Below are 72,089 nucleotides of genomic sequence, written 5' to 3'. Positions count from 1 at the left end.
CTTTTTAAATAAAATATTATAGTTAATTTATAATTAATATTTTATAATTTGTAATTGTATTTAATTAATTACTTAATTAATAAACAAGTATAGACCATTTTTACACGTCATAATATTAAAATATAATAATCTTATTTTTCATAATAAAATTAATTGTAGACTAGTTTTATTATAGTTATTATGAGGATTGAATTATATTTTTGGTAATTTTAACTTACATGTAGTGTTAATTTAAGTAAATTAATGTAATGTTTATTTTACCTTTTTTATTGTATTAATTTATATAAATTAAATTAGAAAAATTAGTAGCGTTTTTTAAAATGTAAATCATACTATATATAGAATTCGGACGAATATGAATAAAAATAAATTTGTGGGTGTAATCGGTAAAAAGTGTATAAAATATTAAAAAATAAAAAATGACTAAAATATGAAAAAATAAAAAAATATGTTTGGTGAAAAAATTAATGACTCCCATGAAAGTAAATTTGGTGAAAATTCATCAAATTAAGAAATAGTAAATGAAATTAGATGTCTTTTTTTGGAGATGCCATTGTGGAAAGTATTTTCATGAAAGTTTTAAGAGTTTTTTTTTATTAGAAAGTTTTAAGAGTTAACTGTAAACCAAATTGGAAATGATTTCCAGCTATATACAAGTTTTAGCTTTAAAAATATGAATTAAGTAAAAGAATGTTTAGCAATCATATATATTATATTATAAATATTATACTTAAATTTTAAAATTACGAATATTCATCTTTAATATACTTCGGATTAAAAGAATAAGTATATACACATATAAATCTCATTCGGAAATGAAAATCTTAATATACAAATTAGGGTTTTGGGAGAATAAACCCCACAGATGGGGTATGCCCACTTTGATATGTTTCCCATTTTATCACATTGCGTGATATTGCAAAAATTAACAAAAGAAAAGGATGTGATATGACTTTTAATGATATGAACTATGCAACTAGCCTTTTTTCATACCCAAATTTATTTTTTTGAAACAATTTTCCATCCCTAATTAGAGGGACCCAAATGTAGAAATGTAGAGATGTATTAAAATCAAACCAAAGTAATAAATTCAGGTTCCATTTTCATATGCGTAATAAGATATGTGATTGGAGAAGTCAATCACCTAAATTTTTATCCTGTTATTCCGTAGGATTCGGTTTAATATTAGAAAACATAAATTTTTTAATTTAGTTTGATTTCAGACATACTTTTTTTATTTTAGTTATAATATTGTAAATCAATTTGAATCAAAAAATCATATGAATGGACTACTTCAGTTTGATTAAAATTTAATAAAATTAATTCCTTATAATTTTAATTTAATTCAATTTAAGTTATAATTTTTTAATTTAATTTGATTTAGTTTGAACCCAATCAACACTCTACCTAAATAGGTTACTGGGTAGGGAAAAGGAAACCCCATTATATGTCATGCACACAAACAAAAATTGTATTTGAAAATAGTATACAATCAAATTGATAATTTGATTTGGTTAAGTTTCATATTTAAAAATAATAATTATCTTTTCAGTTTAATTTAATTTCAAACATAAATTCTTTCTTTAGGTTTTAGTGAAATACAATTTGAAATGAAATAATTAACCAAACCAACTATTTTAATTTGATCAATTTATTAAAAGAATATTTGATTTAGTTATAAAAATAAATTTTAACTCAATTTAATTGGGTTTAAGTCGAATTTACACCGGAGAAAAGGAGACCCCATAGTTTGTCATGCACAAAAAGAGATCACTAAAAAACAGTTTCTCACTCTAGAATTGTGTGCCTTAGGTTTGCTTCCATTTTACACCTCTTTATCTCTCCCAAAATGTGTGTTGTGAGGTGGTGATAATTGGGGTCCATTGATACATAGGATTAGGAGGTGTAAAGGTAGACAAACATATATAACAATAATCCCATCTCTCATGTGACCCTAAATCTTTGCTCCTAATCATCCCCCAATATCTTATACATGCTATGATTAGGAGTGGTATTAAACTATTTTTCAATTTTAATCTACTTCAAAACCCCATAAAATCCAAGCATCCATGTATTTATGAGAAAAGAGTCATTTATGTTCTTAAAATTTATCTACATAATCAAGTAAATTTCTAACGTCCGAAAAAATTCAAATACATATTTAACGTCATAAAAAAGAACAATCAGACCCCGTTTTGACTAGTAAATAAGACGTTAGGGATCTGATTGTCAAATCAGAGGACCTGATTGTTCACTTTTTAAGACGTTAGAGGTATTATATTTGAATATTTTTGAGAGCTTATTCGATCATCGAGTCAAATTTTAAGGGCATAAATAATCATTTTCCCTGTATTTGTTCATATGCCAAAGAATTATGATACTTATAATTATTTTAAATTTTAATTTAAATATAATTTAATCAAAACAAACTTTATCGTATGTATATTTCTAATTTATCATTGTAGTTTTTTTTTTTGATAAATTAATAATTATAAATAAATTTCGGGTCAATTTAATAATAAAGATATATCTTTATACTAATTAAGATAAATGTACAAATTTAAGAGGTAATTAGTTTTTATGTGGAACCGTAAATTAAGATAAAAACGTATCTTAAGTTGGGTTGTGTGTTCAAAAAAGTAAATAATTAGAATGTGGTGAATGCAGTTCAACATGCGCATTCATCTTGATAAATATATTTCCAAGACTCCATCATAGCTATTGCCATATTATATCTTTTATCTTTATGTTTTAATCTCTTATTAATTAATTTCACAAATCAAAATCAATCTAATTTTTACTCAACCAAAAAATTTAGTAATGATTTGCAACACAAATAGAGATCGGGCAATACCTAATTAGACATTTTAAATTTTATCTTAAAACAATTGGCATTATACAATTAAAACAACCCAGCAAATTTATAAACATTAAAAATCTTAATCATGAAGACAACTTCGACACCATATTATAACATTTATTTAAATAAAATATAGGCTTACAATTTTTTTATTATATCTTGATTCGATCACGGAGATGGACAAGGATAGCGATATAACTATTTTTTTAGATTTTTTAAATTGACTTCATCTTGACATATCAAGATCAGTTTGTCGATCTTCCTTCTTTGTTCGAGCTGTTTATATTCTTGATAGCCCCGAGCTCGAGGATGATATATTTGCTCGTTGAGTTCTTATTCTTTGAACAGTTTAATTCTTGCCATAATTCGATTTTTATCTATTTCATTCAGGTTCTATAATGTATTATTTAGCTGAATGAAATTGTTTCTACTTTCAATTTTTGTTATTTTTTTTAGGGGCTTGATTTTTTTTTTCCTTTTAAAGATTGTACTTGACTTTGCTAACAATTTGGTTATTTTAAATATAATAAAATCTTACGTAGACTTTCAATCATTGTGTTAGAAAAATCTAGCACAATTTTCACGAACCTATTTAATCAAATATTAAAAAAATCTAACATAATTTTCTCTTATTTTTCATTTTCTAACATTTGATTGGATAGATTTATGATTTTTTTAGGGTAATCCATAAAATTACCTCAAAAAATCACTTATTTTGAGAAATTATTAGAGGTTGCCGCTAATTAAAAATTTATTATTGAAAGTTGCTTTTAATTGAAAATTTATTATTGAAAGTTGCCGCTAATTGATTTTTTTTTATTTTTTATCCTATATAACTATGATGTATCGATATTGTATTTACGATATATGAGCACTGTATTACGATGTATCACAATGTATCATCCATTCTGAAAATTATTTTGTTGAAAATAAATATTCTAAGTTGGAGACAGATTTTAAAAATTATAATTAATGGTGTATCTACAAAGTTTATTTCGTTAAAATAATAAAAAAAGATAAAAATATGTATTTAAGATGTATTAGTTGTGTAATGATGTATCAGCGATCTATCTACAATGTATGTGTATATATGATGTATCAATGATGTATCCGATATATGTATATACATAATAAATAGAACCAAAATCTATGTAACGTCTTCATTGAATTTATCATCAGTTGAAGTTAATCTTACACATACGAGTTTATATAAAAAAAATGTAAATAATTACAATTTTTTAGTTTAAATAAGAAATCAAATCTCATAAATAATTCAAATACATTTTAGAAACAAGTCATAACACCTTAATAATATTTCAGATACATCTCAAAAACAGCCAATATACGTCTCAGAGCTAGCTCAATTATATTTTTCAAAATAAAAGAAGTAGTCTAAACTTCTTGCAAAAAATCTTGATGAAACCATCAAACTACAAAACATACGAGAAAAATCAGTAAACAAAACAAATTATTAAATATCACATAATACATACAATGATATAAAAAAATACATTTCAGATACATCTAGTTAGCAACTAAGATACATCTAAAAAACAGTTCAGATATATCTCAAGACTAGCTGAAGCACATGTCTAAAAAGTAAGATGAAAGTGAAAAAAAAAGAGTTTCTTAAGAAAAGATTAGAATATAAAATAAATTTCAAAGTTGAGTTATTTATAGTAAATTAGAAAATGACAAAGTAAAAATTTAATTGAATGAAAATTTGAAAAGCATATGTAATTTTTTCATAAAAACTTAGAGACTTTTAGACAAATATAATAAACTCTCTTTTATTATAATTTCTAAAAGAACAAATAAAATAGTCTTTTTGCATTTAGTTTGGACAAATATAATTTTTTATTAGTATATTTTTGTTTTCAAATAATAATCAAGCATAATCTCATTACCACTTTTAGTTAATGATGAGTTACTATTTTTTGGGGTGTGGCAAGCCTAATATAGTCCCGCATACTTGCACCTTCAAATTGGAAGTTTTGGTATCAAAGAAGAAAAATGTCCACATCCTTAATTGACTGGGTTTTGCTCTTTTCTCTTAGCTAGTTTCATTCTTGAAATAAGCTTATATGTCAAACATCAACATATGAAGTTTGGGTGTTCTTTTTCTACCGAAATTTAGAATCTGTTATATTAAGGTTAAAGTACAATTTAGAGAGTTATATAGTAAAATTTAACTATATAATCTTTTCAACTCTAATCTATTAAAAACTTAAAAAAAACAAACAAAAGAAACAAGTAAAACAACAAAGGAAACAAGCAAAAGTTTAAGCAAAAATGAGAAGGCTCAAAACGTGGATCTCGCTAAGATTGTCATCTTAAGCCACAAACGATGAATAAAGTCATGTTGTGTGCGAAGGTCTTGATTTTGAAACACTTCTGATTAGACCTTGAGACCGCTAGATTCGTTGAAGTTTAATATTTCTGATCATCTTTGTCCATGAAATTCTTAGAAGTTAGATAAATAACCCTTCAAAATCTTAGATCTATAAAAAATTGACTTTCAAATCCGAACAAATACTAGAACTTCTTGAGAGATTTAAGAAAACAAAACAATATAAAACCATAAAAAATTCTTTAAAAAAAACGATAAATCCTATATTGGAGAGCTACACAGCGTATAGATTTTATTGAATACAGATTAAATATATACTATTTAGTATTTATGGACGGAGAGAAGGAGTTTTCCTATTGAAACCGAACGGAATTTTTTTTTAAAAAGAGATCAAAATTTTAGAAGGGAGAGAGAGAGTCAAACTATTTATTTCTTGCTAGGATAGACAGATAAGTTTGATGTTTAACCAAAAAACACAAAACACATCTTATTGAATAAAACCTGCTTTATGATTATCGTGCATAGGCCAAAAAAAAAAAGCGAGACAAAGAAGATGACTGATGACCGGAGATTGGATCACTAATTAGGAGCGGCCATCCATCTTATATATTATTTTTATTTTTATCTCAGAATTCAACTGAAATTTAAACTTTAAACTTTGAATATTGATTTTCTTTATTCTATTATATTAATATACACACGCTAAGTTTATCTACCAACTATAATTCATTGTTTCAGAAATGAACTAGACCTGCCGATTCATGATTTAGCTGAAAATTAATGGCCAGTTTGGTTTGATTCCGCTTAAAAATTAGAAAAAAGTTCAACTTAAATGACCCGAAAGAAGTGTTCCAACCGGTGAATCGATTGAATATTGAAATCCACTGTTTTTTAAAGTTTGATTAAAATTTATTTTTCTTCAAAAAAAAATAGAAAGTTATTTGTGGAACACCATATAAATTCCACATCGCCCAAAAAACAGTGACCTATCTTAAAAGTTTTCACTAAATATTTAAAAGTTTTCGCTTTGTATATTTTCGTATAAAAAATATATCTTTTGAGATATCATATATGTATCAATAATTTATTTGACACTATCCCTAAAATATACTAGTATAATTATAATAAAATACATTATTATAATAAATTATAAATAAATGTTAGTAACGTTAATTAATTTAAAAATTAATAATTGATGATTATATATTTATTTCTAACAAAAACTCTAACTTATTTTGATATTAATTACAAAAGAAGTAAATTGGTATAATTATAATAAATTTAATCAATATATAAATTGACGAGTCACGTTACGAGTCACGTGCGTAGCACGTAATGTGAAACTAGTAAAATAAAAAAATAAAAAGGTTAAATAGTCATTATATATTAAATATGAGTCTAGCATGTATAATTTAAACCAATTAATATATTTTAATGTATAAAAGTTAAAAGATAGTCAATTCATCAATGCAATTTGAAATTTGAAGATTCAATTAAATAAAACCGAAGCTGGAAAATCTAGTTATAAAATAAGTAAAAGTTTAGGGAGCCATGGTGAATTTTTCCTTCAAATTTTGCTATCCTGAATGAATCCGGGTGGGTCAAATGAGCTCCACAGCCCGCCCAGCTCACCCTTATTTGTAAAGTCATAATGCAAGGAGAAGGCTTGTCTCTATCTTGGCGCCTCTCATGCATAAACACCACTTCATCATTGCCACTAATATCACATACATACATACATACCATATAACAAGTCCCACACCAACGCATGTTGTATATCGGAATTCTCCCATTATCATATTTTTAACGATCAAATTATTATATTAAAAGATGTTTATATGAATTCATACAGTGATTTTAAAACCGATCTAATGGCCAAATCAGTAAGACCGCTAACCAATTTAACAGTTCAACGGCTAAAATGACTGAATGAAATTTTTATAATAAAAAAAAAAATTAATAACGGATTTTTAGATATTTAACAATAGATTTTTATATCAATAATTCTCGTTTCGGTCCAACTAGTGGTCCGCCGGTTCAACTAGCGGTCTATCAGTTCAACAACAAATTGGATCCGGTCTAATATGGTTCAGCTGGAATTCCGGTTACTGTAATTTTGGATCGAAGCATTAACCTATTTCTGATTTAGTCGTTCCGGCCGGTTTTTAAAACAATGTCATATGCCATCAATTGCAAACATGTTGAGTTCTTCTATTCCACTCATCTCTGTTCATGCAAACACATTAAGTTCATCTGTAACGAAATAATTTGACTGAAATAGATAGTAAGAAACATATTGCGGACATTTCGTAAAACAAATGGAATTAATCGTTAAAAATATAACAGTGCAATAATTTAGATATGGGTTAGACCAGTAGCGTAGGAACCCACCAAGCTCGAGAATGACATGCACATGCATACATACGCATACATCCGTTAGAGAAACCCAAAAAACCCTACACAGTAGCAGAAAGAGAGCAGTAATTTCTCAAAAAAAAGGAAAAAGAGAGAAACGTTTCTGCTATTTTGTCAGACTAAAGATATCAAAACAACCCATCTGCCTTCTCATTTATTCTCTCTTTTAATCTTTAATTAATTTCCTTTTCATTTATAAAACCAAAACTAAGCAAAATAATAATAATAATACTAATAATAAACCATTATGATCATTGGCTATTTGGCTGATTGTGTTTGTTTCCGTTTGCTTGCTTCTAAAAATGCCTGTCTTCTTTATTTTCTGTGGGTTGGGTTTGGTTTTTGTTTTACTTCACTTCTCTCTCTTGTGTAATGAGCTGAGTTAATAGAGAATCTCGAGATTGGCGTCTCAGATAAAGACCACTTTTTTCTTACTATTTCACTGTCCCAACCCTTCTCTCTTCACTTCTAACACAACAAAAAAAACTTGGGTTCTTCAGATTTACTACTTATAATTATACAAACCCAAAAAAAAACATAGTTTTAGTTTAGTTTAGTTTACCTTTTGAGACCAAGAAACCACCACTCAACACCAACACTATCATAACTTGATGAAGAAAAAAGGAGGCTCTCTTGCAGGAGAGAGCCTACCCAATAATATTTTCTTGGTTTGATTCTTGAAAATATTATCTGGGCTTGTGTCGTTTCTTTCAAATTTTCAATCTTTAAGGTTGTTTTGTTTTCTTGGTTTGTGTTCTTTTAATGGCTGTGTCTATGCATAATATGAAGGAGGCAAATATGATGAAGGAAATGGACTGTAATAAGTATGTGAGGTATACACCAGAGCAAGTTGAGGCATTGGAGAGGGTTTATACAGAATGTCCTAAGCCTAGCTCTTTGAGAAGGCAACAGCTTATTAGAGAGAGTCCTCTTCTCTCTAACATTGAGCCTAAACAGATCAAAGTCTGGTTTCAGAACCGCAGGTTATTACTTTTTTTGCATGATTTATTCTGGATTTGGTTCTTGGTTTGTTGGTTCTTTTTAGATGCAACCATTTTTGTTTCTGGTTTTCATGCAATGAAAATGAGGAATGGCATATGGTTTCCTTAGCTTGTGGATTTTGTTTTATTTGTCACATTTCTGTTGCCAAAAAAAAAGACCAGCTATGTTTTGAATCAGATGGATAATTTATTATGCCTGTTTTCTAAAGAAAAAAATGGCCTATTTGGGGTTTTGGAGATTATTTTGGCCTTGTTTTGTTTAAAGTTCATCTTCCTTTGTGTTTATCTTTTGAAGAAAAGTGGAATCTTTTTTAAGTAAAGGAAAAAAAAGAGTCAGTTTTTTTCTTTCTTTCCTTTGTTAATCATATCTTAGTTTCTCTTTTGTTCTTTGAGGGTTTTGTTTTTTGACTTTTACTCTTAAGTGTCAAACTTTGTACTTAAAATGGTATTTGCTGTGAATAAACTTTAAAATGATGTCTTTTTTCTGTAGGGTAATGAGTTGTTTTTCTTCAACTTTTCTGCTACTGCATTTTTAGTCTAAGAAAGCAATGAAATTTGTTATTAGATGTGTCCATAACTGGTGTTTTTTTGCTCTTTTTATTTTCAGTAAAAAAAACTAGGGCTAATTATGAGTTCCTATACTTATGTTTCTGCAGAAGATGTTAAATGCAGCTTTTTTTTTGTTTCTTCCTAATGTTGTGTGATTATAAACTATAATGGCTGCATTTATATAGAAATTGTAACAATGTTGAACTCTTTTTTGGATGTTTTTCTTTTGAAAATTTAATTGAGACGATAATGACAAATGGACAAGTTGCTATTATTATTACACTCTCTATGGCTGAGGCATGTTTGCCGAGAAATGAAGTTGTTGTTCAACTGAAATTTGACCGGTTCTTCGTCTTTTTGTCATAACAGATGTCGTGAGAAGCAGAGAAAAGAAGCTTCACGTCTCCAGACTGTGAATAGGAAGCTGAATGCCATGAACAAGCTGCTGATGGAAGAGAATGATAGGTTACAGAAGCAGGTCTCGCATTTGGTGTACGAGAATGGATACATGCGCAACCAACTGCATACCGTAAGCTCGTTCATACTTGTCTAGCAGCTATACTCTTTCCGTTTTTACATGTCCTTCACTCAAGAAATTTTTCCATTCACCTTTCTCGTAGCTAATTTACTTTTATAGCTTCCAGCTTTTCATGAGTTTTATTGTTCTAATTCTACTGTAACTTGTGCATGATTTTCATCTAACGTCATAATTATATATACTGGACATTTTTAGTTTGACAAGTTTTCCGAGGTTCTGTTGCTAGTATACTTTCTTAGTGTTGTGACTTGGGCTTTGCTTTTATAGCCATCTTAAGTTTTTATGAAAAATCAAGTAGACTGTCTTTATGGATGTACAGTAATATTTTTTTGTTCGACTCTAATCAGGCTTCAGCAGCGACCACAGACAATAGCTGTGAGTCTGTGGTCATGAGTGGTCAGCAACAAAAACAACAAAACCCAACACCTCAGCACCCTCAAAGGGATGCTAACAACCCAGCTGGGTACGTAAATATTGAATATTCAAGTCTATTTAGTGAATTCTGCTTCTGATTATCAAGCTTTTGAACATTGTAATTTTGGGCAGTCTTCTCGCAATAGCTGAGGAGACCCTGGCAGAGTTCCTTTCTAAAGCTACAGGGACTGCTGTCGACTGGGTCCAGATGATTGGGATGAAGGTAACTTTTCTTTCTGTTTATGGTATATTGATATGTTTGTATTCTGCACAATAGTTCCTTACTTTCCCTGTTTGTTCCTTATTGATAACTATGCAGCCTGGTCCGGATTCTATTGGCATCGTTGCTGTTTCCCGCAATTGTAGTGGGGTTGCAGCACGAGCCTGCGGCCTTGTGAGTCTAGAACCCACAAAGGTGCCTCTCTCGATCTTTGTCTCTTCTCTCTTTTTTTCTCTCCCTCTCATGTATAATTCGAGGATAAAGTGCCCTATTCTGTTATAAAGCTTGTGATGAGAGTGTTGTTGTAGGTTGCTGAAATCCTCAAAGATCGTCTATCTTGGTTTCGTGACTGTCGATGCCTTGACACGTTGAGTGTAATTCCTACAGGAAATGGGGGAACAATTGAACTCATATACATGCAGGTTTGTAGATTTCTGATCTATAAACTAGGCTTAGTTTTGGCCTTGCTCTTAGTCCTTGACATTCTGACTTGTAGTTTTTTCTAACTAGATTTTTTTGGTTCTTTCTTCACTAGACTTATGCACCAACAACATTGGCTACAGCACGTGACTTTTGGACGCTGAGGTACACTACAACTCTTGAAGATGGAAGTCTCGTGGTAAGCTATGTTGTGGATACCCTTTTTCCTATGCTGGATTAGTTTTGAAAGTCTCCCAAAACATCTGCAGGTGTGCGAGAGGTCATTGACAACTACAACTGGTGGTCCAACTGGGCCACCTGCTTCAAGCTTCGTGAGAGCTGAAATGCTCCCCAGCGGCTATCTAATCCGACCTTGTGAGGGTGGTGGCTCCATCATTAATATTGTTGATCATGTTGACTTAGATGTGAGAATCGGTTCTTTTATAATCTTTCAAGTCTCAGTGACATAGTTTATATTTCTTTTTCACCTTTCAATTTGTCTTAAATTTTTTTATTTTTATGTTAGGCTTGGAGTGTTCCTGAAGTTTTGAGGCCACTTTATGAATCATCCTTAATTGTTGCTCAGAAAATGACAATGGCTGTAAGAATTGCATCTCTTAACTTTAACATGTCATTTGATATGGCTACTTATGTTTATGTTTGTCGTCCAACTTTGCAGGCATTGCGGCATATACGACAAATTGCGCAAGAGACCAGTGGAGAGATTCAGTATGGTGGGGGTCGCCAGCCTGCTGTCTTAAGGACATTTAGTCAGAGATTATCTAGGTAAGGCTTGGTAAATGGTCTGTGCCAAGGTTCGTGAAGGTGCTACCAGAATATAATCTTAAAAAACCAAACTACCAGCCAAACTGTTTTCACTTACTCATTCTCTCTTGCTTATTTTAAAATGTTGGAGCTGGGAGTCCGAGTCATATAATCTTTACCTTCCGACTCGCTTGTTTTCTCCTGTTCTTTGACTAGTTTTGTTTGTTATTGGATCTCAGAGGTTTCAATGATTCTGTGAATGGGTTTGCTGATGATGGCTGGTCACTTCTGGCTGGTGATGGTGTGGAGGATGTGACCATTGTCATAAATTCATCTCCAAGCAAATTTACTGGGTCTCAGTATAGTTCATCAATGTATCCTACTTTTGGAGGAGGGGTACTGTGCGCAAAGGCATCAATGTTGTTGCAGGTATCTTCCAGAAAATAAAAAAGGATTTTTTCTGATTTATCTTCTTTCTGATGGGCCCTAGTATATAAAGTGTTCTGCATATAACTTGGCCGGTTGTGAAGCCTTTTCACAATCTCATGATTGATAACTGGATTTTAACTGTCATTCTAATTTGTAATAAGTACTGTTTATGCGGGTCTGCAGAATGTTCCTCCTGCTCTACTTGTACGTTTTCTGAGGGAACATCGTTCTGAGTGGGCTGACTATGGGGTTGACACCTATTCTGCTGCATGTCTCAAAGCTAGTCCTTATGCAGTCCCTTGCGCAAGGCCTGGTGGCTTCCCTAGTAGCCAGGTCATTTTACCTCTTGCTCATACAGTGGAACATGAGGAGGTAATAGTTTCTTGTTGAACTAGTATTTTGGTGGAATATGCATATTTCTCATTATTTATTGGAGCTAGACTATTACCACTACAAAGCCATTTAAATTCTGGATTTCCTTCGTTTAGTTTTTGGAGGTGGTACGGCTTGAGGGTCATGCTTTCTCCCCTGAAGATGTAGCTTTGGCTCGCGACATGTACTTATTGCAGGTTAGTTTCATCTCGCCTTCATTGCGTAGGAAATCTTACAGTTACTTTTGGACTAGGGAGCATCAATCTTTTGCCACTAACTCTACTTCCACGTAATTCCAATTTGGCAGCTTTGCAGTGGGGTTGATGAAAATGCTATTGGTGCCTGTGCCCAACTTGTTTTTGCACCTATTGACGAGTCTTTTGCTGATGATGCTCCTCTATTGCCATCTGGATTTCGTGTCATTCCATTAGATCCTAAAACAGTTGAGTGTCGGTCTTTTACTACAGTTGAGAGAGTCAAGAATTCATCATTTCCTCTATATGATTTTGCTGCCATGTATCACAGGATGGGCCTACTGCAACTCGTACATTAGATTTGGCCTCTACACTTGAAGTTGGTGCTGGTGGTGCGCGTCCGTCTAGTGAAGCCGATGCCAATAATTATAACCTAAGATCAGTCCTGACAATTGCATTCCAATTTACTTTTGAGAACCACTTGCGGGACAATGTTGCTGCTATGGCTCGCCAGTATGTCCGCAGTGTTATGGGGTCTGTTCAGAGGGTTGCAATGGCTATTTCTCCCTCACGGCTCAGCTCCGGTATAGGGCCAAAATCTCTTCCTGGCTCTCCTGAGGCTGTTACTTTGGCAAGATGGATTTATCGCAGCTACAGGTTTGACTTCTAGTCTCTAAAACCTGATGGGCATTACTAATTTGTTATTGAAGATCATTATAAAATCAGTTAAATTTCTTAAATCTTTGTCTTGTACTTTTTACTGTCCTAGTTGTCACTTCATTTTAATAATCGGTTCTTTTTTCTTGTTTATGATTGCAGGATCCACACTGGGGGAGAGCTCTTCCATGTTGACCCCCAAGCTGGTGATGCTTTGTTGAAACAACTTTGGCACCATTCAGATGCTATCATGTGCTGTTCCTTAAAAACCAATGTAATTATTTCTCTTTTTCTTAACCAAGTACAAAAAGTGTTTGATTTCATAGTCATGCTTTTTCTATAATGAAAACTAATGAAGCCAGCAAAATATGTAATTACAGGCATCTCCAGTTTTCACCTTTGCAAACCAGGCCGGACTCGACATGCTTGAAACTACCCTCGTAGCCCTTCAAGATATTATGCTCGACAAGATTCTCGATGAAGCAGGCCGTAAGATTCTGTGCTCCGAGTTTTCTAAGATCATGCAACAGGTAAAAACTCATAATTCTCTGTGCCATTGTCCGATATCTTTATTAGGGTCAACTAGTACATCTCACAAGCATCATCTATCATTATGCACAACTATGAATTTACAGGGATTTGCATATCTACCCGCCGGAGTCTGCGTATCAAGCATGGGGAGGCCGGTCTCATACGAGCAGGCCATTGCATGGAAAGTCCTGAACGATGACGATTCCAACCACTGTCTAGCCTTCATGTTCATGAACTGGTCTTTTGTGTGATCACCAAGAAACTAAAATACTTAAGAAAACTTAAACCAACCATTTATCTATTAAGTTATTATATTATATGTTTCCCTACATTATAAAGTATTTATATATAACATAAGATGCTTGAAAACACTGATAGGCATTGTCACCTTATGCATGCCTATGCTCTATATTTGCTTAAATGGTGTGATTTCTACTGTCTATATCTTACCTATCAAACTTGTATTGGTAATTCTGATGAAATTTCAATCAATTTTGTTGGAAGTGTGACAAATGAGTGGACCCTTTTCTGTTAGGAGAGTTGGCATGGGATTTTTTGGAGTAACACATCTAGTTGCTATATTTAGGTGATGGATGTTGATATTTTGTACATGGGTCTTATTCATATCACCAAAAATGTGCACTAGTATCAAATTTCAATCTTTTTAGGTAATGATGGTGTTTTTGTTTGTCTTTACTGGTGTTAGTTGTATGTTCTGCAGTTATTACTTGAGCAGTACTGGCTAGGTAGAGTGTTGGAAAAATTATTTTGATGCTATCATTGTTATCTAATGGTATAATTTAGTTGTCTTTAAATATTGCTTAGCTCTACTAAACATTTAAATTTCAAAGTTTGAAATTTTATCCAAATTTTATTGAGTAGCTTGTGTTTAGTAGAAAAATTCTGGAGTTTATTATTTGTATATAGTGGTATTATGGCAAATATGTATAATTGTATATATAAAATAAAAATACTTTTTCCATCCTATAAATGTAGAATAAATTTCTAATTTGAGTTTTCCTAATTTTTTTTTTAAAATAAATATCTATATATAGTTAATACTATAAATGCATTTATATAGATTTTTGTAAAAAAATGCTTATTAATTTTGTAAGTTAATAATTATGGACTTTGATAATTCTAATTAATTCTCTTCTTTCAGTCAATTAATATTTACTAGTTAGAACAAATTTAAGATTATATTGGGAATATTATGAAAAAAATAAGTATATAGCACTAATTATATTTTAACCCATGTGTAATTTAATTAAAATTTAACTAGATTTACATGTATTTTGTTGTTTAAATTATAGTTGACTTGAGGAGAAATTTTTAGTTAGATTCAGTGTAACACGTCATCCATATACTGATTCTATTATATCATGACACCTCATTAATATTACAATATTACCATTATTTTAACGAGATGCCATGATATAATAGGCTTAGTTTACAAATGACGTGGTGAGTCTACTTAAAAAAAAAATTGACTCGAGAAATCAGAACATGGACTTTGATTAAATTAATAAATATTAAGTTGGTTCTAGATATATTTAAGTTGGTTTTGATCTCCATTTGATTAATATCAAGTTAATTTGGAGTAATTAGTGAGTTTGTTTGATTCAGTTACACTCCTGCTGCTATGTATTGTCCTTTTCCTACATTGCAAAGCTAAAAACCTTTGAATTTTGAGGTGATGGTGTTGTCACATGATGATGAAGAGTGAAGACATTATTATTAATTTTTTGTTTCTGAAGTCAGAACTTGCTTTAATGAACAAAATTGTTGTTTAAGGCTAAAATTATGTACATGTCATCAAATTAGACCACTTTCTCTTCATCAAATAAAGAAACATAAATGATCTTTTTAGATGCCTATGGCCTTCAAAATGGTAGGCAATATCTTATAGATTAAATGGAGTGATCTTAGAGTAAATCTTTTTCAACTTTTGCATAAAAATATTTAAAACAACAAACAAAAAGCCTCCTTTTAGTTTATCTATAATTATTTGGTCTCAAGTCACCTACTTTTGCACTCATTAAATTTTACATAATCTTTTGCTAGTGTCCATTACATAGATTGTGTCAAATTCACATAACGAACCAATTCGAATAATTAAAATAGATCGATAAATTTTATTTTATTTTTGATTTGATTTGATAATATAAAAAGATTTTAAATTTTTGATCCTGACATAAAAAATTTATATTAATTTTCGGCAGTTTGATCCGCCATTTTTTATATAATCATATTTAAATTTAAATTTAAATTTAATCGATGTTATAAAATTTTCATTTTTCAAATGGACTTATATAAGCTATCAACGTCGGATCATATACATTTTGAATATATTTATCTCAATTTATAATACATTAAATTATCTAAATTAATTATAGTGATATATTTGAAAAAGTATAAAAAGTTATGGATAGAAAAAAGATCAAGAAATATTATCTTTAAGGGGAAAAGGAAATTTAATTACCTTAATAATAGGCCACTACAGGACAGTGTATGTGAGCAGTACTTTTGTAGGGGTCCATGAAAATGTGTCAGCCACGTCATTCCAACTTAGTAATATTAGGTCAAGGCAGGGTGATGCAATCAAAGCCCATGTCAACATCCTTCTAACTACACTCCAACTTTAAAAGACTTTCAGAGTACGACGTCGTCTGTTTAGTGCTCTGGCGTACGACAATGTGTTAAGCCCATTACTACTTGCTATTTACCCTCCAAATGCCAATTTATATCATGTGCTTTACACGTGACTCGTAATATGATTCGTCAAATTATTAAATTATTAAATAAAAAAATAATAATTAATTTGAAATAATTTATCTTATTAAATACTGTTCTAATTACTTAAAAAAATTAATTGGTACTCAAATTTTATAATTTTAGATAGAAAATATAAAGTAAAAGTTAAAATAGTAGTTAATTAAAATAGTTTATCTTATTAAAATTATATACATTAGTAGTTTATTTTAGTTGAAGTAGTCTATTTTAATTAGTACTCTAATTTTAATAATTATCTTAATATGTTTTAATTAATAATTAAATTTTATAAATGAAAAAGACATTAACGTAAATGTGCTCCCCCCCTCTTTCCCGTACTTTTATATATAGTGCTAGTTTTTCGCCACATGCTACGCGAGCGATATTTATATGACTCGTTATATATATAAATTTATTAAGTACAATAAATATTTTTAATAAATTTTATATAATATTTTTATTTAAATTAAAATTATAGCACGTAAGTATTATTTTAATATGTAGATCTTTTTTTGAAACTTTAATGTTAGTATTATTTTATAAAAAAACTAAATTTAAATATGGCAATCATAACGTAATAAGTAAATTTTTATATAATTGATAATAATTAAAATATTAAGTGAACTATATAGTTGTTAATAAATTATTATGATTTATTTTTATAGGTATATTGTGAAACCCTTCAAATTAAATATATTAAGTGTAATTCTTTTACGACATATTATCTATTAGTTTACCATTAACCTGTCGTGTAATTTAGCTATAAATATAGTTGAAATTACTATGAAAGTTTAACCCATTTCCGTGTGAAACCCTCCAAATTAAGAGAAAATTACAAAACTGAGCCAAACACACTCAATTATAACAAAATTGCTAAGTGGTCTAATTTTTTACACTCATGCTAAGTTTTCAATTTCATTAAAAAGCCAATAACGGTAATTATTTACAACTTACACGTGTTTCATCTTAACCCTACACCTGGCAAGTTGATTCAAAAAAAATAAAGAAGAACACATGCTAAACCACACACAATATTTTATAGTGTGTCAGGTCTCTCTTCCACGTGTTCTTCTCTCTTATACATGTTCTTTCTTCTCCACCACTTCAAGTAACCCACCTATCTCTCTTCACTCAAGCCCTTTTTTTACTACGCTTCATCGTCGTATTTACAAGCTACAATCCTTCTTCTTTCTTATCATTATTTTTATTTTTTGATTTGTGTAGGTCGGCTCATCATGGTACGACCGGAATATTACCCTCGTCCGACTTGTTCCAACATCACCAACAGCAGAATCATAAACGGCCCTTGTATTCAACTCTCACTGTCTTTAAAACCCAGTCCACTGAACGGCGGAGCCTCCCCTGGCTTCACCTTCATATTCATCACTCTTGTTTTAATCACATCCACCGATTCGACGTAACCGACGATTCAAACCCATCGCAAAACTCGCCATCATGGGCGTCCCGATTCCATCGCGCATCCACTTTTTTCAAGAACTGTTGCTTTAAATTGATCGTATGATGCCAACTGTGATGCTGTGACCTGATTATGCTACAAGTATGTTCTTATTCAATGATTTGCAGAGACGGACCAGTGCAGTTTGAGAGATGGATTACTGGGTTAGAACAGAGGGGGACACAGTCAGCGACGGAGCAAGTGGCGCCGCTGTCGGCAAGAACGGAAGCGTTGACGGCGAGAATATAAGCCATGGTGAGAAAAATGGCGGGTTCGGCATGTAACTCATTGGTGACAACTGAGTTTCTTTCGGTGAGTTTAATCTTTTTCCGTTTGAGAATTTGGCTACGTAGTTGTTGAGTCGTGTCAGTGGTTTTTGTTGATGATATGGCGGCGATGGGGGCAGTGTTGGTGAAGATTCAGTGTCCATGTCGATGATCATGAAAAGATATATGAGTGGGTTTTTTGATAACACATTTGTGAAAATATTTATAGATATACAGAGCAAGAGATAGAAAGAGAAAGTTAGTTGTATCATGTATGTATATATGTAGATTCAAAGGATGGGATCTATTATTTTGTTTAGTTTTTATAAAGAAAATGTAAAACAATTTTATATTTCTATAACTTTTAATGTTTTTAAGTGTCAGATTTTAAAATAATTTTAATAGTCCATCGAAAAAAGTCCTTTTAAAATAATGCAGCTATGTATTAAACATGTTTTAGAGATATATGTGAGATGTATGAAATATGTTTCATATTCACAACTGGTACATTGTAAAGCTCTATCAAGATTGGAATGTTGTCTAGAATCACTCAAGGCTACCTGATGCTAAAAAGGTTGTCGATTGTGATGAATAAATCCTTTAAAATAAGATCTTAAAGAAGATGGATTAACTACAAAAAAAAAGGGCCAATCATTGAATTTTTGTATCATGTTACATAGATTCATTTGTTTATATTATATAAATTCTTTTGTTTAATGTTAGATTTGTTACTTTTAATGCATTCATATTACAGTACATTGTTCTGTAAATATTGTTTCAGTGTTTGAATTAACTAGTTTGATGCATAATGAATAAATGTATTATTAAAATTATATTTATATGTATCGGAGATGTATTATTTATGTATTTGAGATGTGAATATATCATTGTTTATGCTGTTACTTTAAATAATTATAAAATTATGTATCAAATGTGTTGTATATATGTATCGAAGATATATTTTTCAATAAATTTCATTAATATTATGTGACTATCTTCGAGATACATCTTCAATATATATCAGATATATATATTATACATATAAGATACATGTCATAAACAACTCAAATATATTTATTTTTAAATATATATAAATTCATCGAATGTGTTTGACATGTTTATTAGATGTATTTATTAAATAAATTTTTAATATATAATTTATACATGATAAATATATCCTTGATATGCGTCTTCTCGTCAATTGTGGTACCTCAATGCCTTCGAGATACATTTTCGGTACATCTCCTATATAATTTCGTACATTCGGATACATCATCAATACATATCAGACACAGCTCAAAGAATATTTAAATATTTAAATATATATTATATAAATATATATATATCTTTTATATGTATTTTTTAGATACATTTTCATATTCAATTAAAACATAATAAATATATCTTACATTGTAAATACATTACTGATACATCATATATACATAAATAATACAGTACCGATACATCGTAGATACATCGATTGATTTTTAAACTAGTGAATAATTATAGTTGTAAAGTAACTGTTGGTACATGGTTTACAATAATTGAAGATATAAGGACATGTTTATCTGAGCGATAATTAAAACTTTTTAGCATCACTTTTTTCTTGGCCATTTTATGAACTTGAAAACTAAGTTTACTCAGCACTCCTTGAAAAAATGGGGTGTATATATGATGTATCTGAAATGTATCTTGGATGTATTTGTTAGATACACCTTTAATATATAAATTATACATATCGAAAACAGCTCAAATGTATACATTTTAAAATATATATTAATTTACTAGACGTATTTTGACATGTGTCTTACTTGTATTTGTTAGACAAATCTCTAGTATTTAATTTATACATGATATATATATATATATATATATATATATATATATATATATATATATATATATATATATATATATATATATATATATATATATATATAGGAAACACATATTTTTTAATATAATATATGTTCTAGATACATTTCAGATACACGTCTTATATTTTGATAGATATATCGGAAAAAATAATGCTTAAAATATGTGAAAAATATCTTCTACATACATACAAAATTCACATAATTTTTAAGTGTTAGGCAACTGAGTTCAAATAGTGTATTTTGTATGAATTCTAAGATAACTATTGGTGGTATGTGTGATTTCTATTTTTAAAAAAATAAAATCAACCAAAAAAATATAAATTTTAATTTAGTCATAATTTTTAAATTTATTTTTATATAAATATAAATATAAATTATTAATTTATAAAATTTAATAACTGAATGATTCACTGAAATAAGAGTGAGATAAATTCGGAAGGTTAAGAAATCGTTTTAGAGGTTAAAAAATGGTTTAAAGTTTAAAAAGAAACATACAAATACTGTAGTATTGTTGTTGGTTATTAAAAAAATTAAATTATATTGTAGTATTGTTTTAAAAAAAAACTTAAGTGGAGGAGATTACTTTGACTAAGCCAAACTGGAAAGCATTCACATGGAAAGGATTAATTATATTTTAAAAAAATAGAAATGAGGAAGGTCATGTTTGTTTTCTTATTCTTCAAGTCATGCAGTCCATATAAAGGAGAGTAAAGGACGCGCGTAAAGTGATGAGCTGGCATAGAAAAGACAAAAAGTTAAGGAGAGCAGAATAGGATGGAAACGATAAAATAATTGTGTCCGTCCACGCGCAACGTGTCAGCTTTATAGAGAGTAGGTATTTTTTGTAATGTGTCAGATTTAATAAGCGCTGATGTAATATTCTACCAAACTTTGCATTTTTGTTATTTTCTTCCGCTTTTTGAATATTTTTGTCATCTTCTCCCAAATTAATGTGCTGAAGTGTCCAGTAATTCAAATCTACATCCACATATAGAAGTGTCAAATTATCATAACTGGTAGTGATATTGCACTTGTCAAAGACCTTCAACATATGCTACATAATACATTTAAGATGAAAGATCTTGGCCATCTTAATTATTTCTTGGGTTTAGAAGTTCATTATCAACAACGTGACTTGCTATTAAATCAGAACAAATATGCACAAGATCTCATTGACTTGGCTGGTTTGAAAGATGCTACCCCTGTTGATACACCAATGGAGGTAAATGTGAAATATTAGAAGGATGAAGGCAATCTCTTGCCTTATCCTTTCCTCTATAGACAGCTGGTCAGAGGTCTTATTTCTCTAACTGTTACAAGGCCGAATATCTCATATGTTATTCATACAGTTAGCGGATTCATGCAATCACCTCGACATCTTCATCTTGCTACAGTTCGCCGCATTATCAGATATATACTTGGGTTACCATCTCGTGGCTTGTTCTTTCCTGGAGGATCTTCTCTTCATTTGACAGTTTATAGTGATGTCGATTGGGCCGGTTGCCCTGATTTTAGGAAATCCACAACAGTTTGGTGCATGTTTCTTGGCAATGCGTTGATTTCTTAGAAGTGTAAAAAGCAAGATTGTGTTTCAAAGTCTTCTACTGAAGCTGAATATAGAGCCATATCTGCAACATGTTCTGAAATTGTTTGGTTACATGGTCTTCTCTCGGAACTTGGATTTACTCAAGTTGATCCTACTCCTCTTCATACTGATAACACCAGTGCTATTCAGATTATTGCCAATCTCGTATATCATGAACGCACAAAACACATCGAGGTAGGTTGTCATTATATTCGGGGGCTTCTGACCGTAATGTTATTACTCTTCCTCACATCAGTAATGATCTTCAAGTTGCTGACTTCTTCACCAAAGCTACGCCTCACCAACGACATAATTTCCTTATGGGCAAATTGATGCTATTCGACTTAGCCGCATCAATTTGAGGGGGGACGTTAATAGTATCAGATCTGATTTGCTTAATCAGTTCTAATTTGTCCCATTCCTTAATCAGTATTGATTTGTTCCCTTAGCTAGCTTTCTAATTAGCTCCCTAATTTATTGTAAATATATCTTTCTATATTAGTCTTTAAATTAGTGGGCTTTTATATACCGTAAAGCTGTATATATATAGATTGTAAACTCTAAGAGAAGAAATACAACAAAGTGTTCACATATTATTTTGTCAGCTATTTCCATGGTGTTGATATGATGAACACGAATAATCTCAGTTTTTTGTTGTGTAATTTTAGTGTTTTTATGGTGTTCAATTGATGTTTCACGGCAAAAGCCTAGCGAAAGCCCCTGCACTTTACGTGTTTTGTTCGAGAGACCCCTGAGGCAAAGTTTGTCATGTCTGAGTCCCTATACTTGTCAATATTGTAATTTTGGGGCCTTTTTTTATGGATAGAAAATGGGAAGGGTAACTCACTCTCTGTTATTTAACAGAAAAAGGTGATGTGGCATTCATTCCCACGTATTGAGGTCAATGTGACATTAAACTTTAGGACATATTTTACACTAACTCACAATCTTAAAACAAATCGTAAAACAAAATAAATTTGATGATAAAGCTGTTATTTTGCCATCATCTTCTGCTTAATGTTAGATTCATATTTTAACGGGCGGCGGCTACATTTGCAGCCACCATCACCGCCTTCATTTCCAAACCCACTCCAACAAACCCAAGAAAGGTACAAATTACTTCAATTGTTAAAGCGATTAATTGATGTTTGCTTAGCACGAAGTCCCTATTTATTGATTTTTTTATCCCTGTCCTTTTACACATATAATAAAATGATATTATAAACTATACATAATTTTTCCTATTATCCTTATCAATTATACATTAAAATTATACATATCAATAAATATTATAAAATATGTTTAACTATTGAGATACAACAATGGTCAAAAAGATAAATTATGCCAGTTGTACAATAAAACCTTTTGATTGGAACATAAAATGAAACGACAAAGAAACTTTTCTAAACGGGACGAGAGAGTACTATTTTAATACTTAAAATGACATTGTCATCTTTCTAACTTTTTTCTTTTCTTAAAAGAAATTAAGGTTGATTTAAACAAAATGGCTAAATCTTGTTCCAAAACGACTAAACAGAAAAATATACAATCTAAACCAGTACAAATCAGGTTAAAGTATAAACAAAATGACTAAAGCTCGTCAAAATCCAACTCTCCCTCATCTCCCAGCAACACATCATCGAGAACCGATCTGATACTCCTCAAGCACAAAATCACGACAGGCGGATCGTCCGGAAACCCATCAACTGTCCAAAATAGTGGATGCTCAACGTCCACGATCTGAGTTCCTATCATGCGGAGAAAAGAAATTTTGTGACAAAGCTGCTTCCTGTAAAACACAGCTAATGCTCCAAATCTGTCCCACTGATACCACAAGTTATACATCTCTTCTGCTGATACACATCTAGTAGCCATGCTCTGTAGTTGCAAATATGACCTGTTCGCGAAGAATCTGCTATGCTGGTATCTGTCCATCAACTCCAAAAACGAGGGACCAATAACAAAGATAATAAGTATTTATATTCAGTTTAGTTTAATATTATAGAAAATATTTATTTTTCAGTTCGGTTCGATTTTAGATATAAATAAATTTAGTTAAATTTTAATATAAACCAATTAAAAAATAATTATATTAAAATTCGACTGAAACTAACATGGAAATTGCTGGTTTAATTCGGTTAAACCCAAATGAAAATACATTGTCTTCAAGGAATTTAATTTACTTAATTAATAGTTGATTGATTCAGCCCGAGAAGTAAAAGCACATGACACTGACAATCATTATAAACATCACTGTAAATCATAAGTGGTATGTATAGCATTTAAAAAGGAGTAGCAGCTTCCTAAAAAAAAAGGAGTAGCAGCAATTTTACTTCTAACTTGTAACTCATGATGTAAACCGAGAAATATCTTAGTTGGGTTGTAAAATTTTAATAACCTAATTTATCCTTAAAATAAAGTTATCAGTTTGGTTTGGATTTTTTTGTTTGTTTGGGTGGGTTATGTAAAATCTATACACCACTACTCAATACCTTGCAAATGTCAAGGTGAAGGCTGTAGGAAAACATACTCCCATAAGGAGCAACATAACGGCCGCCACAATGAGTACACAACATCTAGAAGAAGAAAAAAAATTAGTGAAGGCTCTAGATCATTATTTTTCACTTCTATTAAAGAAATAATACACAAATTAATTTACCAGCTAGAGAAATCCTAATTGTTACATTAAAGAAAGAAGCGATCTGCACAAAATGGTACTCATACACAACTCTATTTCAACAGCCATATTCCATGTAAATGGTCGATAATTTATGCATGCTTTATCACAAACACACCAAACAAATTGAACCAGCAAAAGAGACTTACCTTAGGGCAATTAACAACTTTCATGCGTAAAGCGAAGAGGGGGGCAGTATCAGCAGATGATCAAAGGGACTAGCATATGAGCTCAAGTTGAACATGAAAAAGAAAGGAAAAACTGTGAGAAATAAAAATAAGCATCATATTATGAAAACAAAACTAATTTACACAATTACAAACACTTGCTGGCTCTGCTTGTCAAAAAGAAATGTAAACTCTGTAGAAGATTTGAGTTCATGCACCTAGTATTGATCAAGCTAAGTCATTTCCTTTTCTAAGCACATTTCCTTTTCTAAGCCTGGCCTGTGAATCTAAGCAGTCTATTTATTAGAATGGTTCAGTTTATGAACACTTGCTCACAAGGACGAAGATAAGTAGGGGAGGGCAGCGGCACTTGCCCCTACAAAAAATCCAAACTTTGTAATAAAGAATTAGATTAACTAACGTTAATAACTAGCATCCATTATTCTGAAATTTAGCATCCAACAACCATCAATAACCTGCATCAATATTATTACATGTCATCCAATCACTAGGAGTCTTGATTTGTCCAAACTAAATATAATTTTCTATAAAAAAAACATCAATAAATATGGCAACATCAATTGTTTTAATTCAATTGGTTATTCATTTAATAAAAGATATAATAATGTCATTAATATATTTCTATATTTAACTAGGTCTAATTCTTATTACGATATGAAAAAGACGCGTAAAATTACGTGACTGATATCTAATATTTTTTATTGAATTAGATATAATTATTTATAGGGTTAATTTCATAAAAAAATCACGAACTTTACATGAATTTTCATTTTAATCACGACTTTTAAAAATTGCCATATAAAACCATGACCTTTCATTTTTTTTCAAATCTATCACCGACCATTTTTCCGATGAATTTTACTCTTTATTTTTTATCAATTCTGCCGGATTATGGTGGCCACGTCATTAAAAATACACCAAAAATTGATTTGCTGATAGATTTGAAAAAAAATGAAAGGTCGTGATTTTATATGAAAACTTTTCAAAGTCGTGATTAAAATGAAAATTCGTGTAAAGGTCGTGACTTTTTATGCAATTAACCCTTATTTATATTAGTGAAGTTGAATTTGTCCCTCCAAAAAAAATCCTGGCTTCGTCCCTGCTTGCTCAGAACTTTGTAATCTATTGTTTATGGCAATGCTTGTTGTTAACAGAAAGATGAGAAAGAAAGTGAAATTGGTAAAATGAATTAGTTGACTTATTCATTATCCAGGATTGAGTTTTTATACAAGTATGAGAGCTCGCTATAACTAGAATACATACTAGTGTAGAGTATAAAACATACTCTAACAACTTTCTAACTAATTAACCATAACTTAATTAACAAGTTATTCTTTATACTCCCCCTCAAGAGGAGCATAAATGTTGATGATGCTTATCTTGTGTAGCAGATTATAGAACATAGCTGGACTCAAAGCCTTGGTAAAAATATCAGCAAGTTGCTGAGCAGTAGGAATGTACTGAGGCTTGATCACACCAAGTTGAACTTTTTTTCTAATAAAGTGACTATCCAGCTCAATGTGTTTAGTCCTTTCATGAAAGACTGTATTGTTACAAATATGAAAAACAGAGACATTATCACAGAAGAAATCAACTGGAGAAGTTTTTGAAATCTGAAAATCTGCTAGAAGATATAATAACCAGGTGATCTCTGCAACTGTAGTAGCCATGGACATGTATTCTGCTTCAGTAGAACTTCTGGAAACTACTTGTTGTTTCTTGGATTTCAAGCTAATTAAAGATGTGCCACGAAAAATGCAATTACCAGTCAATGATCTTCGAGTTTCAAGACATCCTGCCCAATCACTATCACAATAGGCACTAAAATGAAGAGTTGAAGTAGAGGAAAACAAAAGACCTTGACCAGGAGAGCCTTTCAAGTACTTCAGTACTCTAAGTGCAGTCTGAAAATTTTATTTATGTATATTTTAAAAAAATTATGCTCCTTCTATCACATTTAGAAAGTTCCATTGTTATTTTTTTATGTTCCATTTAAGAAGGCTCATTGTAGGGGTATGCAAAAATCAAATTGAACCGAAAAACCGAACCGAGATTTTAATATTGGTTCGGTTTTTTGGTTAAAATGGTTTGATTTGGTTTTTGTCAACCTAAAAATTTGATATTCGGTTTTCAATTCGGTTTTAGATTCTTGCAAACCGAACCGAGTGAAAAAACGAATAACAAATTATAATTATTATTTTTTTGAAAAAATTAAAATAAATATGTTTATTTATACTTTTTTAAGATTTATTCTTTAATTAAATGTAATATAAGTTAATAAATTTACTATAATAGATAAAATATACAAATAACATATGTAAAATTATTATTAATCAATATTTTTTTAATTTTTTATAATAAAAAACTGGAAATAATAATAATTTAAAAATTGGATTTTAACCGAACCAAACCGAAGTTTTTGGTTCAATTCAATTTCGATTTTTGACTGGTATTTCGGTTTTAGGTTTTGGCCTATTTCTGGTTTTCGGTGTTTTTGGTTTGGTCCACCGAACCGACCGAAACCAACCGATTCAAAGGCCTAGCTCATTGTACCCTCTTAATTAATAAATGCATTGTAAATTAACTCATAGAGTCATTTATTACGAAAGGTTAAGTTTGAAAGATAATATCTAAATTTCCATTGAAATTTTAAATGAACAAGTAAATAAAGACAAATAATACATTTTGCTAAATGGACAATTAAATAAAAACAGAAAAATAATAAACAAGTAATGATTAAAAAAATTCTATCATAAATGCTCATTAATTTATTATAAATACTCCCTCCATTCCACTTTAATTGATGTTTAAGATTTTTCACACAAATTAAGGATTTGTAAAATACTATGGCTTAATGCATAGTTTAAATCCTAAACTTGTACCCTTTTACCTATCTAATCCCTAAACTAATCTATCGAACCTTTGAACTTGTTAAGTAATCTGATTTGATACCTGAACTTAATAAATACATAAATATTGAACCCTTTCGTGTCCATCTGTCACTTGAAACATTCTAAAAGAAATAGTATGTGGAAGGATTCAATGTTTACGTATTTATCAAGTTCAGGGGTCAAATCGAATTATTTAACAAGTTCAGAGATTTAATAGGTAAGACGTTAAGTTTAGGGGTTAGATAGGTTTCAGAGGTCAAACTATGTATGCAGCCAAAATACTATTATGTCTTTATAATAGCTCCCTTAGTCATTAATTAGTCTTGTAACCTACAAACTCATTTTAAAAGCTATGTGTAATAAATAGGGGTAAGTAGAGAAAACATTTTCTTAAATGCATTGGTAAATAAAAAAACCTCAAATAATTTGGAACAAATTTTCTTACCTAAAATATCAATTATAGTGAAATGGAAGGAGTATTATAAAACACAACCGTTGCATGAGATAAACTCTCGTGTTTTACTATTACTAAAATATAAATTGATGCTTAACTTTACTCTTATATTTGGCTTAATATATAGTTTGATCTCTGAATTAATACCCCTTTACCCATTTAACCTATATAAACTTAACATTTGACCTATCGAACCTCTGAATTAATTAAATAATTTCTTTTTTTTTTGTTAAATGATAAGTAGATTAGCACACCCGCAAGCCGCGGGAGGCAAAAGAGCCAAAAGGCAAGCTAAAAGAGATTCTTACATAAAAAAATCAATACATCGAAAAACATCGTTTCCTGAATAAGAAAAAAATACTCAGGAATTTGACCCCTGAATTTGATAATTTGTAAACGTTTAACCTCTTCTCGTCTACCTGACTTTGCCACGTGTGTTCAAACAAAAATTGGCGCGTCAGGGCAGAAAAGTAAAGTTTAGATAGACAATATAGAATGATTTAATATATTGTTTGGCCCTTGAACTTGTACTAATTTATCTATTTGACCCTTAAACGTTTTTTCCAACCCATCAGACCTCTAAACTTGTTAAATTATCCATTTTAACCCCTAAACTTGAATGTTTTAATTTATTTAAATTTATATTTTATTTCTAATGTATATTTAATTTAATTAGTAACTACTAATAAAATAATTTTATATAAAATTATTATTTTTTTTCCATACTTTAAATTCTTTTACAATTAATTAAACTAAATATATACTAATAATTTTAAAACTCTCAAATTTAGGGGTTAAAAATGATAATTTAATAAGTTTAGAGGTGTGATGGGTTAAACAAAATATTTAGGGGTCAAATAGATAAATTAGTATAATTCAAAGATCAAACGATGTATTAAGCGTTACATATTTGTTGATGTGGCAAACAAACTGTCAGCCCAGTCAAAGATCTTTTGCCACGTCAGTGCATTTGATACTCAATCTCTGTTTTAGGGGTTAAAAAGAATTATTTAACAAGTTCATAGATTCGATAGGACACGTTAATTTAAAAATTAGATGGATAAAATGATACAAATTCAGGAGTCAAATTATATTTAACCCCTTACATTTTTGTTTTTAAAGGCTAAAAGATTCAGACAAGCATGCTGCTCTGTTTCTTTACATCTCACCCAAAAACTAATAAACTAACGTTACTTAATTACCCATCACATTATTTCTCATTACTTACCAAATTCATATTATCCTTTTATTTCTTTTATAACAGTACCATTTGCTATATTCTGTTCTGGTGCATTTTGCATTTTATAACCCATATATACGAGGTTACCAAATTATACAAACTAATTTTAACAGATATTATATTATATTTTATGCAGAAATACATTTTAAAATTTAATTATTTATAATTAAATTAATTTTAGAGTTTATTCTAAATTCAAACATAATGATACAGATAGAACTAGCTAGCCACTGCATTATTAAATCTTGAGAGAGAATATAATTATAAATTTTTATAAGAACAATAGTAGAAGATAGATGAAAATTAAGGTACTCTACTCCCAATTACAAATGATTTTGATATTGTATTGTAATTTAAAAAAGAAACAAAACCATGCAGAAACATTAATAATAAAGTGCAGAAGGATGAATAGCTTTTGAAGAAATTAAAGAGAGTATGGTGTGCAGTGCATGCAAGCAAATTGCGTGTATTAGTGTGGAGTAAATTTAATAGTGAGATCTATTTAGGTTTAGAGCAGATTCAGATAGAGTATAGACTATCATGCTAATTTTTTTTTTTTTGGTAAGTCCATCCGGTTTCCAAGGCTTTGCCCTGACTAATCCGAATCCGACTCCGTCGCACACCTGGCATGGTGGGTGAGTCTGCTAGTGGAAATTTTCTGTATTCACAAGGACTCGAACCCGAGACCGTGCTTATGCGATCATGCTAAATTAATTTATTAGTTGTAAGATAGAGATAATCTGTTTTAGCAATAGCTTTTTGTAGTCTGTAAAAAAGTAAGAATTAATTGAAGAAGTTTCTGTTTAAATGCATGCATGTCGTTGTTGTTGCAGCTGTTGACGAGGAACTAGGGTTTTATTCAAGGGTATGGCCGAGTCTGCTTCTTTTGCAGGACTAATGCTACTAGGACTTGATCATTGACCATCACTTTTTCTTTTTAGGGTTTTGTGTAGTTTGACCTAATTCATTAATTTTTTTTAGGAGACTTGGTTCATTAATTAAACTAGGTTTTCTTTTTCGAAAATAAAACAAGGTTTTATATTTGGTGGTGTTATTCTACAAAAATGCTTTATATTTAGGGGTTTAAACGGGCCGCGCCGAGCTCGAGTTGGGCCAAGCTCGAGTGTGTTTTACAGGCTCGAGCTCGACCGAGCTTAAATTTTGAAGCTCGAGCTCGAGCTTGAACAACATTCGAGCTACTCGATCTTGAGTTGAATTTAATAAAAATAAAAAAATAATTAAAAAATCAGTTTTGGGATATTTTAATTACTTTTTACTATATATCATTCAATTTAATCAATTTTTATGATGCATACCTAAATTTAGAGATGTAAAAATTTAATATAATGATAATACAATTATTATTGTTATTTTATAACAACCTTGTTTAGACCCGTTTAGGCTCGCGAGTCTCACGAGCTTCAGTAATTGATACTCGAGCTCGAGATCGACTCGAATTTTTTAAGCCGATCTCGAGCTTTTTTCGAGTCGATCTCGAGTAACTCACGAGTAGCTCAACTCGTTTACACCCTTATTTGTATTTGATTTATTGTTATGCTACAGCAGCACTCATATTTATTGTATTTCTAACAAATTTTCCTTCATTTACCATCAGAGGATCTGTGGCGCAATGGTAGCGCGTCTGACTCCAGATCAGAAGGTTGCGTGTTCGATTCACGTCAGGTTCATCTTTTACATTTTTTAAGCTTAACTTTTCTATCCTTTGATTTTTGACCGGCAAATTAACATTTTTTTTTTCAATACTTTTTATCATGCCGCTATAAAAACATACAGACCAAAAGAATTTTTAAACAATTTCAAAAGCATGTTAGCATAAAAGTTTACACTTTTTCAACTTGAATGACAAAATAAAAAATAGCACAAATTTTAACTTTTAAACGCTTGATAACAATTTATTAGATTGTGAGTTTAAATTTGGCCTAATTATTTAAAAACCCCTCACCTTGTAATATTTTTTCGTTTATACCCTCACGTAGGAAAAAGTTCATTTGTACCATTTTTTTTATTTTTCATTTTCATCTATACCCTAAAGAGCTAATTTGACCTCTTTTCATTTGGAAAAATATTCAAAATGATGCTTTATATTTAGCTTATATTTTAATTAAACATTAATATTATTAGTCATTTATAATGTTTTCATCCTTTAATTAATTTAATTGTCAAAAATTTAAATTTTAGGGTAGAGATGAAAATGAAAAATCAAAAAAAGGGTACAAATGAACTTTTTCCTACGTGAGGGTATAAACGAAAAAATGTTACAAGGTGAGGGTTTTTTTAAGTAATTAGGCCTTTAAATTTTCACAAGCTCGCTCTTTTTTAATTATATAAAATAAACGACACCTATGAATGTAGATTAATTTAGAAAAGAATTCATTAGTATAGTAATTCTCTATGTTTTTAGGACATGAGATGGTCAGGATAATGCTCATAAAAATCATTCGATTAAAATTAAATTAATTAAAACTAAATTGATTTTTTTAAAATTGGGTCAAGCTGAAAATTGACCGGTGGACACAAGTTTAATTTCTTTTCCAAAAAAAGGAAAAGTTACAAAAAATCCAACAGAATAATTTCTTTTTATAAAATATGCATTTCTTAAAAAAATTATATTTAATACCTAAAAAATTTATAAAAATATAAAATAAGTTTTCACTTTTTACATACTGAATCACAGATGTATTAATTATGTATTAAAATTATATTTTTTTATAGTGAAAAAATACATAAATTATATATATATATATTTAAATTTTTAGATTAAATTGAAATATTTTGACCAAATAAAATTAGGTGATTATTTAAAGATAATTTTATAGTTATCCTTAATAGAAATTCAATGCAACAAATCCATTTCAACTTGGCATACAATTCCCAAACCTAAAAGAAATTAAAATTGGGCTTTTGAAGGGTCCATAAAACAGAATTTAAGATCCAAAATCAAAGAAAACAAAAGATTTTAGGCCCAAGGTATTGCAGTTTGACCATATACGACGCCGTTTCACCATTGTCACTTACTCTGGTTAAATCATCCTACTTGTGCAAGCAAAGTTTAGGCAAAAGTGTAAGAAAATGGAGGAAACAGAAGAGAAGAGTATAAGAGAAGCATCAAAAGAGATTTCACAACAATCCAAAACCCTAATCAATCATCACCATTTGGATTCTCTCAACCAATTGCAGCATCTCATGTAATTCTTTTTTTTATATATATATCTTTGAATAAATATGATTTTGATTTGGAATTTTATGGGTTTCAGATTGGGAAGGTTGCAAGATAGCAATGCGGTACTGAGTCATTTTAATGACTATTCAGAGCAATCTTATGCAGAAGTTGCCACTGATTTCGCAAGAAATACTCGCATTTTGAAGTCCATGAAGTCTGATCTTGATTACGTTTTTCAAAAGCTTAGGTAATCATTTATTTCATGTAATTCAATTGTTCAAAAGTAAATGTAATTGTATATTGTTTGCTTCGAAATTCATTTGAAAACTCCAATTATTAAGCTTTAGCGAATTAATTATGTTTATGCTAAATGAATATATGAATATATTTGTATATGGAATCCATTTCTCAGTAGAATTAAACCAAACAAGTGGATAATATAGGCTTAATTGCTTTAAAAATCACGAATTTTAGCGTCTTTTGCAAATATAATACGAACTTTTAATTTTTGCAATGTCGGTGGACACCAGCTTTCAATTTTTTTGCAATTTAAGTTCCGAGCAATTTTCCGTTAAAAAATTGCCGATGTAGATGCCTGTACAGTGCATATTCCGGTGGCCACGTCAGCTTCTTTTTTGAACGGGAAATTGCTTGGTGTTTTGAATTTTAAAAAAATGGTAATTACTGTTTAAATTTATAAAATTGAAAGTTCTTGTTAAAATTGCAAAACACGCTGAAGTTAGTGATTTTTGAAGCAATTTAGCCATTAATATATATAGATTGAAGAACTGTCTGTAATAACTGTGTGCCATGTCTCTTTCATAGATGTTTGCATATCATCCGAGGAATATAGGGATCTCAAGTTGGCATTTTTTTAGCCTGCTGGTAAATTAACATAGAGCTTGAGATGTTATAATAATGTAGATTGTTAAAAAGTGAAGTCCTAGGAGACCTTGCATCAGATAGCCCTACAGTTCGATTTGATTCATGATTCATGATTTCTTTCTTCTGATGGTACAACAATTAGCTAGAATATAATGAGACAATCTCATAAGATTGCTTAATCTAGTGACTGGTTATTTGAAACTAACGTGAACTGTAGTTCACATTAAAATAGTTTCTCTGATTTGTTTATGAGTACTTCGGTCCGAATGGGGATCCCTTTCTCTATGAAAATGTAGGTTGTGTAGTTAGAGTTTTCTTAGTTTCTCTTGCTCTATTGTTGTCCGGCAAGTTAGGCTAGAAAATTTCTTTTAGTTAACCTAATATGCGTACAATTTGCTAGGATAGAATTCCGGTGTACCTCCATTATGTGCTTAGGAGAGGGCGTAACTTGAGGAGACTGCACTGCAAGCATTTGTTCTCTTTCTAATTTAATCAAAATGCTCGCAACAAACATATTATTATAAGAATAGTACTATCACCCCCTTGAGGTAGGTTAAAATTACTGTTTGGTCCTGCATTTTATAAAATCATTGTTATTCCATAACATTTTAATTCTATTTAAGTGAAACACCTTTTGTAAGGGGTTTTAATTGTCTAATATCTAAATATCAGAGGGAAATAATGATTTTTAAGAATATAGGAAAAATAGTAATTTTGATTTAACCTTTATCCCCTGATTCTGTGTTCGTACACTGTCACTTGGAGAATGATCATCCCTCACATCATTTGCTTTTCTCTTTTTAGGAGCATGAAGTCTAAAATCCAGGCTACATACCCAGATGCATTTGCAGATGAATCCTCACAAGAAGTACTCGACAGAAGGCCTGATCTCGAAATTCCTAAATAGCATTAACCGTTCACATGCATTCCACTCATAGAAGCAAGAAACAGTTTGATTCCCTGAGTATTATTTCTAACGCTGATGTGAATATTTATCATGTTTGGAAAGCGAGGAACTTGGATGTTCAACGATATTGGAACTAAGCGGCGGATTCTATTCTTTTGTAGAGTTTGTAAATGTTATTAAAATGTCAAATTCTTGATAGCCTGTTTTACAGGTTCTTAAATATGGTCAAACATGGATTATAAACATTTGGATTGTGAATTTGAGTTTGATTGGTCTATTGTAAATGTTATTAAATGTCAAATTCTTGTTACTGCAATTAGATTTAAATCCTTGTGCTTCAAACCCCTTTATAAAGTAGTGTTAGGGCATCTTCTGCAGACTCTCAGTCCAGTTCCATTGTCAGATAAATAGAAAGTTCCGAGTCTTTTACACTTTAGCTCTGGTCAAAAAGAGAATATTCTGTCCAACTTCATAAAGCAGTTAGTTTCTTTCGTTCTGTTTTGTCTTTATCATGTATTACCTGATTATTACCAACCCATTTCTTTAGTCTGTTAACTATATCATCAAATTTTAGTACCTCAAAAAATGAAAGAAACGAAGCATCTTTCGAGTATCACTCCGCTGCCTACTTTTTGAGCCGAACAGAATCAAATTTTAATTTTAAAACGACTGAACTGAACCAATTTAATAACTTTTAACTGTTTCAAATCAAACGAAATCGGTTGGTTCAATTAGTATTCTATTTTGGTTTGAATTGTTCAAGCAACTAGCTAGGCTAAGTATTGGCTAAAAACCTCACCACTAGTTTTGCAAATAGAATGTACAGAAATAGAAACCTGTAGGTAGACAATAAGCCGCCAGCTAACAGAAATCCATCCAATCCAATCATACTTCTCAACTACTTCTGCTTCCTCACTGTCCGTACTTACTACTACTAAACTTAACCAGCCAATCACGTGACTCTCTCTTTCTCATGAGCAATTGCTGTCTTCTAATCATGCAAAAAACATATATAAACAGACTTCTGTACTCCCCAACTCTATTTTCCCCCACACAAACCAGAAACAGAGCCAAAATCAATGGTGGGTTCATCAGCTAGAAGTGAGAGTGAGAAGGAGAAAACAAAGCTTAGAGAAAGACAGAGAAGAGCCATTACCACCAAGATCTTCCATGGACTTAGGAGACTAGGGGGCTACCATCTTTCTCCTCGAGCCGACATCAATGAAGTCCTTCGTGAGCTCGCTAAGGAGTCCGGCTGGGTTGTTGAACCCGATGGCACCACCTACCGCTATAAGGTGGCTTTCTGTTCTCTCATAAAAGTTATACATCTTCATGGTTTGTCAATATTTTGTATGAAGATAGTCTCTTTAAACTCAATTTGCATAAAGAAAGGAATTTTAAAGCTAAATGTTGTTCGGGAACTTGCTTTTAAAGTATTTTCTGTTTCGGCGTTTCTGTTTTCGTGCAACATAGTTTCTCGTCAATAACTTATGTGTCTTTGTTATTTGATTTTATTTCGCAAGGTTATTAGTCGTTGTCCGACTTGTGGAGCTATGCCGAGTAATATAAGCGCCACTACAACACCCACTGCTAGTAGCACTGTCATTGCTGGTGGCGGAGCAGGAGCGGGAACAGGAGCTGGTGGAGAGTGTTCAACCACTACATCAGCTTGCTGCATTGATCCCACCACCGTGATGATTAACACCAACAGCAAAGGCGAACTTACCGCCAACAACGGCACTTCACCCACTTACATATGTAGTGATGACTCGGGGGGTTGCGGTGGTGAAATGCCTCTTGCATTCTACACATACGGAGGGGTTGTTGGAAATGTCTCCGGTACCTATCCACCCAATATGACAGCCTCAGGAGTTGGAAGTGGAATGGAGCGAATGATGGCCGCCACGCTAAACCATGAACAGCAGCAGCAGTACATGCTAGAGGCAAGGGCATCTAACCAGAACACCCCTGTAGGTTCGCCTCTGCGCCGCACCAGCTAAGTGTTTGCATAGGCTACATATAATAGTATCAAACAGAGAGAGATAAATACTTATGAAATGAATGTCATATCAACTTAGAGAAGCTTTATCTCGCCTTTCGAATGAAGTTGAACAAAAACCGAATAGGCCAATACTACTATACCTTATATAACCCGGTTCTTTCTTTAAAGATTTTATATCTAGCATTCAAGAATTTGTTCTTTAATTAAAGTTTTTATAGTTTCTGAGTTGGGAGTCTTTGCTTTGTGTTACATTATGCAGTCACAGCTTAACATGTACAGGCTAATTGGTTCCTTTTTCCTTCTGAACTTATGTTCGTCATAGAATGTTGCACGAACCATTTTACCTCCGACCATCTAGACCGATTAGTGATTTTGTTGTTCCATACTTGGCGCGCTCATCGGAGAGACTATATATCAACTAATAATCCTCAATTCACAATCAAACATGAAAACATTAGGCTATCAGAAAACCAATTTGACAATGAGAAACTGCATTGTATCTGTTTATTAATCATATGATCCTAATTGCCAGTCAAATAAGAAAAACAAAATCGAAATGCATACGCATAATCACATACCATATTCGTGAGCAACAAGACCCATTAAAATTAGGTCCAATGCTGCCAAAAAGCCAAATCTTTTCGACTTTTTAGAAATTTATCCAAACATTTTAAAAGTTGTAAATCTATATCAATTTGACGAATTTGCTGGAAATGTTTCCATTTGTTAAAGTTGATTTAGTTATTGCCTACGTGGCAATTGAATATGTAATTTTAATAAAATTGAAAAGAAAAATAACTTATAATTGGAATGTAACATAGATTTAGATAAAACTATTTAAAAAAATATTAAACCGATTTTGAAAATTTAGATAAATTTCCAGCGAATTTGTCAAATTGTGATAGATTTACAATTTATAAAAGGTTCAATAGATAGAAGAAGAAGAAAAAGAATTTAAAAAAAATAAAAATAAACCCTAGCCGTCTCTCTCTTTTGAGAAACCTCTAAAACTTTAATAAGTTTTTAACTTTTTGTTCATTTGGGAGGTGATTTTGGGCCAAGCCGTCTCTAAGACTATTTCCGACCCGCACCTATAATAGGTATTAAAATCCATTTTTTCACTGTAACACATACTCGATACTCAATACTTAATCTACAATTATATCACGACCCATTTTCATGAATCGCGACCGGCACTAGGGTATGGGTAATGTAGTACCAACACCGGTAGCTAGCCTTCCTTATAATCATACAATTCAATTAAACCTGCAGAAAACCAATGCTCGGGGGCAACCGAGACTTCAGCCTAATTCTAGCAGTTAAAATATTCAACAATTAAAATAACATGCTTTCCAATAATGGTATTAAATCGGCTTAACATATATAATCCGGAATAAACATATAACATGCCAGAACAATAATAAATCAGTCAGACTAATCCGACAAATATCTGTAATAATAATAAAGACGTCTAGTCAACTACTGCGACCTAAGAACAAAATAGTTTGATAGTTCTAATAAAATAAATGGAACCTCCGAGGAAAAGTAAATGCGGAGATCACCAGACTCTCTCAGATCATAACCCTGGGAAAAATTGGGAAAACAACAGGGTCAGATATACTGAGATGAGTTTATACCACTATCTATATTTATTAAGTGGAAAACTTTTTAAACCGTTTAAAACATTTAATAACAATATTACGAATAATAGTTGGAACCCTAATCCACAATTCTAAATAATAAACATAATCCAATAGGCCTGGTCCCGAGAGCTGAGCTACACCGAGTTACCACTAACCACACTTTTACCATATCCAGGGTCCCGAGAGCTGTGCTACACCGAGTTACTCTATTTGGTCCCGAGAGCTATGCTCACACCGAGTTACCACATTTCCATAAATACCTTACCCAGATCATTACCGGTGCGCACGCAGTCCTAATGATGCCCATTAGGTAGCATGTTCCAACTAAGAGCCATAATATAAAAACAGTTCGAAATATACGTACAGTATATATATTTAATATTAAAATAACAATTTACTTAATAAAGCGGTAAATAGTAAGTACAAACTCACTGCTTGCTAATTCACGTGATAACCGGCAAGCAACTAATCCTGGTTCGCCTCTGGAGCACGAACAATAGACGGGTCTAGACAAATAAAATAATTATTAAAAACAGACCCTAACTCTAGAGAGTATTAGACACCACATAGAACTAGCACAAATAACACATCGGAATAAACAATCCAGAACAACACAAAAATACCCATTAGGTAATAAAGCCCAATTAATATAAGTCTATTGAGTTCTCGCTTAAGATCCGATTAACAAATATTATTTAATAATCTTTAAATAATAATAAATTTTCAAATAGTGGATTAGCCGAGTTACCAATAACTACCAAGCTAATCTCACTTGTCAGGTGACCCAAGTCTAACCCGACTCAAAACGTTTATCAAATATAAACCCGAGTTTATATTTATAAAATAATTTGATAAAATAATAATCCATTTTAAAAGCAGAACTCAATAACTTCAATTTCAAGTAACCCAAGTTACAACCCAAAAATCTAATCATTTTAAGTTTATAAAAATTTAGGGACTAAACTGTACTTTAGCCAATTAGGGACTAAACTGTACTTTAGCCAATTTGATATTTAAAATCAAATTAATTACTTTTGTTTATAATTAATACAAAATATAACGTTACTAATCAAAAACTTACTTAAATAAATTTTAAAAAATATTTAGGGACTAAATTGTAATTTAGCCACTTGATATTCGAAATCAATTATAATTACCCGAGTAATTACTTTAACTTAAGTTTGTAAAATAGTTATCGTTTATAACAATTTACCTATAAATCATAACGGAAACCAATTGTTTACGAAATAAAAGATAAACTAACTTAAAGCCTTTATTCGATTTAAGTGAAACATTTTGGTGACCAAAAACGGCAATTAACCATCTTCCTCCTTTAAACATCCAAATCCCCGCCTAAGCTTAACCCCAATTTGCAGAAACCAACAATCAACTCCATGAAACCATATTAACTTTGATTAAGAAATTGAATAATCTACCATAACATATACATCCCTCCATTTATCTACCACACAACCCTAGCAATTTCAAATCAAAAGAACAACAGTAACCATATGAAACATACGGCAGAAACCGATTCAAAGAGACGAAGAATCAAACATACCGTTTGAAAAATGAAACGTTCAATGACTTGAGGAATGAATCGGCTATATTTGGACAAAAGAACAAAGCCTAGCATAACAAGAATCAAGCCCAGACATAGATTAGGATCGGCAGAATTAATATCAATCAAGAACAGTTCATAATATCTCAAAACGGTAAACTGTATGGCGATTGAAATGAGGTCGATCACGTACCGTTTTGCAAAATCAAGGTGGAGAATCGAAGATACGCGAGTCTAGAACGTCTGAGATCAAACGGAATCAATTTTGATCTAAAAACGAATAAGAACGATCAAAAATACGGAATGCCGTTCAAAGGTTAAAACTGAAATTCAATGAAACCAGGAAACTTACCGAGCAGCAACTTTGGATGACGATTCCCGCTTCGTTTTTCAGAGAACGAGCAAGAAGATGACGGCTAGGGTTTCAGTGAAGTGTGGTGAAGGTTTTCTATTTAGAAAGCGTTTATAAATACCAAACGAAATTAGGTTTAAAACGGGTTGGAAAGTAGGCGGGTGACAAGCTCATAAGAGCTCATCATTTCTCGAACGAGACTCAGCCATTTAAGGCTGGGTCTCGTTCGAAATTCCTGGTCTCGAACGAGACCAGGCCTTTGAAAACATAGGTCTCGTACGAGACCTTGTGTCTCGTACGAGAATTAACGAATTTTCCTTTTTAAAAAAAAAATATTAAATGGTTGAACCACAAAATCAACCCGCTCTCGAACCAACATGAACCAGACCATTAACTTCGATTTTTACTTCAAAACGATCGAAAAATTTGTCGGAAAAACTCTAAAAATTTACGGGGTATTACAAATTATGTTTATGAATAGTAAATACCTTAATATAGGTTTATCTATTCACACAAACCTATATTTTAATTAATTGGATGTTTACTTTTTAATTATAATTTCTATAGTTAACTTTCTTAATCTTCATTTTATTCCAATTTTTCACTAAATACTAATTAAATATTTGATAATTTAATTCAAAATATTCTTACAAGTAAAGATATAATAAATAAATATAATATATTTTAATAAACTATACATAAAATTCAAAAAAATAATTTATTTAAACATAAAAATTACATTATATTAAACAATAAAAACATTACAATTAAACTTGTCAATATATTCCTCTTTACTTATTTAGTTTATGGAATATCCCTTGGTTACCTCTTTTAGGTTTTCATTATTATTTTATATATTATGTTTATTATTACTGTTGTAGTCCTTTTAGTGTGCCTATGATTAAGGGGTTAAACTCTATTTACTATATTATCTTAAGATCAAGAGTTTTAACTATTTCTAATGTTTATATATTGTAATTTTGTTAATGATATGAGAGAGAAAACAATTCAAAGTTTCTCTTTTATTTCTTTTGTCATGGTATTAATTAGAGCCAAAACTTTGAGAATCATTTCACCTTGTCTGATTTTTTGTCTAGCTCCAATATCTTAGTATTTTGAGTCTTTCTTCATGTTCTTCTGTACCGTCTTCTTGGATATGATTCTTAGTAATTGATCTGGTTGAATCATGTCTTCGGAACGGTATAGAAATTTTCTTATTTGATTTAATGGCAAGAACTATTCTACCCAGAACTTCCAATTTCAAATCTTTATGAAGGGTAGGGAATTATGGGGTCATATTAATAGCACAAATCCAGCACCTAACAGCAAAATGGAGAAAGAAAAATATATGAAATGGATGCTCAAATTATGTCGTGGATTCTTGGCAGTATAGAATCATCCATACTTCTCAATCTCAAGCCATATAAGATATCAAGAGCAATGTGGGATTACTTGAAAAAAGTGTACAACCAAAGAAATACAGTCTGAAGGTTCTATAAAACTCGAATTGGGTCAACTCAGCCAAGGAAGTATGTCCATCCAAGAGTTTTATTCATCTTTTGAGAATTTTTGGGCTGAGTACACTGATATTGTGTATGCAAGTGTACCTCATGAAGTCATTGTTGTGCAAATATCAGGATCTCAAAGTGGATGAGCATGGACATGACACCGACGAATATCAGGATCTCAAAGTGGAAATCGAAAGAATGATCGATGCAGGCGAGCTTAAGAAGCTTGTCTCTAAAAAAATGTGAAAGTAGTGATCAAGGGAAGAAAAGATAAAGAGAAGAAAAAACGAAAGAAAAAAAGGAGGAAGAAAGACCCTCAAAAATCCTGGGAACAATCCATATGATCAATGGAGGAGGCCTAAACAAATCTTCCATTAGGAAGAAACAAAGGCGAGAATTCATGAACATCTGAGAGACTCTTATGCCTCCGGTCGTCTTCGATGTAGAAGATTACGAACATATCAAAGCACCCCGTAATGATGCCCTAGTGGTGACAACGATCATCGAAAACTGGAACATGGAGGGAATCCTTGTTGACGAGGGAAGTGATGTCAATGTTATAACCTATAAGAGACTAGGCGGAATAGCAACATAATAATGTCAAGTCCCGATTCCTTTATCAGGACTCGGAGGACCGCCCATCCACCCTCTAGGAGTAGTTACACTAGAGGTCATAGTAGGGCCAGAGAAAGAAGTCAACAGAAAGATCGTCACACTATTTAACATAGTGGACATGGACTTAACCTTCAATGCAATCCTGGGAAGGCCGTTCTTCCATGATTCGGCGGCCGTTTTACCATAAGGCTGCTCTCCATGAAGATACCAACTGAGCAAAGAGTCGTGACAATAAGAGGAAATAAAAAATCGCTAAAAATGCTATGATGAATCAATAGTGGACCAAGCCTTGATACTTTTAATTTACAAGAATTATCTAACAAACTGTTTGTAATGCTATAACCGTTTGGTTACGTGTTACTGCCGTTGCCTGTCACTGCTTTACTGTTGCCGGATCAATACTGTCCACGCCTGTTATTGCCGAAGCATTTCTTCCACTGAAGCACTATTCCTCTTTTGCGCTGCATGTGATTTTGTTGAATCTTAAGACGGTAATGGCGGACGGTTACTGATAGTTTCATCAAGACAGACGGTAATTGAAGATCCTACTGGACGGCGAAAGCGTGAACAGGGCAGGGATGTTTCTGGAAAGGACCCATAGAACAAACACTCAAAACTATTCTCCCTTAAAGAACGACTTGTACTGGCTGGAGGAGTTAGATTGGCAACAATATCTAAAACTGAATAAAAATCAAGGTTAGTAACTTTCATTTTTATTGATATATATGGTTTCCTAAAACTGCATGCAATAAAAAGGATCAAATCGACGGCGATATTTTCTCAATCGGCGATCATATATGGTTTCCAAGTAAGTAATTCTAGTAATACATCTTCTATTGCTCTGTTCTTAATTTGTGATGTGAAAATTTGGCCTAAAACAAATTATTGTTTGCAAAATAAATAATGTTAACACCTACGTTAAATCAAAAAGGAAACCTGTTTCTTCAATTTTTACGTATGAAATTATATTTGGATTGCATGGTCATCCTTCAAATCCCACTCTTTAATATCAACATGCACACTGCTATGTCTTTTTCAATTTATTATCTCCCCTCTTTTCAGCAATTTTTTCAAATAGACATGAGTATTTTTAACTCCATTTCATCAACGTCATTTCTCATTCAAACTTTTTGTTGAATCTGTCTTTTCTCTTTTATGTTATTATATGTTAATTTCTTGATTTGCATTAAATGGTACTCTCTTATTTATTTATGAAACTTATTTAAAAGAAAAGACAACATTCAAAATCTCTAATCCTAATTTTTAGTTGATCTGTATTCTATATATGTTGGTATTACAGTTGTTTGATTTCTGAAAAATTTCATGATTTTTGTCTGCAACTCAAACATTTCATCAATTTGCTTAAATGGGTTGACCAATTTTTACTCCAAGTTTAAGTTCTCATTTAAATTTATAAATTCCGTAAGATTTTGATTACTACATGTTTTATTTTATAAGCATTTTTTCCTGAAAATGTAGTTTAACTTGGATCAAATAATAAAAGACATAAAATGATACATATTTTCAGAACGACCTACACAAACAACAAATTTTTTTCAGAACGACCTACACAAACAACAATTTTTTTGGATTAAAAGACATAAAATGATACATATTTTCAGAACGACCTACACAAACAACAAATTTTTTTTTTGAAAAGTTTTTATTTTTCATTTTTTAATTTTTGATTGGTGGTGACTTTTTGGTCAATCTATTTAAATGACTGAATTTTTGAATGGTGTAGATTGTTTATGAAAACTTCATTTTATTGTTAACATATGCAAATTTTGCATTAATAAAAAGATAGATTTGAGGTGAGGTTCATGTACTTCTTATGGGATTATTGTACTCCCTGTGAGATTAAAATAGTCCTTATGATGTTATTGTACTCTTTATGAGGTTAAAGTACTCCTTGTGAGGTTATTGTACTCCTTGTGAGGTTAAAGTACTCTTTCTGAGGTTATTGTACTCCTTATGAGGTGAAGGTATATGTATATCAATGAAGATAAAGATCAATTTTAAAGCAAGATTCAGCCTTAATGACCATTTATGTGGTTAGTATTATTTATAAATTTGTATTTATTATTTATTGTAGTATTTATTGGTTTTCAGGTATAACATCGTTTGAATTACCAACATAATTATTGAAGGTGATTGCTTAAATGTGATCATTGCAGCATAAAGTAAGGAGACACCGGAACAATAGAAGTCATAATTTTTAATACCGTTCGTTTATCATTGTCATTTATCTCTTGCGAATTTTCACATGTTAAGCGAATGTGTAATTGGATGACCCATGAAGTGGCTAATAAGTCCTTATATCCTCCTTTTTAGGAGTTATTCAGTAAATTTTGTAAAATGCGGCAACTATTGCTGAGAAACATTATGTACTTCTATTTTTTCAAATCAATATAATGGTAAGTTTGACAAACTTAAAACAAATGTAAGACATGTAATTTTTTTTTTTTTAAAAAAAAAGCATATAGAACTTGTGTATTTGTACTTGGTCATGTTATCTTTAGATTTTTAATTTATAGTAAAATAAGAAACGCAGTATTTCAATGATGATGAATAAAAAATAAAATACCAAAATCAGAAAACAATTATTATTTCCATATTTCTCACTATCTTTCCCAATAGACTTGTAGAATAACTATTTAATTTACAAATGTAATAGATTAATTAAAATAACTACTTAATTATTAATTAAAAAACCAATTCTATATGAGGGGCCTCCCAGTCGGCCCCTCTAACTCCTATTTTCAGTAGATAACTCGGGAAGACTCCTACAGCATCAGGTATGATTACGCTAAACTATTATTTTATTTTATTTAAAAAAATAAATGAACAGGTATGCTATATTGGGGAACTTTTTCTGGATAGTTGTTCAATCTACGCTATTACATATTGCAATAAACTCACAAGGTACTACTAGTGTCATATCCTTTATACTAACGATATGTTTTTTTTTTAATATTATCAGTTATTTTTATCGTTCTACCGTTTGTTTAACAAATTATTTAAACTTTGGTTTATCTTAATTTGTTAAATGGATGTGTATTTGGATGGCTCGTATAGTAGCTACAAAGTCCACTTATTCTTATTTATTTAAAGAATGACTCATTTTCTTCATGGGATGGTCATTCTTCTATATACATATTTAAATATTGTTATCTCTGGCAAAAAAAAATCAATAGTGGACCTCCAAAAGACAAAGAAGCCAGCTTACGAAAGGGAAGAATGAAGTGGAATCAGCAAATAACACATCGCTAGTAGGGATTCGGGACCTACCCGATAAATGTTCCATTTTCTTTATTATTTATTACAGTAGTTTGTAAGCAAATTCTCAACATCAATAAAAGTTCTTGCCTCGCAAATATTGCTACGAATAAAAAAGGGTACGAGACCCTATCAAATAAGCACAAAGGGTCTATTACCCCACCAAAAGAAAATAAATAAAGGGCCCTGTCACGACCCATTTTCATGAATCGTGACCGGCGCTAGGGTATGGGTATGGTTGTACCAAAACCCGTAGCTAGCCTTGCGGATAATCAATTTATAACATTTAAACAATGTACCTGCATAAAACCACATGCTCGGGGGCAACCGAGACTTCAGCCTAGTCTAGCAGTACATAAAGCAATATATATTTAAATTACGCTTATCTCAGAAAAATCTCCAACAGTATGGCAATATAATATAAATACCATAAACACTGTAATTATCATGCCAAAAGCGATAAAGTAATAGTTGGACAAATCCAACAACAATAGTCAAAAATATAAATAAAAGACTAAGACATGAATAACTGATACTACTACTGCGGTCTAAGAGTTTAAAACAGTTCGACTCTTTTATTCTGAAAATAAAATAAAACCTCCGAGAATGAAGAAACGGAGATAGACCAACGCTCAAATCATAAACCTGGAAAATTTGGGAAAACAACGGGGTCAGATTTACTGAGTAGAGTTTATATAACCATTTACATTTATTAAGTTAAAAACCTTTAAAACGTTTAATAAAACATTTTCATTATGGATTATCAATGAAACCCTAAACCACAATTCTAAATCCATTGTCGTGTCGGTGAGACGTATCTTAATAACCGATCCCCGACTATCACTTAATAAATAGTGAGCCCAGGAGACGTATCTTCCACCGGTGCCCTCACTAAGGTGAGACGTATCTCAAACCTACCTCAATACCATAATCATTACCGGTGCGCACGCAGTCCCGATGATGCCCATCGAGTAGCACGTTCCAAATCAAATCCACAATGCCGAAAACAGTTCAAAAGCTGCTTATACATATATATATATATATATATATATATACAAAATAATACATTTGCTTAATAAAGAGATAAATAGAGATATAAACTCACTGCTTGCTAAATCCACGTGATCCTGACAAGCACCTAACTCTGGTTCGCCTCTGAAGTACGAACAGTCGACGGGTCTAAATAAAATATTAAAATCATAATTAAAATCAGACCCTAACTCTAAAGAGTACTAGACACCACATAGGACTAGCATAATACAATATCAAGCCACATTTAATAAACACTTATATTAAATGCATTTCAAATATAACCAAACTTACAGAGTACAAATCATAATAACATATTTAAAATGATTCGTAAATTAATTTAAATAAATCCGAGTTAAAATCCATATTAGTGAGTCAGCCGAGTTATTAAAAACTACCAAACTTCTTCCCACTTGTTGGGCGACCACAGTCTAACCCAAACCAAAACTTTATTAAATTATAAACCCGAGTTTATAATTTAGATACTTGATAAAATAATTATCTATATTAAAATAGAATTTAATATCTTATAATTCAAGTAACCCAAGTTACAACCAAAACTTAATCAAATAAGTCTTATAAAGTTTAGGGACTAAATTGTACTTTAGCCATTTATGGGCTAAACTGTACTTTAGCCAAATTTGATATTCGAAATAAAAATTAATTATCTATTCTCAATTTACCAAATTATAAATCAAACAAAGATCCAAAAGATAAAACTTAACTTGAATAAACTTTTAGAAACTTTTACGGCTAAAATGTAAATTAGCCAATATTGATGTATTAATCGAAATTAAATTTAATTACCCGAGTAATTATATTAATTTAGATTATTAAAATAATTATCGTATTCAAGTGGTAAATTCTTAATTTGAAACATTAGAAAAGTTATTATTGAATGAAAACATAGATATGGATTTAATTGATTTCAATTAATTTATTTGGTGACCAAAATGGCCAATTGACCATCTTCCCCAATTTAAAAGAACAAAGCCATGTCTCTGCATATACTCAATCCCGCCAAAACGAAATCAACATAACAAGATTTCACAAAATTTAACACTTGAAACACACCATGATCTTAAGGTATAATTCGTAACAGATTTTGTAAGAACCCTAAGCCAACTATAACAACACAGTAACTACATTCATAATGAACCTACACAAGAGAACGTCACATGAACGAACGAGAAAGACGACGATCCATTTGTACAACCCATCGCACAAAACCAACCTAACGATTAAACACACGGGATGGTGACATTAAGCAATGAGCTAAACCCGATTCAAAACAGCAGTATCATGAACAAAAGAATGGCAGAAAACAACAAGAATACGGCGAATCGAAACGGCGATAAACGGAGGGTAATTCACGTACCTTTCTTGATTCCAGCACGTAACGATCGTAGAGATCTCTGAGTCGATGAGAACCGTCAAGAGACAATCGGATTTAAGCTAATACAATGAGAAAGAATTCAAGAGCCGTTCCATGACGATATCGAAACAAGAAATAAGTTAAACGTGAGCTTACCAAAACTTGGAATCGAACGGAGTTGGGATGAAGTTTTAAACGTTCCTGAGAGTTGTTTAGAGAAGGGTGGCGGCTAGGTTTCAGAGGAAAAAAAAAGAGAGCAAAGAACGTTTAATGACTAAAAGAAAAAAGACGCAGAAATTATATAAACTGCTGCTGTTTCTTTAGGTTTCAACCACTGCTGCTTCTTAGGTTTATAACAAAACCATAATATGATTGCATAAAAATATGGCCTAAAATATATAATAAAAGGGCCATTAAAATTGAAAGAAGTCACTAAAAGGATGGGCCAAAAAAAACGTGGACACAAATGAGTAAGAATGCATGGGCCTTTTTATTCATGCATGGATTCTATCCATTAATGATTAATATTATTTATTTTTTATAAATAATTTGCATAGGTCAAAATTCAATAATACTAATCGAACACGAATCGAACCACGATCAAATCAACGAGCGACTAAAATAAAATTAAATAAAAATATATTATAATAATAATGATAAATCACCTAAAACTTGACGGGATGCAAAAATTATAATTAAAATTAAAAAAAATAGTTTAAAAGTACGGGATATTACATTCTCCCCAACTTATTAAAAATTCGGCCTCGAATTTAAAATGCAAATAAACAAAACTTAACAGCACAACAAGTACACAAACAAACGACTAAAACACGTAAGCAACGATACACGTACCTCAAGGAAAGAGGAAAGGATAACGTTTCCGCATATCGGACTCCGTCTCCCAAGTGCACTCCTCAACAGAATGATTTCGCCACAGAACTTTGACCATCGGAATCTCCTTGTTCCGTAACTTACGCACTTGCGTATCAACAACCTCAATTGGCTGTTCCTCATAGGACAGCTCCTGGTCAATCTCAACGCTCTGAGGCACAATCACATGTGAAGGATATGAGATGCACTTCCTCAGCATAGAAACATGAAAAACAGGATGTACTAACGACATGTCTGGCGGCAGAACCAGACGATAAGCCACAGCTCCAATCCTCTCTGAAATCTCATAGGGACCAATGTACCTCGGAGCCAACTTTCCCTTGACACCAAAATGAACCACGCCTTTCATAGGCGAAACCCGAAGAAACACAAAGTCTCCCACCTGAAACTCGATGTCTTTCCTCTTCGGATCTGCATAACTCTTATGCCGACTAAAAGCTGTCTCCAACCTCCGTTTTATCAACGGTACCTTCTCTGAGGTAATCTGAATAATCTCAGCACCAGACAACCTCCGCTCGCCGACCTCTTCCCAGCAGATAGGAGATCGACACTTGCGTCCGTACAGAGCCTCATAAGGTGCCATCTCAATGCTCGCATGGTAACTGTTGTTGTAGGAAAACTCAATCAACGGCAAATGAGTATCCCAGCTACCCTGAAAATCAAGAATGCACATCCTGAGCATATCCTCCAACGTCTGAATAGTCCTCTCAGACTGACCGTCAGTCTGAGGATGAAAAGCTGTACTGAAGTCCAAACGAGAACCCAAGGACTCCTGTAACGCTTTCCAGAACCTCGAAGTGAAAATAGAACCTCTGTCAGAAAAAATCGAAACCGGTACACCATGCAAACTGACAATCCTGTCGATGTACAACTGAGCCAACTTCGAAGCAGGATACGAAACCTTGATCGGAAGGAAATGAGCTGACTTGGTCATACGGTCAACTATCACCCAGATGGAATCGTACCCCTGTCGAGTACGTGGTAAACCAACAACAAAGTCCATGGCAATCCGCTCCCACTTCCACTCTGGAATATGTAGTGGCTGCAGATAGCCAAAAGGTCTCTGATGTTCCAGCTTCACCTGCTGGCAAGTCAGACACTTGGAAACGTACTCTGCAACATCTTTCTTCATTCCGCCCCACCAATACGTACCCTTGAGGTCATGGTACATCTTGGTAGATCCCGGATGAACACTGTAAGCTGACCTATGCGCTTCCTCCAGAATCTGGTCTCTCAAACCATCCAAATCCGGAACGCACAGTCTAGAACCAAACCTGAGAACTCCGTCAACAAAAACAAACTCGGAATTCCCATCCAGATGGATCTCATCCATAATCCGTTTCAATTGTGGATCCTCAGCTTGTAAAGCTTTAATCCTATCAATCAAAACCGGCTGCACCTGCAGTTGTGCCAACAAACTCCCGTTCTGAGAAACCTGAAAACCGTAGCCCGAAGCTATCAAACCATGCCACTCTCGAACCATGGGTCTACGCCCAACCTCAGAAATATGGGCTAAACTGCCCGAAGACTTGCGACTCAGTGCATCGGCTACCACATTAGCCTTACCAGGATGGTACTGAATGGTACAGTTGTAGTCTTTCAGCAACTCTAGCCACCTCCTCTGTCTCAGATTCAACTCTCGCTGATCAAAGATGTACTTCAGACTCTTGTGATCAGTGAAGATCTCGCAAGTCGCACCGTACAAGTAGTGCCTCCAGATCTTTAGAGCAAAAACCACAGCAGCTAACTCCAAGTCATGAGTAAGGTAATTCACCTCATGCTTCTTCAGCTGACGAGAAGCATAGGCGATCACCTGGCCATGTTGCATCAACACGCAACCCAAGCCAATCCGAGAAGCATCGCAGTACACAGTAAAACCCTCTATGCCAGAAGGCAACGCCAAAACAGGAGCTGTAGTCAGAATCTCCTTCAGTTTCTCGAAACTTGCCTCACACTTATCGGTCCACTCAAACTTAACACCCTTCTGTGTCAGCTTAGTCAAAGGTGCAGATATCCGAGAGAAATCCTGCACGAACCGACGGTAGTAGCCAGCTAAACCAAGAAAACTCCTAATCTCGGTAACTGACCTCGGCCTCTGCCAATCCATAACCGCCTCAATCTTCTTAGGATCAACCTTGATCCCATCCTTCGACACCACGTGTCCTAAGAAGGTAACCTGTTCCAGCCAAAACTCGCACTTTGAGAACTTAGCATACAACTGATGCTCTCTCAAGGTCTGTAGTATAGTTCTCAAGTGATAAGCATGATCCTCCTCATTCCGAGAATAAACCAGGATGTCATCAATGAAGACGATAACAAACTGATCCAAAAACGGCTTGAAAACCCGATTCATCATGTCCATAAACGCTGTTGGTGCGTTAGTCAACCCAAACGACATGACTAGAAACTCGAAGTGCCCATAACGCGTTCTGAAAGAAGTCTTAGGCACATCGACATTCCGAATCCGAAGTTGATGATACCCGGATCTCAAGTCAATCTTGGAAAAACACTTCGCACCCTGCAACTGATCAAACAAGTCGTCGATGCGAGGAAGAGGATATATGTTCTTGATGGTAGCCTTATTCAACTGCCTGTAGTCGATACAAAGCCGAAAGGAACCATCTTTCTTCTTAACAAACAGAACTGGAGCACCCCACGGAGAAGTACTCGGTCTGATGAAACCACTGTCTAACAGTTCTTGCAACTGCTCCTTCAACTCCTTCAGCTCAGCAGGAGCCATTCGATACGGCGGTATCGAAATAGGACCAGTTCCAGGAACAACGTCAATGCAGAACTCGATATCCCGATCAGGTGGTAATCCAGGCAACTCATCTGGAAAAACGTCAGTGAACTCATCCACTATAGGGACAGTGTTCATACTGCCCACCTCAGCATCCATGTCTTGAACCACGGCTAAGAAAGCTTGACAACCCTTACTCATCATCCGCTTTGCCTTGATCGCAGAAATCATATTCTTCGGTGTCTCTGCCTTCTCCCCTTGAAAAGAAAAGGACAGATCACCTGGAATCCGAAACGCAACCGACTTCCCTCGACAGTCGATCGAAGCATAATGGCGCGCCAGCCAATCCATCCCCAAAATCACGTCAAAAGAAAGTACATCCAAAACAACTAAGTCAGCACGTAAATCTCTCCCATGGATAACCACGGAACACGATGGATACACAACGTCCACAACCACACAATCAGACAAAGGAGTAGAAACAGATAAAGGTTCACACAGATTTGTTGGTGTTACACCCAACTTAGCAGAAAAACACGTAGACACAAAAGAGTGGGTTGCACCCGCATCAAATAAAACAAGAGCATCTACGAAAGAAATCTGAAGAGTACCTTGCACCACTGCGTTAGATGCATGGGCATCCTGAGAAGTCAAGGCGAAAACTCTGGCCTGACCCTGACTCTGCTGCTGAGAGCTCTGCCCGGTACCATAGCTGCTAGAACCTCTACCACTGTTGCCACGGCCTCCAAAACCACGCCCTCCAGAACCTCGGCCCCGCTGGCCACCAAAAGAAGCAGCAGGTTGAGAAAACCCTGCTGGTGCAGAGAACGCTGGTCTCTGACTCTGATAGGATGGCTGAGCGACACTAGCTGCCGACATCTGCTGCCCAGATGCCTGACACTCTCTGGCAAAGTGACCCGGCTGGCCACAAGTAAAACAGCCCCCTGGTGCTAGACGACACTCGCCCGGATGTCGACGTCTGCAATTTTGGCAGAAAGGAAAACTAGCACCTCCGCTGTTACCGCGCCCAAAATTGCGGCTACTACCGCTGTTGCCTGAACTGTAGGTGTACGGCTGATAACTCTTCTTGACACCCCTCTTCTTGTTCTTGTACTGAGAAGGTGCCGATTGGTAGCTACCACCACCACTATGCTGTCCAAGGCCAGAAGACTTCTTGGTCTGAGAAGGACCAGAAATCTCCCCAAACTGTAATAACGAACTCTCCATACGCCGAGCACTGTCCACTACGTCTGTAAAGTCTCTGCGTGTCTCAGTCAGCAAACTAACAAAATCGCGCCCTAAGCCCTTTACGTATCTGTCGTTCACTCTTTGCGGATCTGCCTGTAAGTCCGGAGCGAATCGACCCAACCTCACGAACTCTGTCGTGTACTCAGATACTGACCTATCATCCCTAGTAAGTGTAAGCAACCTGTCTCTATGACCCTCTGTCACAGAGAACGGCAAGAAGAAGGCTCTGAATCTCTCCACAAATTGAGCCCAAGAGATGGTAGCCATGTCAGCATGAACAGATCTACGAAACCAGTCCCCAGCTGAACCCTTCATCGACATCTCGACTAGAACGACGGTCTGACGCTCAGTAGCCTGTAGTCGCCGAGCATTCTGCTCAACCTCCTCGAGAAAATCCAGCGCGTCTCCAGAACCGTCAAACTCAGTTGGCTTCAGCCTCATGTAAGCCAATACCAGATCCCTGTCAGCGGTTCCGACACCACCAACTACTGCACCACCAGCCTGTGGTTACTGTTGCTGAGCAATCTGACCCAAAACCGCATACTGATCCTGCAAAGCGACCTGCCCCGCTTGCAGCTGAACCTGGTTGAGTTGTAACGCAGCGACTCCAGCCAAAAACGTGTTGAAGTCGAAATCGTCCAACTCAGGTTGTGCCGCACCTGGTGCTTGAGCACCCCCTGCAGCACCGCGTCCTACGCCTCTGCCAGCTTGGCCTCGGCCACCACGACCTCGACCAGCTCGACCCCGACCAGCTGGGCCTCTGCCTGCTAGTCCTCTACCAGCATGAACCTCTGGTTCATTCTGATCCACCTCCATGGAGATTGCATCATCAACATCAGCATTTCGCTGAGCCGCAGCACGAGTACGAGTATTCCTTCCTAAGAATGAAACAAAAATTCTCAAAACAAACAATATTTAACCAAATAAACACAAAATGGCGAATCAGCCAACAAGTAATCACCCAAGTGAAAACAACCATATAATAAGCAATAAGCAATTTAATTCACACGACTGACTCACGACATTCCTATAGGAGTAGGCAGAAAGTTTTGAAAATAAAAGATGACGTTTCAAAGACAAGACTCGAATCCTAATTCCGCAGTAGTTCTTAGGACAATTTAGTCACTTAACATGCCAAACAAATAAACACTTAACATTTAAAAGGCCTTGGTTTGAAACCAAAGCTCTGATACCAAGTTTGTCACGACCCATTTTCATGAATCGCGACCGGCGCTAGGGTATGGGTATGGTTGTACCAAAACCCGTAGCTAGCCTTGCGGATAATCAATTTATAACATTTAAACAATGTACCTGCATAAAACCACATGCTCGGGGGCAACCGATACTTCAGCCTAGTCTAGCAGTACATAAAGCAATATATATTTAAATTACGCTTATCTCAGAAAAATCTCCAACAGTATGGCAATATAATATAAATACCATAAACACTGTAATTATCATGCCAAAAGGGATAAAGTAATAGTTGGACAAATCCAACAACAATAGTCAAAAATATAAATAAAAGACTAAGACATGAATAACTGATACTACTACTGCGGTCTAAGAGTTTAAAACAGTTCGACTCTTTTATTCTGAAAATAAAATAAAACCTCCGAGAATGAAGAAACTGAGATAGACCAACGCTCAAATCATAAACCTGGAAAATTTGGGAAAACAACGGGGTCAGATTTACTGAGTAGAGTTTATATAACCATTTACATTTATTAAGTTAAAAACCTTTAAAACGTTTAATAAAACATTTTCATTATGGATTATCAATGAAACCCTAAACCACAATTCTAAATCCATTGTCGTGTCGGTGAGACGTATCTTAATAACCGATCCCCGACTATCACTTAATAAATAGTGAGCCCAGAAGACGTATCTTCCACCGGTGCCCTCACTAAGGTGAGACGTATCTCAAACCTACCTCAATACCATAATCATTACCGGTGCGCACGCAGTCCCGATGATGCCCATCGAGTAGCACGTTCCAAATCAAATCCACAATGCCGAAAACAGTTCAAAAGCTGCTTATACATATATATATATATATATATATATATATATATATATACAAAATAATACATTTGCTTAATAAAGAGGTAAATAGAGATATAAACTCACTGCTTGCTAAATCCACGTGATCCTGACAAGCACCTAACTCTGGTTCGCCTCTGAAGTACGAACAGTCGACGGGTCTAAATAAAATATTAAAATCATAATTAAAATCAGACCCTAACTCTAAAGAGTACTAGACACCACATAGGACTAGCATAATACAATATCAAGCCACATTTAATAAACACTTATATTAAATGCATTTCAAATATAACCAAACTTACAGAGTACAAATCATAATAACATATTTAAAATGATTCGTAAATTAATTTAAATAAATCCGAGTTAAAATCCATATTAGTGAGTCAGCCGAGTTATTAAAAACTACCAAACTTCTTCCCACTTGTTGGGCGACCACAGTCTAACCCAAACCAAAACTTTATTAAATTATAAACCCGAGTTTATAATTTAGATACTTGATAAAATAATTATCTATATTAAAATAGAATTTAATATCTTATAATTCAAGTAACCCAAGTTACAACCAAAACTTAATCAAATAAGTCTTATAAAGTTTAGGGACTAAATTGTACTTTAGCCATTTATGGGCTAAACTGTACTTTAGCCAAATTTGATATTCGAAATAAAAATTAATTATCTATTCTCAATTTACCAAATTATAAATCAAACAAAGATCCAAAAGATAAAACTTAACTTGAATAAACTTTTAGAAACTTTTACGGCTAAAATGTAAATTAGCCAATATTGATGTATTAATCGAAATTAAATTTAATTACCCGAGTAATTATATTAATTTAGATTATTAAAATAATTATCGTATTCAAGTGATAAATTCTTAATTTGAAACATTACAAAAGTTATTATTGAATGAAAACATAGATATGGATTTAATTGATTTCAATTAATTTATTTGGTGACCAAAATGGCCAATTGACCATCTTCCCCAATTTAAAAGAACAAAGCCATGTCTCTGCATATACTCAATCCCGCCAAAACGAAATCAACATAACAAGATTTCACAAAATTTAACACTTGAAACACACCATGATCTTAAGGTATAATTCGTAACAGATTTTGTAAGAACCCTAAGCCAACTATAACAACACAGTAACTACATTCATAATGAACCTACACAAGAGAACGTCACATGAACGAACGAGAAAGACGACGATCCATTTGTACAACCCATCGCACAAAACCAACCTAACGATTAAACACACGGGATGGTGACATTAAGCAATGAGCTAAACCCGATTCAAAACAGCAGTATCATGAACAAAAGAATGGCAGAAAACAACAAGAATACGGCGAATCGAAACGGCGATAAACGGAGGGTAATTCACGTACCTTTCTTGATTCCAGCACGTAACGATCGTAGAGATCTCTGAGTCGATGAGAACCGTCAAGAGACAATCGGATTTAAGCTAATACAATGAGAAAGAATTCAAGAGCCGTTCCATGACGATATCGAAACAAGAAATAAGTTAAACGTGAGCTTACCAAAACTTGGAATCGAACGGAGTTGGGATGAAGTTTTAAACGTTCCTGAGAGTTGTTTAGAGAAGGGTGGCGGCTAGGTTTCAGAGGGAAAAAAAAGAGAGCAAAGAACGTTTAATGACTAAAAGAAAAAAGACGCAGAAATTATATAAACTGCTGCTGTTTCTTTAGGTTTCAACCACTGCTGCTTCTTAGGTTTATAACAAAACCATAATATGATTGCATAAAAATATGGCCTAAAATATATAATAAAAGGGCCATTAAAATTGAAAGAAGTCACTAAAAGGATGGGCCAAAAAAAACGTGGACACAAATGAGTAAGAATGCATGGGCCTTTTTATTCATGCATGGATTCTATCCATTAATGATTAATATTATTTATTTTTTATAAATAATTTGCATAGGTCAAAATTCAATAATACTAATCGAACACGAATCGAACCACGATCAAATCAACGAGCGACTAAAATAAAATTAAATAAAAATATATTATAATAATAATGATAAATTACCTAAAACTTGACGGGATGCAAAAATTATAATTAAAATTAAAAAAAATAGTTTAAAAGTACGGGATCTTACAGGCCCGAAGCCCCAAAGAAGAAAAGGGCCATATACCCCGCAAAAATAAAAAAAAGGGTCTGAAGCCCCACAAAAAATAAAGAAAGAACCATGTTCTTTTAATACGTGCTCCCTTTTAACAGAGTCGTGGCCTGAGACAACAATGTATTGAGATAGTTTTGTTTATACTTGCTGTTGTGTATGTATCTTTTTGTAGGCTACGTCATACATTGTTTTGCCACAGTGCTAGTCGCCCGTGATGTGACCTAGTACACTAGTTATATATTTGTATATCGTTGGGCTAAACGTACTCTGTACGGAAGTGATATTCTCATATGTATTGTATTGATCGAACTAGTGTATATATGTATATATGTTTGTATACTTGCTTCTGTTTGTATGGTCACTCTATGTTTATTTGTTAGCGAAAAAGTTATTGTGATTTTAGGCTTGCTACAGGTTTCGAATCTACCACTCTCATTCCCTAGCGCCGGTCACGATTCGAAAATCGGGTTGTGACAGGTGATAGGAGTATTTTACTCCTATATTTAGGGTCGATTTTAGTCGATTTTCATTATGTGTAGTATTGTTTTTATACATTATTTGGCGTTTTTACGTTTAATAGTGTTTGTTAGTGTTTCAGTGGAAATTAGGTGAAAACCGACTATTTGGGGCAAAATTGTGGTGGATTGCGTGTACGAGTAGAAAGCGGACGAAGGAATTGAAGTTCACGAACGAGATTGAGGAAAAAAGGATTGTTCCGTTCGAAAAAGATGAGTCCCGAACGGAAAACATGCAGAGTGAGCATGAGTCCCGAACGGAAAAGCCTTGTCCCGTTCGGGACTCAAGAAGGAATCTGATATCAAAGCTTTCGGTCTACAAGTTTTTCGAACGTGAATGGTTTGTTCCGTTCGGGAAAGAAGAAAATTAGGCATGTCACGAACGGAACCAAGGGCTTCCAGAACGGGACAAGAGTAAAACACGCATGCTTCAGGATTTGATTTGGAGTGAAATTCTTCCTCAACTCACAATTACAACTCCTATTACAAATTGATTTGCAATACGAATTAGAAGACTCCGGAACTTCTCCTACTATATAAAGACCTTGTACTAGACTCAATTTAAGACGTAGAATAATTTAGACTACTTTAGTTTTATTTTCATTCTCCTAAAATAGCGTTTTAGCTTCTATTTCTCAGCAGTTTATAAGTAGTTTATTATTAGTTTCTGCAAAGAACGATTGTGAAGATTTCAAGTTTAATCTAGACGATTCTTCCGAAATTGACAACTCCGGTATTTATTGTTCTAATTATGTTTAATTCTTCATCTTTTTCTTTGTTTAATTTAAGCTTAAGCATGTGTAACTAAATCCTTTGTTCGGGGATTGATATGAACACTTAGATTAGTTTTCGAATTGGATTAGGATTTATCAAGTGAGTAAAATTGTGTTTTAATTACTAAGATTAATGCTTGAATTAATTTGATCACTTAGTTCATGATTTTGTGTTTAATTAACTAATTGAGAGATTGTTAATTAAATAGACATAGGTAATTAAAAACTTAGAGGAAAACACCGTGAGAGCGGGTTGGAATTTAGGTAGTCGTTGAGTTTGCTTCATAATTACAATTTAGTTATTTAATTCAGTTTTAATATTGTGAGAGCAAGTTAATAATTGATTAGCTAATTAGGTTGTGATTTTATTTGAATCTTTGAGACTTGAGAGAGCGGGATTCGGTGCATTAGGATAGCTCGATTCACAATAAAATCACTAGATAAATTTTGATCCATTCTTCTACTAGTTTATTTGGAATTATCAATTCTTGAGCTTTTTACCATTATTGTTTATTCTTCAATTTATTTGTTTGATTTCAGATTTTTAGTCTAATTACTTGAGTTAAATTCACTTAGATTATAATTAGTTTACACAAATCCATTTATTTTCCTACTAGCCAATTAAAGAATATTAGAAATTAGTTGTTTAGTTCATTGTTCCTTGTGGGATCGATACTTGGTCTTCCAAGTTATATTACTTGCGCGATATCGTACACTTGCGATTATTTGCCAACAAGTTTTTGGCGCCGTTGCCGGGGAGCAATTGCAATTAAATTAATTAAAAGTATCTTATTCTTAGATTGAGTTAGTTCTATTTAGTTATTTTTATACTTTGTGATTCTTGGATTTTACGTTGGTTTTCTTGTTTTTGTTTGAGCAGGAGTTTTGGTTAGTGTATGCCTAATACACGACGTGCCAGAAAACCGCTAGAACCGTTTCAGTCAGATTTAACATCCTTCGAAAGAAGTATCCGAAAAACAGCGCAGAAATCCAAAACAATGGAGGACGACCGTAACCCTCCGTTGAATCACGAGGGGATTGTTCCACCACCACTACATGATGGCCTAGCTCTTAATAGGCCAAACGAGAGGGTCGCCCCTCTTCCCGCAAGACGTACCTTGGGTGAATTCTTCTTACCCAACGTAGACAACGCCAACTATGGATGCTTTGCACCTCCTATACTCGCTAACAATTTTGAAATCAAGCCGGGAACGATTCAACTACTTGAGAGTCGTTGTCAATTTTATGGGTTGGAACGCGAGGATCCAAACGCCCATCTTTCAAAATTCACGGAGGTATGCAACACATTCAAAATCCATAATGTGACGGAGGATCAAATCAAGCTTCGTCTTTTTCCTTTTTCATTGAGGGATAAGGCGAGGAATTGGATTCAATCACTTCCAAGCACCTCAATCACAACATGGAAGCAATTGGCACAAGCTTTTCTCAATAAGTATTTCTCTATGGGTAAGACCGCAAGGATGACCAAGGAAATTATAGATTTTCTCCAATTACATGGTGAATCTCTATACCAAGCTTGGGAACGCTTCAAAGAGCTTCAAAGAAATTGTCCGCATCATCATCTAGGGAGGGAGCATCTTGTCTCTATTTTCTACAATGGTACCAATGAGGCTACACGGGCAACGATTGATGCGGCATCGGGAGGATCACTTATGAAGAAAACTTATGATGAGGCCAATAACTTGCTAGAGGAACTCGCTACAAATAGTTGTTCTTGGTCAACCGAGCGGTTGAGGCAACCACCTCAAAAGGGTATCATGACCCTCGAGCAAACCCAAGAATTTGAAGCAATGAAAGCGAAGAATGCGACACTTCTAGCACAACTCGAGATGTACAAACAACAAGCAAATCAAAGGAATGCTCAACTTGCGGTAGTTCAAATGGGTTGCGAGACTTGTGATGGGCACGATCATTCGGGAATGGATTGCCCCGTCCTACATCAAAACTCAAATGAGCAAGTCAACTATGTCAATGGGCAAAGGCAAGGCAATGACCCATATTCCAACACCTATAATCCGGGGTGGAGGAATCATCCTAATTTTTCATGGAGGGAAAATGCGGGTCAAGCCAATGCCAACCCAAATATGGGAGGAGCAAATTTTCAAGGAGGAAACCGTGGTCCACAAAACCAAGGCAACTTCAACAACTACCGACCACAACCCCCACCCGGTTTTCAAAATCGGAATACGGATGAGGGGAGCAAGATTGACAAGCTTATTGAGGAAGTTAGAACCGGTTTTAAGAACCAAGCTTCCGTCAATCACCATCTCGAGACTCAAATTTCTCAACTTGCCATCTCGCTTCAAAATAGAGCTCAAGGGGGTTTACCGTCTACAACGGAGTCAAATCCAAGGGAGCAAGTAAAAGCCATTGAACTCCGAAGCGGGAAAGAACTTGATGATCCACATGCAAGTAAAGAGAAAGCAATCGATCTAACAACGGGAACAAATGAGGAGGAAGTAACCGAACTTCCATATGTAAAACCGCCACCTCCTCCTCCATTTGTGCCAAAGGTCCCCTTCCCGGGACGATTGAAGAAGACGCCGGATAACCAAAAATTCCATAAATTTCTGGAAATTTTCAAAAAACTCCAAATCAATATAAGCTTTGCGGATGCTTTGCGTGAGATGCCTCAATACGCGAAGTTCCTCAAAGAAATCATAACGAAGAAAAGGAGTTGGGACGACAAAGGCACAATTTCCCTAACGGAAAATTGTAGCTCACTCATCCTTAGTGACTTGCCCACCAAGCTTAAGGACCCAGGGAGTTTTACAATTCCATGCAAAATAGGCGATTTAAATTCAATTAATTGTCTATGTGATTTAGGGGCAAGTATCAATCTAATGCCTTTGTTTCTTTTCAGGGATATTTTTGGTGATCAAACCTTGAAGCAAACATCAATGATGCTTCAATTGGCGGACCACTCCCTCAAAAAGCCATACGGAGTGGTAGAAGATGTTCTAGTCAAAGTAGACAAATTCATCTTTCCGGTGGATTTTGTCGTACTTGACTATGCGGCGGATAAAACATGCCCTATGATTCTTGGGCGCCCTTTCATGAACACGGGGAGGGCATTGATAGATGTGCACGCCGGACGACTCACTTTGCGTATCGATGATGACAAAGTAGAGTTCGATATGAAAAGGATTATGCGCAACACTTTTGAAGAGGTGGAATGCATGAAATTGGATATGATTGATGAATTCGTGGAAGAACTTTTCCCGGTTTCAAAAGTCATATTCCATTCCGAGGAGACACAAGCAACTTCCGGGGAAGAATATTCCAAAGAAGATGAGCCGAAAGCCGAAAATTTGATTAGAAGAGAGAGCGTGACACCACCTTCTTCTATCTCTCCACCAAAGGTTGAGCTTAAAACGTTACCATCTCACTTACGGTATGCGTTTTTGGGCGACAACATGACTCTTCCCATCATCATCTCAAACAACTTGTCGGAAACACAAGAAGCGAGAGTTGTCAAAGTGGTGAAGCAACATATATTGGCGATCGGTTGGCAAATTTCGGACATCCGAGGAATTAGTCCTTCGGTGGTCATGCACAAGATCCACCTAGAAAATGAGTCAAGAGCATCGGCTCAAAGACAACGGCGTTTGAATCCAAATATGAAGGAGGTCGTGCACAAGGAGATAGTAAAACTTCTCGACGCCGGAATTATATACCCCATATCCGATAGTGCGTGGGTTAGTCCCATACAATGCGTTCCAAAGAAAGGGGGGATGACGGTGATTGAGAACGAGAAGGGTGAGCAAATTTCCACTAGGACGGTAACGGGATGGCGTGTTTGTATTGACTACCGCAAGTTGAATACGGAGACGAGGAAGGACCATTTTCCGTTACCATTTATCGATCAAATGTTGGAGCGGGTAGCGGGCCACGCTTATTATTGTTTTCTCGATGGATATTCCGGGTACAATCAAATTCTTATCTTCCCGGATGACCAAGAGAAAACAACTTTCACATGTCCTTATGGAACGTTTGCTTATCGGAGAATGCCATTTGGTCTTTGTAATGCACCGGCAACATTTCAACGATGTATGACTTCCATCTTCGCCGATATGATTGAAGATATTATGGAGGTCTTCATGGATGATTTTTCGGTATTCGGGGACTCTTTTGAGATATGCTTAAATAATCTTGAACGAGTGTTGGCCCGGTGTGAGGAGACCAATCTAGTCTTGAATTGGGAGAAGTGCCATTTCATGGTAGAGGAAGGAATTGTCTTGGGACATAAAATCTCCAAGGACGGCATTGAAGTAGATAGAGCAAAAACGGAAATCATCGAGAAATTACCACCACCAACTACCGTAAAGGGAGTTCGTGCCTTCTTAGGGCACGCCGGATTTTATCGACGATTCATCAAAAATTTCTCTTCCATTGCTCGTCCTTTAACTAATTTACTTGTTAAAGATATTCCTTATGAATTTACTAATGATTGCCTTGATGCTTTTGCTAGGTTGAAAGAAGCCCTTATCTCGGCCCCAATTATTTCATCACCCGATTGGACTCTTCCTTTCGAACTCATGTGTGATGCAAGTGATATAGCACTCGGGTGCGTATTGGGGCAACGGAGGGAGAAAAAGCTTCACGTGATATACTATGCGAGCCGAACATTGGCGGGTGCTCAACTCAATTACACCACCACCGAAAAAGAGATGCTTGCGGTGGTGTTCGCATTGGATAAATTTCGGTCGTACTTACTTTGCTCTAAGGTTATCATCTATACGGACCATGCGGCCCTTCGATACCTTTTTGCAAAGCAAGATGCTAAACCGAGACTAATCCGATGGGTGCTTCTTATGCAAGAGTTTGACATCGAAATTCGCGACAAGAAAGGGACGGAGAACGTCGTCGCCGACCACTTGTCAAGGTTAGAGATTCCGGAACCAATTATAAGTGGCGTAGAGATTAATGAAACGTTTCCGGATGAGATGTTGATGGTACTTTCGGAAGTGGAAACGCCATGGTATGCGGATATCGCAAACTATCTATCTTCCGAAATAATGCCACCGGATTTGACTTACCACCAAAGGAAGAAGTTCTTGAGCGATGCTAAACGGTTTCTATGGGAGGAACCATACCTCTTCAAGGTGTGTGGAGATGGGATTTTGAGGAGATGTGTACCACTACAAGAGATGATGCCTATACTTAGTCAATGCCATTCCTCGGATTATGCGGGTCACTATGGTACATCAAGGACCGCCGCTCGTGTGCTAGAGTGCGGATTCTTTTGGCCTACGCTATTTCGCGATGCAAAAGACTTTGTTAGTCATTGCGATCGATGCCAAAGAGTGGGGAACATATCTAAGAGAGATGAAATGCCGCTTACCAACATTCAAGAGGTGGAACTTTTCGACGTATGGGGAATAGACTTCATGGGTCCTTTTCCTATGTCGTTTGGAAAGCAATACATATTGGTGTGCGTAGATTACGTTTCAAAATGGGTAGAGGCGGAAGCATTACCCACTAACGATGCCAAAGTAGTGTTGGATTTTCTCAAACGTTTGATGAATCGATACGGGACTCCTAGAGCAATAATAAGCGACGGTGGATCTCACTTTTGCAATAGGCAATTCGATGCCTTGATGCGGAAATATAAAGTCTATCATCGGGTCGCTACTCCGTACCATCCTCAAACAAGCGGGCAAGTTGGAGTTTCTAACCGTGAGCTAAAGAGAATTCTAGAGAAAACGGTTAATAACACAAGGAAAGATTGGTCACTGAAACTAGATGATGCATTATGGGCATATCGTACGGCTTTTAAAACGCCCCTCGGAATGTCTCCATATCGTATTGTTTTTGGGAAAGCATGCCATCTTCCGGTGGAACTTGAACATAGAGCGTATTGGGCCATTAAAAAGCTCAATTTTGACCTTAAAGCGGCGGGGGAGAAACGTATGCTTCAACTCAATGAGTTGGACGAATTTCGGTTAAATGCCTATGAAAACGCCAAGCTTTACAAAGAAAAGACGAAACGATGGCATGACGCTCATATCGTGCCTAAAACGTTTGTGGAGGGCTCTTTTGTCTTGCTCTACAACTCGCGCCTCAAATTATTTCCCGGGAAATTAAAATCCCGTTGGAGCGGTCCTTTCAAAATTCGAACGGTGGCAAGTCATGGAGCTTTGGAATTGGAGAACTCTAGTGGTGAAATCTTCAAAGTAAATGGACAACGGTGCAAGCCGTATCTTGGACCTTTGACGGATCAAGTAGTGGAACAAATCACGTTCACCACTCCTACATAAATTCCGGGCCACGGTCTAGCTTTTGACCAAAAATAAAGCGCACTCGAGAGGCAATCTCGAGAGGTTACGTGTTTTGTTTTATTTATTTTATTTTCCTTTTATGCGTATTTAATTTTTAATTTGTTTATTTATTTCCGTTTAATTCCGGGGTGTGTTTTTGTGTGTTTATGCAGGTATATACAATATTTCAGGAGGTTTTCGTTCGTGAAAAAACTTTCCCGTTCGAAAAAAGGCAAATTTTGCCTTTGTCCCGTTCGGGAAAGGCTATTCCCGTTCGGGAAGCAGCCCTCAGCCCTCAATTTTTTCGAACGGGAAAGGGTAATTCCGTTCGGGACTAGGCAAATTTTGCCTTAGTCCCGTACGGGACACACTATTCCCGTTCGAGAAAGAGCCCTCGGCTTCTAGCTTTTTCGAACGGGAAAGGGTACTTCCGTTCGGGACTAGGCAAAATTTGCCTTTGTCCCGTTCGGAAAGCCATAATTCCGTTCGGGAAACAAGGAAATTTTGCCTTGTTTCGAACGGGACAAGAATTAAGCCTAATCCCGTTCGGGATTAAATTATTCCCGTTCGGGAAACATCAAAAATTTTGAAAAATTTGAATTTTGAATTTTGAATTAAAGTGTAGTAGATTTCTTGGGACTTGTGTTTCTTTTGAGATTTGTGTTTCTTTTGAAACTTGTGTTTCTTTGAGATTTGTGCTTTGTAAAAATTTGAATTTTTCACTTGGATTGATGATTTGGCAAATCCGAACCATTCATTAGTGTTTCAATTTCACTTGGATTGATTACATGGCTTCGATCTAAACCGTTAAATCAATTTCAAGTTATTAAATGGAGAGTTTGAAATTAGTGGAGGGAAATCTTGAGATTTGATTTATTTTTCCTATAAATACCTTGCATTTTTCCACTTTCTATTTCACACATATTCTTCTTCTAATATTCTTCTTTTCTTATTCTCCAAATTTATTAGAAATACTCTCATTCCGCAATCATGGTGCGAAGCAAGAATGCCGAAAATCAACCAATCCGTCGTTCAAGCACGAGAAATCAAGAAGCGGCGAATCCACCCCTACCGGCCGTGGGAAGGGTACGTACTAAATCAACCGCTCCATCCTCATCTCGGGTTAACACCTCGGCGATATTGACTACTCGCTATAACGCACCTTTCCAAATCCATACGGAGGAGGAAGGTGATTTATATTTGAGTATCAAAGAAAGGGAAATGGTAATTCCATTCCAAATCGATTTTGATGATATGGAGAGCCTTGGCATCAAGGATGAGGTGGAGCGTTATTTGGATATTTTGGGGTTATCGGCATTGGCAAAGGTTAGTCATCACTCTTACGATGAACTTACTCGTGAATTCTTCTCTACTCTCAAACCGGTTAGCGGTTCTCCTTCATCTATTTCTTTCCGCATCAACAACACTAGCCACACACTTAGTGTTGAAGATTTGGTGGAAATGTTTGGAATGAGGGGAACAGGGTTGATAGATTGGGATCAAAACTTTGATCAAGTGGAGATATGGAGGGAATTGACGGATCGTGATGATTATCGGACAAGGGGGTCCAAAATTAATGAAATCAAAGACATCGCTATTGTGGTGTTTGTGAAGTGGTTTGGGCACTCGTTTGGCGGGCGTGGTGAATATACGAAGGTGGCCAAGAGTGATCTTTTAGCTTTGAATGCTATTTTGCATCCGGAGATAGAAGCATACCAAGTCAACACGGCGTATCGTCTTTTGAAGCGATTGAGGGAAGTTCCATCCGAATTATCCAAGATTGGCTATGGTTTCATTATTCGTGCTTTGGCGGAAAAATACAATTGTATGCCTACGGCGTCTACTTTGGCGACTTTTGAGACCATTCTAGCACGGTCTCTTAATATGAACCATTTGGATGTTGCCGGGTTTGTGAAAAAGGGAAGAGTTATTCCCTATAATAGAAGGGTACGATTGGTGGCACGAACACGGCGAGAAGAGGTAGCACGGGAAGTAGAAGGTGGAGAAGAAAGAAGAGCGGGGGAGGAACCCGCGGGAACTTCTCAAGCCGGAGAAGCGGCTCATGTTTCCGGGTTTGACCAACGGTTTTCTGAGTTGGTTGAGCAAAACCGGATCGGATGGGAGCAAAACCGGGTTGGTTGGGAAACTAACCAAAAATTACTTGAAGATATCCGACGTGAACAACATGTTGGTCTTGCACAACTATAATGGAGGCAAGATCGAATGCGAGCACGACTTAATCGGCAAGAGGATTTTCTTCGGGGTTACTTTAATGCCGCCGGCGGAGAGCGTTATCCATCACCGGAACCATCACCGGATCCACCGGCCTTTGACTAGAGCGAGATTTGTTTTTCTAAACCCAAACTCTTTTCAATTTTCTATTTTTATCTTATTTCTTAGCTTTGGGGACATAGCTAGAAATAGTGTGAGGAGGGGGGAAGAAAAATTTACTTTTCGTTTGGGTTATTTTTTCGGTGATTTATCTTTATTTTCAGTTTTAGTTTATTTTTATTAAGTTGTTATTTTCTTTTTAGTAGATTGTATTAGGTGTTAAATTAGTTTATTTCAAGGTCTTGTATCGTTTTAAATCGTTGTCTTTTAAATATGAAAGTGTTAGTTGATTTGGTGTGTATCTTAATTAATTTGTCAATCTTAGATTTCCCCGAATCAATGAATGTATGAACGCGTTTTCTTAATTCGACAATTGATAAGCGATGCTTGCTTAATGACTTAATAATTCGTTGACATAATCCGATGAAATAAGGGTGAATTCAAAATTTAGACTTGTTCAAATCGTTGAAACATAATTGAATAACTTGATGCGGATTCATGACATGTTGATTGTTTATTTTTATAGTCGTTTTTAAACTTTTGGCATGAGTAGCATAATTTAAGTAGGAATTGAGTTTATGGCATAACACTACACACTTTTGAGAGTTTTGAGCTTAATTTCCTTGTTGTGAGTATTGATTTCATGTTTTATTCCTAGAACTTGCTCGGTGTCCGTTTAAAGTTACACGATTGAGTTTTCAACAATTAGATGATTATGGCAATTAGGTATAACCTTTCTTTTAGACCACTTAAATAGACTACCCTTTATCCCTTAGATTACACCAATTTGAGCCTTAAACCTTTTTATTATTTTTACCATATTTTATACATTTTACCGTTCTATGCTTTACCTCTTTTGTTTACCTTATCGACTTGATATATTATTTGTTATGACTATGATGAATATAGGTGATTAATAACTCAAGATTAGTGAAAAAAGAAAAGTGAACTACATTGTGCTTTAAAGATTAAGATTGCGCCTTGAAAAAGATTGAAAAAGAAAAAAAAAGATAGAAATTTGCAAGCAAAAAGCTTCAAAAAGAGAAAAATTCTGAGATTGCAAAAAGCAATGAGTAGAGCGTAAATTCAAAAATAAAAGAAAGTTATAAGTTCACATAAACGCAAAACCGGAGTTAGATCAACCTAGAAGTTAATAGTAGTAATAAATAGTATATTAAGTTGATAATTAGCCTTTGTTTAACCTTTTTACCTACCCTTTACCTTAGCCACATTACAACCCAATAAAAGACCATATGATTTTCGTTGATTACCGAATCAAGTAGCGGAGTCCGGGACTATGAGCAAGCTTATGGTGAGTATTCATGTTTTCAATTGTGAGCTTTCTTTGTTATATACCCTACTTGTTGAAATATTGATGCCATTAGCTTAGTTTTTATTGAATTGTGCTATGATTTGCCTAAGTGAAAAATTGATTATTTTCCATGTCCCGCAAGTGATAGTGAGGCTTGAAGTGTGATTCAATTTGACCTTGTACTAATGAGTTAGTAACCGTTGTTATATTGAATTATGTCATAAAATTATTATTGTTATTTGATTGCATCATTATTTAGTTGTCGGTTTTAGAAGGTTGTTTTTCATATTATTCATAGGGTCGGGGATTTCTTTGATTGATTTATTGTTAAGTTATATGCTAATGATTTCTAACATATTTTGTAGAGTAAGATTTATTTCTTGCTTGAGGACAAGCAAAGGTTAAGTGTGAGGAGGTTTGATAGGAGTATTTTACTCCTATATTTAGGGTCGATTTTAGTCGATTTTCATTATGTGTAGTATTGTTTTTATACATTATTTGGCGTTTTTACGTTTAATAGTGTTTGTTAGTGTTTCAGTGGAAATTAGGTGAAAACCGACTATTTGGGGCAAAATTGTGGTGGATTGCGTGTACGAGTAGAAAGCGGACGAAGGAATTGAAGTTCACGAACGAGATTGAGGAAAAAAGGATTGTTCCGTTCGAAAAAGATGAGTCCCGAACGGAAAACATGCAGAGTGAGCATGAGTCCCGAACGGAAAAGCCTTGTCCCGTTCGGGACTCAAGAAGGAATCTGATATCAAAGCTTTCGGTCTACAAGTTTTTCGAACGTGAATGGTTTGTTCCGTTCGGGAAAGAAGAAAATTAGGCATGTCACGAACGGAACCAAGGGCTTCCAGAACGGGACAAGAGTAAAACACGCATGCTTCAGGATTTGATTTGGAGTGAAATTCTTCCTCAACTCACAATTACAACTCCTATTACAAATTGATTTGCAATACGAATTAGAAGACTCCGGAACTTCTCCTACTATATAAAGACCTTGTACTAGACTCAATTTAAGACGTAGAATAATTTAGACTACTTTAGTTTTATTTTCATTCTCCTAAAATAGCGTTTTAGCTTCTATTTCTCAGCAGTTTATAAGTAGTTTATTATTAGTTTCTGCAAAGAACGATTGTGAAGATTTCAAGTTTAATCTAGACGATTCTTCCGAAATTGACAACTCCGGTATTTATTGTTCTAATTATGTTTAATTCTTCATCTTTTTCTTTGTTTAATTTAAGCTTAAGCATGTGTAACTAAATCCTTTGTTCGGGGATTGATATGAACACTTAGATTAGTTTTCGAATTGGATTAGGATTTATCAAGTGAGTAAAATTGTGTTTTAATTACTAAGATTAATGCTTGAATTAATTTGATCACTTAGTTCATGATTTTGTGTTTAATTAACTAATTGAGAGATTGTTAATTAAATAGACATAGGTAATTAAAAACTTAGAGGAAAACACCGTGAGAGCGGGTTGGAATTTAGGTAGTCGTTGAGTTTGCTTCATAATTACAATTTAGTTATTTAATTCAGTTTTAATATTGTGAGAGCAAGTTAATAATTGATTAGCTAATTAGGTTGTGATTTTATTTGAATCTTTGAGGCTTGAGAGAGCGGGATTCGGTGCATTAGGATAGCTCGATTCACAATAAAATCACTAGATAAATTTTGATCCATTCTTCTACTAGTTTATTTGGAATTATCAATTCTTGAGCTTTTTACCATTATTGTTTATTCTTCAATTTATTTGTTTGATTTCAGATTTTTAGTCTAATTACTTGAGTTAAATTCACTTAGATTATAATTAGTTTACACAAATCCATTTATTTTCCTACTAGCCAATTAAAGAATATTAGAAATTAGTTGTTTAGTTCATTGTTCCTTGTGGGATCGATACTTGGTCTTCCAAGTTATATTACTTGCGCGATATCGTACACTTGCGATTATTTGCCAACAACAGGTGTGAGCCTATAAATTTCATTATTAACTAAATAAAGATAATAATCACCTAATTAATTTTAAATCAATCAAAAACCTATAAATCACAAGATTAACATGAAAATATAATAGTTGTTGTGTTAGACATTCAATATGGTAAATTAATAAAATCAATTTGACATATACATTTTTTTTAGGTTTTGTGCATGTAATTGTAATAAAAATATGTCTTATTTGCTAGAAATACAGGATTAGATGCATGAATAGGACAATCTTTTCCCTGTTTATCATGATCGGTTAATCACAGTCATATGTCAATTTTTATTGCTTTGATGCATGTTTACCAGTTTTTCAAATTTCTAGTTATTTCCAATTTTATCTATTCCATTTTTATTAAAGATTATATTAGTTGTTGCTCATATGACATGATATTCATAATTGGATTATTCTAATAAATCGGTAATTTTAATAAGATATCAAATTATAAGAGCTGATTGTGTCCACGAACCCATTTTTTTTTTTTGAGAAGAAAAGGAGAGGTTTATTAACTTAAAGAGAAAGTTACAAGTTCATTAACAAGATAAGGAGCATATCCATCAAAGCTACAAACTTTTTCTAAAAAATACCCCATTTTACTAGAGAATGGGCTACCTAATTTATCAATTTAGGGATATAGCAAAAACTAGCAGCTAAACCCGTGGAAGCAACATGCAGTCTTCAACTATAAGCTGCACTTGATCCATAGAATTACTAGGCTGGTTAAATCTGTTAATAACAGCTAAAGAATCAGACTCAAACCTCAGCTCGTTAGCGCCCAAATTGCTAACCATTCTCACCCTAAATCTGATAACAGCGACTTCAGCACATTCAACATTAATGATCCCCGGGAGAACAGTCATACCGCATCGCACAACTTTGCCCAACGAGTCTCTGCATTTTGCACTAGAAACCGATATATTACGACCCACTGAAATCGCAGTGTCCATATTCACTTTCAAAACTTGTAGAGGCGGGGCAATCAGGTTCTGCCTGTGTTTGCAGCTCTCATATGCAACTGAGGATTAACATCCGTCTTATTTCTCAGCAAGCCCGCAATGCAATGGAATAATCTAGGAGGCGGAGTTCTCAAATTAAACACTAGATTAATCCCATCATTCCAAATAACCCACAAGCTCAACACAAAAATCTGGATACTTTAAAGACCTGAACATATTTACGATATACTCCTTCATAGAGGAAAAACCGATAAATCTACCTGGAGGCCCAACGGAGATGCTAACCACAACCCGCGAACAAACTCGCACTCCTTGAGTGCCTGGATGTCAGATTCTTCCTAGATAGAACACCTCAGGCACAAAAGGAGAGACAATGTTTTGCGCAATCTTAACGTTACAGGGAAGAGCGTTGTGATAAATCCGCCAAAGAAAGTGCTTAACTTTTCGAAAAGACTAAATTTAATAGTCAAAGGATAATAATAAGATTTGACTATCTAAGGTTATTAAATTAAATCACGGAAAGTGATTTGATAAATTCGGAATATGTAAATTAAATTTAAACGTAAATTTAATTTATACGTATCCGTAAAAGAGTATCGTAATAATATGAGCAATGTTTTAAAACCCGGACCGGCAAGAGAACCGGTGTGGTGAACGGTTCGAGGTTGAACCGGTCCAACCGGATAGTTAAAAAATAGACGTATAAGATTTTCTGAATTGAGACATATAAGAGTGTATATCTTTCCAAATTCAAAGCTTTTAACTTTTGGGCTTTTCTTTTTGAACTTTAGTCCAGCACAAAATTATTAATCCAGCCGCTTGTTTACACAATTTTAGGGCTACATATATTTAGTGTTGTTTAGGTTATCTTGTGACTTTTTTTCTTCATCATTTTCATGGATGCTCAACTAATCTAACACAAATACAGACTATACAGAGATCTTATTTTTCGTCAGCTCGCACTAAATATTATATCTGATGGACTTCTTTTTTTACTTCTTTATTTCGTGTGATGTTGGTGGGTGTGAATAATTTTTTTCTATATTTCTACTTTTTTCATCTTTTTCTTTCATGTCTTTTCACCAAAATTTAAGAATAAGCTGTGGTGGAAAACGCTTGTATAAAAGGAGAATTTCATTTTCATCTAATTCTGATCTGAAATCAAAAGCAAACCCATTTTCAACGTTGAGGAGCAATTAAGATTTAACCGGAGAATTTTAAGGTTCAACCGGTTAAACGGGTTACCGGTTATATGCGGGTTTTTCCGGTTCAATGCGGTTGAACCGGGAATCCGGGTTTTAGTAGACAATCGGACCGGACTGATCTCCGGTTTGCGGTTGAACCGGTTCAACCGGCCGGTCCGGTCCGGGTTTTAAAACACTGAATATGAGTTTAAAATTTAAATTGGGAATTTA

General features: G+C 34.0%; 3 protein-coding genes, 1 long non-coding RNA gene and 2 other non-coding genes across 6 annotated transcripts; 4 read left to right on the top strand and 2 right to left on the bottom strand.

The window, feature by feature from the left end:
• Positions 1-7,872: 7,872 nt before the first annotated feature.
• On the top strand, positions 7,873-14,086 carry LOC126673575 (homeobox-leucine zipper protein ATHB-14-like). Its single transcript, XM_050367773.2, has 18 exons — positions 7,873-8,608; positions 9,545-9,704; positions 10,061-10,176; positions 10,260-10,350; positions 10,447-10,542; positions 10,656-10,769; positions 10,883-10,966; positions 11,037-11,192; positions 11,294-11,368; positions 11,447-11,553; positions 11,772-11,961; positions 12,145-12,333; positions 12,450-12,530; positions 12,641-12,775; positions 12,859-13,184; positions 13,347-13,458; positions 13,565-13,714; positions 13,820-14,086. The coding sequence occupies exons 1-18, from the start codon at positions 8,388-8,390 to the stop codon at positions 13,964-13,966; spliced, it is 2,550 nt and encodes an 849-aa protein (XP_050223730.1). The 5' UTR covers positions 7,873-8,387; the 3' UTR covers positions 13,967-14,086.
• A 16,651-nt stretch (positions 14,087-30,737) lies between these two features.
• On the top strand, positions 30,738-30,809 carry TRNAW-CCA (transfer RNA tryptophan (anticodon CCA)). Its single transcript has one exon. It is a non-coding gene; the product is annotated as a tRNA-Trp (tRNA).
• A 1,371-nt stretch (positions 30,810-32,180) lies between these two features.
• On the top strand, positions 32,181-34,421 carry LOC126671105 (kxDL motif-containing protein LO9-177). Its single transcript, XM_050364818.2, has 3 exons — positions 32,181-32,327; positions 32,397-32,549; positions 33,992-34,421. Exons 1-3 carry the CDS (start codon positions 32,212-32,214, stop codon positions 34,092-34,094), a joined length of 372 nt encoding a protein of 123 aa, XP_050220775.1. The 5' UTR covers positions 32,181-32,211; the 3' UTR covers positions 34,095-34,421.
• Positions 34,422-34,802: 381 nt separating this feature from the next.
• On the top strand, positions 34,803-36,287 carry LOC126671104 (protein BRASSINAZOLE-RESISTANT 1-like). Its single transcript, XM_050364817.2, has 2 exons — positions 34,803-35,389; positions 35,618-36,287. The coding sequence occupies exons 1-2, from the start codon at positions 35,174-35,176 to the stop codon at positions 36,092-36,094; spliced, it is 693 nt and encodes a 230-aa protein (XP_050220774.1). The 5' UTR covers positions 34,803-35,173; the 3' UTR covers positions 36,095-36,287.
• Positions 36,288-45,406: 9,119 nt separating this feature from the next.
• Positions 45,407-48,498, bottom strand: LOC126671887 (uncharacterized). The gene is made up of 3 exons (XR_008790460.1): positions 48,311-48,498; positions 46,160-46,233; positions 45,407-45,699 (listed from the first exon to the last, which is right to left on the bottom strand). It is a non-coding gene; the product is annotated as an uncharacterized LOC126671887 (long non-coding RNA).
• Positions 48,499-59,288: 10,790 nt separating this feature from the next.
• LOC126675990 (small nucleolar RNA R71) lies at positions 59,289-59,395 on the bottom strand. Its single transcript, XR_007640169.1, has one exon. It is a non-coding gene; the product is annotated as a small nucleolar RNA R71 (small nucleolar RNA).
• Between the last annotated feature and the right edge of the window lie 12,694 nt (positions 59,396-72,089).

Source organism: Mercurialis annua, linkage group LG3 (genome assembly GCF_937616625.2).
Source record: "Mercurialis annua linkage group LG3, ddMerAnnu1.2, whole genome shotgun sequence".
Taxonomy (NCBI): domain Eukaryota; kingdom Viridiplantae; phylum Streptophyta; class Magnoliopsida; order Malpighiales; family Euphorbiaceae; genus Mercurialis; species Mercurialis annua.
This window is presented reverse-complemented; position numbering and strand designations above follow the sequence as displayed.

Bases quoted from the DNA above. Each gene is read 5' to 3' on its own strand.
- LOC126673575 (XM_050367773.2), top strand. From the start codon at position 8,388: ATGGCTGTGTCTATGCATAATATGAAGGAGGCAAATATGATGAAGGAA. The intron at 9,705-10,060 runs GTAAGCTCGTTC...GACTCTAATCAG, and splicing joins TGCGCAACCAACTGCATACC to GCTTCAGCAGCGACCACAGA. The intron at 13,715-13,819 runs GTAAAAACTCAT...ATGAATTTACAG, and splicing joins TTTCTAAGATCATGCAACAG to GGATTTGCATATCTACCCGC.
- LOC126671104 (XM_050364817.2), top strand. From the start codon at position 35,174: ATGGTGGGTTCATCAGCTAGAAGTGAGAGTGAGAAGGAGAAAACAAAG. The intron at 35,390-35,617 runs GTGGCTTTCTGT...TTATTTCGCAAG, and splicing joins GCACCACCTACCGCTATAAG to GTTATTAGTCGTTGTCCGAC.
- LOC126671105 (XM_050364818.2), top strand. From the start codon at position 32,212: ATGGAGGAAACAGAAGAGAAGAGTATAAGAGAAGCATCAAAAGAGATT. The intron at 32,328-32,396 runs GTAATTCTTTTT...TATGGGTTTCAG, and splicing joins AACCAATTGCAGCATCTCAT to ATTGGGAAGGTTGCAAGATA. The intron at 32,550-33,991 runs GTAATCATTTAT...TTCTCTTTTTAG, and splicing joins TACGTTTTTCAAAAGCTTAG to GAGCATGAAGTCTAAAATCC.